The sequence below is a fragment of the Coptis chinensis genome, chromosome 3, assembly GCF_015680905.1.
Source record: "Coptis chinensis isolate HL-2020 chromosome 3, ASM1568090v1, whole genome shotgun sequence".
In the NCBI taxonomy this organism is placed as follows: domain Eukaryota; kingdom Viridiplantae; phylum Streptophyta; class Magnoliopsida; order Ranunculales; family Ranunculaceae; genus Coptis; species Coptis chinensis.
This window is the reverse complement of record NC_141458.1, coordinates 110,870,638-110,942,726: the sequence shown is the minus strand read 5'-3', so window position 1 is coordinate 110,942,726 and position 72,089 is coordinate 110,870,638. Positions and strand designations below refer to the sequence as shown.

General features: G+C 34.8%; 3 protein-coding genes and 2 long non-coding RNA genes across 5 annotated transcripts; 2 read left to right on the top strand and 3 right to left on the bottom strand.

Moving 5' to 3' along the window:
* Nucleotides 1-5,310: 5,310 nt before the first annotated feature.
* Nucleotides 5,311-6,063, bottom strand: LOC147512948 (protein FAR1-RELATED SEQUENCE 5-like). The gene has a single exon (XM_086598829.1). The coding sequence runs from the start codon at nt 6,061-6,063 to the stop codon at nt 5,311-5,313; it is 753 nt and encodes a 250-aa protein (XP_086454955.1).
* Nucleotides 6,064-14,664: 8,601 nt separating this feature from the next.
* LOC147512947 (uncharacterized) lies at nt 14,665-16,006 on the top strand. Its single transcript, XR_015217307.1, has 3 exons — nt 14,665-14,754; nt 14,864-15,174; nt 15,911-16,006. It is a non-coding gene; the product is annotated as an uncharacterized LOC147512947 (long non-coding RNA).
* Nucleotides 16,007-22,610: 6,604 nt separating this feature from the next.
* LOC147512946 (NAD(P)-linked oxidoreductase superfamily protein) lies at nt 22,611-25,893 on the top strand. The gene is made up of 5 exons (XM_086595935.1): nt 22,611-22,750; nt 23,166-23,341; nt 23,897-24,140; nt 25,267-25,446; nt 25,544-25,893. The coding sequence occupies exons 1-5, from the start codon at nt 22,628-22,630 to the stop codon at nt 25,769-25,771; spliced, it is 951 nt and encodes a 316-aa protein (XP_086452061.1). The 5' UTR covers nt 22,611-22,627; the 3' UTR covers nt 25,772-25,893.
* A 228-nt stretch (nt 25,894-26,121) lies between these two features.
* On the bottom strand, nt 26,122-30,048 carry LOC147512945 (uncharacterized). The gene is made up of 3 exons (XR_015215139.1): nt 29,721-30,048; nt 27,190-27,266; nt 26,122-26,390 (listed from the first exon to the last, which is right to left on the bottom strand). It is a non-coding gene; the product is annotated as an uncharacterized LOC147512945 (long non-coding RNA).
* Nucleotides 30,049-30,638: 590 nt separating this feature from the next.
* Nucleotides 30,639-61,498, bottom strand: LOC147512944 (uncharacterized). The gene is given in 54 exon segments (XM_086595934.1): nt 30,639-30,997; nt 31,105-31,206; nt 31,292-31,534; nt 33,767-33,901; nt 34,037-34,141; nt 34,240-34,431; nt 34,527-34,680; nt 35,934-35,995; nt 36,105-36,251; nt 36,328-36,372; nt 36,473-36,601; nt 36,707-36,853; nt 37,216-37,302; nt 37,494-37,631; nt 37,713-37,756; nt 37,759-37,815; nt 37,901-38,027; nt 39,167-39,283; nt 39,359-39,436; nt 39,650-39,694; nt 39,989-40,108; nt 40,190-40,302; nt 40,305-40,321; nt 40,425-40,669; nt 40,755-40,937; nt 44,197-44,349; nt 44,507-44,602; nt 44,704-44,809; nt 44,936-45,021; nt 45,108-45,248; nt 45,339-45,575; nt 45,678-45,806; nt 45,885-45,932; nt 46,086-46,232; nt 46,332-46,440; nt 46,530-46,675; nt 47,136-47,233; nt 47,397-47,490; nt 47,587-47,796; nt 52,219-52,458; nt 52,544-52,638; nt 53,672-53,740; nt 53,743-53,774; nt 55,992-56,245; nt 56,349-56,471; nt 56,613-56,750; nt 58,542-58,736; nt 58,848-59,039; nt 59,126-59,254; nt 59,334-59,447; nt 59,587-59,926; nt 60,010-60,238; nt 60,524-60,824; nt 61,324-61,498. Coding segments are annotated over 54 exon segments (7,332 nt in total). The 5' UTR covers nt 61,423-61,498; the 3' UTR covers nt 30,639-30,847.
* Nucleotides 61,499-72,089: the final 10,591 nt, after the last annotated feature.

The following is a 72,089-nucleotide window of genomic DNA, read 5'->3' as shown; positions in this document are numbered from 1 at the left end:
TTTTGATCTACAAGGCAAAAAATATCAGTATTCAACCATATATCGTACCTTTAACTTTCTGATCAGCTAGGGTGATTCCGTGACCTATTAGGAGTGATTTCGGATCGGGATTTTAGAAAAAAATTCAAAAAAATTCGGATTTGTACTTTTTTTCCTAATTCGAAAATTTTAGAAAATCGAAAAAAAATTAGAAAATTTGGAATCGGCAAAATTCGAAAGGAAATCGGAAATTTAAATCATATAATCGGATGCTCTTTTAGGCAAACCATCTTTATCTAGTTAATACATTAATTTAGCAATCATTTTAAACATATTAATGTAGTAATTTAGTAAACAACTTTGATCTTTCAACATGTTCATTCAACAAGTCTTTTCAATATGTTAATGCATTATTAATATATATATATATATATATATATATATATATATATATATATATATATATATATCAGGCCGGAAAGGTTGACAGCTGAAAATCTAACATCAACCTTACAATCGAAACTCACCGTTGGATCACCCAATCTAAATTAGAAATCAAAGGCCCAAATATTGCCTTAACTAAATAGAACAGGGGTATTTTGATAAATTACTTTCTTTCTCTCCCAATTTTCATTTCTATTTTGCGATCAAAACCTTTACTTTCTCGCTCTCTCTCTGTCCAAAAATCGAAAATTTCCATTTTAACTATCAAAAATCAAAATCAAACCGAACCCAAAACAAATGCCTCTCCTCCAACAAACTATTCTATTTCACGTACCCAAATTTGAAATCAAAAGATCCCAAAACCCCCTATTTTCAATTTTCAGCACCCAAATTTGAACATTTTCAATTTGTGGACACTGAATGAGACATTATGGAGGAGGAGGATGAAAATGGTAACAAAGACGAAGATGAGAAGACAATGAAGAGGAAGGTATGGACGAAGACTGATGATCATGGTGTGCTTGAATGGTATATCTCAAAGTTTACATTTTTGAGCCCTGGAACTCTACTCTGTAAACCTGACAGTTTCATCAAATTGTGTATTCTAACAATGCAACCGTTCTAGGACATAGCTTAGAAAAGAGAATATTCCCAAGAAGAGGTTATTCAAACTGTGGTATCCGAGGGTTTGATGACGAAGAAGGTTGTAGGTAATGCGGTAAGATTAGGAGTATGTAATCAAAAGTATCATCATCATGAGATTCTTGAACTGTTGAAGGCGTACCAACAAAAGATGTGTACTCAAGGTTTCAGTATTGGATCCAAAGATTGATGTAAGATTAAGAAATTGTTGTATGTTTACATTGCAGCTAATGAACATTGAAGCTTCTTAAGTTGTATATTAGTTGTTTGTGTAAACAAATGCATTTAACTTCTCTCAGATTAATGATGTTTCAGTTTTTCTGGATCTTTATTTGGTCTGCACATCCACTAACTTCTCAGAGTTCATAGAATTTGTGTTAGGAGATGATTTGGGGGAGCAGATATGGTCTTTTTGTTTTCATATATTATTAGCATATTAATCTATTGTTCACAGTATTAACTTCCATGGTTGGTATATACATTTTTGCAATTTTAACTTCCGCGGTCAACCCTTACCCAATGCTTGATGAATCTGATCGAGCTCCTAAGCTTCCTAAAGATAGGGACATAGGGTCTGATGTTGATTGTATGATTGAAAAATAAATGATAGTTCACTTTTAAATTGCATTTCCCTGAACGTGTGGTTCCTTCAAAGGTTCACTTTGTTTGTGCCTTGACACTATATAACAAAGAAAGTTTATAAACGACAATGTATAAGTTGTCCAACAAGAGTATGAACATTCATTGTTCATAGTCCAACAAGAGTATGAACATTTATTGTTCATAGACCAATGGCTTCAAGGTATGAACACTAAAGCCTGTTGATTTCTTGTGAAATACCAGGGATTAATGGCTTCAAGGTTTGTTGATTCAAACACAAGGAATACCAAACAATGGAAACAAGAGAAGTAACTCTTAATGTTATTAACTCAAACCAAAACTGAAAACTCTAATACAGACTACCAGCCTTTATATAGGCGAAATACCCTAATTACCACAAAACTCGAAATTTTCCAAAAATGGAAAGTTTTGGGATAACCACATATTAAGAAACTACTAATCAAAATAGAACTAACCCAACTGACCAAATCGAAAACGGACTCTCCTATCAAAAGATATAGCAAAAACAAAATTTTCCTAAAACGGCAAAAACGTGATTTTGAAGGCCTAAACGATGGATTTAGGACCCAAGAGGGTGGTGCCCATGTCAAAGCTACATGTGGGTTATGCTTATTTTGACGTTTCCAATCAAATATGGCCGCGTCCATGTCTTTCCGACTTTGTTACCCGCTTTTCTAGTTTATTGATGTATGTCAACTTCATTGACATACGCATCATATGCCAAGTTCATTGACTATGAACACTGAATGTTCATAGTCCAACAAGAGTATGAACATTCAGTGTTCATAGCCTACTAGGAGTATGAACACTGGATGTTCATAGTCCAACAAGAGTATGAACAACATTCAGTGTTCATAGCCCACTAGGAGTATGAACACTGAATGTTCATAGTCCAACAAGAGTATGAACATTCAGTGTTCATAGCCCACTACGAGTATGAACACTGAATGTTCATAGTCCAACAAGAGTATGAACATTCAGTGTTCATAGTGTATGAACATTGAATGTTCATAGTCCAACAAGAGTATGAACATTCAGTGTTCATAGCCCACTAGGAGTATGAACACTAAATGTTCATAGTCCAACAAGAGTATAAACATTCAGTGTTCATAGTGTATGATTACTGAATGTTCATAGTACAACAAGAGTATGAACATTCAGTGTTCATAGTCCACTAGGAGTATGAACACTGAATGTTCATAGTACAACAAGAGTATGAACATTCAGTGTTCATAGCCATTTTCAGGAGTATGAACACCTGAATGTTCATAGTCCAACAAAGTATGAACATTAGGTGTTCATAGTCCACTAGAGTATGAACACTGAATGTTTATGGGTCAATTTGAGATACCCCCCCTGTTATCTCTTCCACCTCATTACCTTCACATACTACTTCAAACACTTCACCATCCCCAATTGAAAATCTTTTAGGAGGCACAACAACAAATTCCACAAATAAATTCAAAAACCCAGTATCATGACTATCATCAACATCAGAATCCTTCACAAACATCATACAATCACTGTCATTCTTTATACTTAGTCTATCCCCATTTAAGCAATATATTAGGTCACCACCAATCTCAAGTTCATAACGAAATGGGTTTGGGACAAGCGTAAGAATCAATGCATTCAATCGAACCAAGCACAAATTTTTTGCATCAACATTAAAAATGAAATAATCAGACCCATTAATATAATCTTTAGCAGTAGTCACTATAGTCAATGAATTTTCCCCCATGGTGCACCCTCATTTGTATCTTGGGCAATGGAGTTTCAACAATTCAATTCAACTCAAAGATCTAGTTTACCATTTCTCATCTCAATCATAATTAAAACAAACATCTACATACAAGTTCAAAAGAAAACAAGATATGTATACTATGAACGAAAACTATTTCTATCTACTCTCTTAATAATCATTATCCTTAACTCTGCTTGCATCACTATCCTTAACTCTGACATAACTCAAAACTCTGACATCCTTAACTCTGATAGAACTCAAAACTCTGACAGACCTCAGCTTGTATCAGTATCCTTAATAATAGACCACGAAAACGCAATCAATAACCAAAAATACTTATATTTCACAGATTATATATTCTTTTTCTCCGGACAATTTCTCGAGTCATGGTTAGCAATCTTTCCACAATTTTTACACATTCTTCCTGGATTGTTTAGGGCTATCTCCCTAGGGGATTTAAATCTCTCCGCGTTCTTCTTTCTCCCTTTTGTTTGAGAAATATTAGGATTCAAAATCAATATCTAAAATAAAGATTTGAAAGTCAGAATGAAATAAATATTAATATCAAATTAAACATTAAACCTATATCAAATTAAACATTAAAATCAATTAACCTGTGAGGTATCAATCGAAGGCTCTTCATTATCTGCGACTCCTTCAAAAGTTTCATTCAACTTTGAAACTCCAATATCCATTTCACCCATCTTTTCTATAAAATATGAATAAGCCTGAACAGTATTCCCTGTATCGTAAGTCACTTGAGAAGCAACATTGATACAATGAGCCACTCTCAAAGGTTCATGGTTTTCATGCCCGACCACTAATCCAGTATCAAACTCCGCTCTATATGTGTTTGCCTTTTGCATCCACCGCTTCAAAAGAAAATGCCTTGGAATCTCTTCGATCTCGTAACGCTGAAAAAGCTTTAACATGTGACCACAAAGTAACCCCATAAACTGAAAATGCTTACATTCACAGTCTCCCTCTAAGGTTCTTCTATTGAAACTCACTTTCCAAACGGACTTCTTCTGCGGGTCTCTAAATTTCACCATGTAGCTTCCGGTTCCATTGTTGACAATCTCGTCCCCATCAAATTTGTACTCCATCTTTGCCTTCTCTAATTGCTCCTTAAATTTATTGAATGGATTAATTGTATAGACCTTCCCAGCATGCATAAGGAGAAAAGCATCTTTAGGCACAATTCATGAACTATGCTCGGTGCAGTAATCAGAATCTCTTTCATTCCTAACAATCAAAGCCAAAGACCTCTCATTACCATGTACAAACTCCATCAGCCTAGTTGTCGAATTTACGAATTGGTCATAATGAGAATTCATCGATTCATTTCTCCCAGTCGTATGCATACTAGCAAAAAATGTGTCACTAAGATAACAAGGCACCCATTTCTCTTGTATATTATACATTTCTGTCAACCAAGGATTTTTAGATAACTCATTATTCTCTATTATTGTCCACCATCTTCTTTAAAAATCACTAATTCTATACGAGAAAGAAATAGTGTTCTTCAAGTCAGTTACCAGTGTCTCAATTTTAGTAAATGACAGCTTCTCTTGAAATTTTTGCATAATATGCCAAAGACAGTAACGATGACAAGTATCAGGGAACACTTTGGCAATAGCTGCAGTCATCGCTCTATCCTGGTCAGTGATGATTGTCGTTGGCACACGACCACCCATGGCTGCAAGTCAGACCTTAAACAGCCATATGAATGTATCTTCTGTCTCATCAAGTAACAATGCGCAACCAAACTGAATCGACTGCATATGATGGTTGATTCCAGTAAAAGGGGCAAAAGGCATAGAGTATGCATTGGTACGGTATGTGGTATCAAAAGAGACAACATCCCTGAAATACTCATACTACACTCGAGACCTCCCATCAACCCAGAAAAAGTTTACTGCAGTCCCATTTTGATCTAGGTCAATGGTGTAGTAGAACTGGGGATTCTCGACACTCTTCTGCATAAAATAGTTAAGCACGGCAGTTGTATCACCTTCTTTAGGTATTTTTCTGGTCGAACCGTAATGATAGTTCCAGCAATCCCTCTTTGTAAACCTAAGTTCTTCCCCATTAAAAACAGCTGCAACTTTGCCGATTGGTAAATCATTTTCACCAAAAAATTCAGTCAACCTCTTCGCCGCTTCAGGCATATTTTTGTTTGATCTCATGTAATTTCTCTTTACTGAACTAACCAAACCATGGCTATGGTCATTTTCAGCGCAACTTACATAGTATATATCTTCGTGTTTTCTTTTCGTAACACCCATTCTAGCGGGGCAACTACACCTGATAGTGCTAGTATTTCTAGAAACACCCACTTCTCCCACTTCTCTCCTGTTATGGAGCCCTTCACGAGAGCAAACCATTAAACAGTCCGTAGCCAAATCCACACCGCTTTTTTTCCGATCCGTCGATCGAACACGAGTCTCAAATCCCTCTTGTTTACCATATTGTTTGTAGTAAGTATTTGCGTCATCAACACTACTAAAAACCATACCTACAAACGGAGCAACTAGTTTATGCATTTCTCTGTCCGGGGATTTAGTAGAAGAAGACCCAACAACTACGTCTTCTTCTATACTGATAGCTATATTTTCTGCCATTGACTCCATTATACACGTATTTCGGTTTGATTAAATTATTTAATCAAAAGATTCAAATGTAAAATCAATTATTCACAAAGCTCTGTTAAAATTGATTTTTAGAATTTCAATTTTGGGTTTGATTTTGGGTTTGATTTTTGGGTTTGATTTTAGTAGTGGAGGAGAGAGTTAGAGCGCGCGAGAAGGTAAGAGTTTGTTTTGGGTTCGGTTTGATTTTGATTTTTTATAGTTAAAATGGAAATTTTCGGTTTTTGGAGAGAGAGAAGGTAAGGGTTTTGATCGCAAAATAGAAATGAAAATTGGAAGAGAAAGAAAGTAATTTACCAAAATACCCCTGCTCTATTTAGTTAAGGCAATATTTGGGCCTTTGATTTCTAATTTAGATTGGGTGATCCAACGGTGAGTTTCGGTTGTAAGGTTGCTATTAGATTTTCGGTTGTCAACCTATCTGGCTCGTATATATATATACTCACGCACATTCTCTCTCCTCACCATATCACTCCATTTTGCACCTTAAGCAATATGATTGGCTCCTAAAAAATCGGATGGAATAATAATTAGTGACACCTCCCCAGATTTGTTTAAATCTCCCTAATCTATTCTTAATTTTCTATGGACTCCTCAAATTTTTTTTTTAAAAAAATAGCAAATTAAATAAACCTTATACAAATTCTACCGAAAACCTAATTTTTCTCCTGAAGCTACGATTTCTCTTATCTTCTTCCCTACCAAGCAAGAGTTCACAATAGCCCCACTACTTCATCGAGCCAAACTGCTAGCCATGACACAAAAATTGTACGCCTCAATTCAACAGCCCATTTTCTCTCCTCGCCTACGCCCATTTCTCAAATCTCACTCTCACCCTTCCATCGTCACAATGACCAGCAAAGACCCGAATCTCGATGCTATCTTTGACAAAAAATGAGACCTTTCATGATCCGCAGGTGATTAAGCTACAAGTAGATTTAAAGAATTGAAGGAGCATAAACTCACAGATTTCTATACTCCACAGAGTTCTTCAATGCACACTAAAGGAACTCATCATCTCTCGCCCACGTCTGTCCTCATGGCTTCCGCTTCAGGTAATGGCATAACACACTCAGATCTATGGCAAGATATACTATTTATGCAAAAATGATAAATAAGACAAGAGTAGCTTGCAAGAAATTCGTTTAAAACCCGACAAAGAAAAAATAGTAATTGACATACTGGATAAAATAAATTATAGCTTAGACCACAGAAAGTCTGAAACTCTCTTTTCCTTATTTCTTCACCTGACTTGTCAGTATGGACTGATTCCATAAATAAAGAAACATACACGAAATTGTTTGTTCAGGTACAGATGTTTATCCCAGTTTAATTGATTTGTAAATTTTTTTTAGCATATTTATTTCGCATCTATTCTTGATTTTTTGGGGTTTTGGAAAAACGTAATTGTGTTTTCTTTGTTGAAAGACATTTCCCAACTACCATAATTAGTGGAAGGTCTAGAGACAAGGTACAATACTTCTAATTTAATTTACAGCAATTTTGGCAATTCAGCAACTTGGCATAATAGCTTCATATTATACTAAATTGTTTTAGATGGATAGGAACACTGGTTATTGCTGATAACGACTATAGAACATATTGCACAAGGACTCGACATTTTCTCAATAGTAGGTTTGATGTGTTAATGTCAGCCACAAGAGGATGATGAGTTTAAAGGTGGTCTTTTATTCTTTTTTAAAGCTATTTTGTTAAGAAATACATGGGCAGAGTGATACAAACATATATTAAATATAGGGGTATATCCCCTTGAAATATAGGATGGTGTGTGAGTGTACCATTAGAAAGTCTATGCTGTTATGGAGCTTATTCTGTTCATAGCGATTCTTAGTATGTATAAGACTCAGACAAATAAAAGAGGGCAATATCTTTTATTTTCTTTTTTGATTTCCCCCCAATCTAATTCAGTCTAAAGAATATGTGGCTGAACATTGAATTGAAAGAAAAAGTTGGCAATGAAAACAGATTCATTGGGCGTTTTCCTTCACTCACCCACCTAACTCTTGGGTTTCGAAAGGGATTTCTCCCATACCCCTCAATCAATGGACACCATATGGATACTAAAATACATTGCACTCAGGCTTACATCTCTCTCTATTTCACTCTGTCTTTTGGTTTATTTTGGTTTATTGTATGCTATCTTTATTGCATGTAGTTATAATGTGACTTTGTTATGTTTTCTTTTGCTGTCTTAGTTCCTCTCTTTGAGGAACACTCATTCCACACTAATTAGGCCTCATGCAAGTTTCTTTCTTCGGATGTTTTCTTTGTCTATGGCGTTGCTGGAGGTTCATATATCTTAATATCTGTGAAGTTAGCTTTGATTTTTATATGATGGTGTCTTTTACCCTCTAAAAGTTTAACCAATGTGATTTTTACAAAATTGCATTAGTGAATGTTAATGAGAGTCTATCTATTGGGTCTGTGATTCCGTTATTCTTATCATCTTATTACTGCCATTTGTTACTTCGACTCAGTAGTATGCATTTTGTTACACTCATATTACTGCACAGTACTACATTATTTCGACTCTTGGTGGTTGTTGCATGCATTACACCTTTGTTGTAGTGGGAATGGATAAGTCTTTGATGTCAAAGGATAAATTATCAAAAGAATTCGTGCATAATCAAGATTTTGAGATGAAAAACCCAAACAATTTTGCGGACACAATAAGAAAGGTTCAGGATGCACATTCTGAGAATTCTGAAAAGCTTTATAAACTACCTAAAGATGCAGAGAAACCTCTTGCGAACTTACAAAGTCAACAGCCCTTGCAGAGTTGCTCAATTTGAAAGACAAACATAAGTGGTTAGATAAGAGTTTGGTCAGCTCCTAGATAATTGAGCAGTATTTTCGAATAAAAATAAACTGGAACCTGTTGGGAAGGTTGTAAAATGTCAAGTTATAAACATTCCTAGACTATAAAGACCTGGCATTGTCATCCATGAGAATGGTGAGCTGATGATACTAGCCTAACCTCTAACTAATTCTTAAAAAAAGTTTCGGAGGACATGAGAGGTGGCTGGGTGGCACTGGACAGTGGACATGTCTGGATATATAATTTTTAAGCCTATCCTCACAAGTGGTATTCATGTCATTTTACAAAAAGTATTCTATGGATAGAGAGAGAGAGAGAGAGAGAGAGAGAGAGAGAGAGAGAGAGAGAGAGAGATTTCCGTTGTTTCAGTTGGTGTTCTGAATAAGAAGAAGAAAGCAAAGGCAACAATCAAGTAAGATCGGAGCTCTCTTTACCTCCTTGACTTCTCCTTAATTTTTAGCATTTAACAGTTAAAGGATCTAAAACCTACTAAAAATTTGAGTACAATTACTGATGTAGTGTGTTTTCTTTTACTTTTTCATCAAAACTAGAGCCGTTTTTCAATTTTTCTTTGTTGTATGTCTGCGTTACAGCTTGAGAAACCGTGGCTAACTAGACTGAAAACGAGTGAGAGGCAAAGTAAATCAACTGGAAATTTTATGTAACCCCCCTGAGATTAGTTCGTGTAACCCCACCTTTGATGGCATGGTTACAAACTCCAACTTGGATTGAAAAATCTATTTCTGTATATGTGGTTTACTCTGCATGTGGAGGCAAAAAACTCCTCCTCGCCAAATGCTTAGAGATGACAGATCTAGAAGAATAATAAGTGCAAAATACTTCAAAGGTTTTCATTCTTTTCACTTATCCTGTTCTGTTAAGAGTCCAGAACCCTCATGACTTTTTGTATGCGAATCAAGGAGTGGTAATTGTTGAATATTCTTCTTAGTTCAACCTTTCTATTTTTGGTCATCCCATTACGTGTAGGTTGTTGCATTGATGTGTAGGGATATCTTTTCTAATAAATCTGAGTTCACGTCCTTTTGTTGTACATGTGAGAAATGTTTTAGTTGATGCGAGGCTGGGAATTGGCTTATGCATCATGATGTATTGACTTCTGATTATCATCTTGAAAACTTAGTTGAGTTTCTTAAGTACATTCAATTATTATTTTTGATGGACATGTACCCTTACTCACTTAGTTTTGTTTAAATTTTACTTATGCAAAGAATCAAGGATTGATATTCATAAGCCATCTACTTGGGTTGGAAAAAGTGTTATTAAAATCACTAAGAAAAAATACTTGATTACAGACTTGAAACAGGTTGGTCTGAAAAAAATGCTAATTACAATGTCTTACCTTATCGAATTTAAGTTTCATATGTTGTGTTTTTTCTTGCAAGTTTATTTATCTCAATATAATGATATATCGTAATAATATTGGCATGCATAGTACCCTAAAAAAGTTTTGCCCATTATTTGTTGTACCCTTGCCGATTGGCTTTTGGAACTTAGTGGCACTACTAAATGGTATTGTTACTAGTTTTGAGATGAAGCATGCCTATAAAACTCATAGCCCCTTTCTCTCAAAATCAATCACCCATTGGCATTTCCATTAATTAAAAAAAAAAAGAAACCTTACTCATTGGTAATAATGATTAATCTATATATTTCAAGGTTACGTTTTTATATTGGTTCTTTCTTTTTCTTCTTCTTTTCTTTGAGGTTTCTTATTTTTCTCCATCACATCCTTTTTTCCTAATTAGATGATGGTCTCAACTCGAAAATGTTTCACATATATTACGATGGTCGCAACTTAATTGCAAATGTAAGTTGTCATTTTAGTACCGATGTTCTGGACTATTTTTGTCTATGGGTAACGTATTGGATCGGAATTGTACTAATATTAATTTTAAAAAAGTTGGATGTGATGGTCGTCATGATCTCATGCAACTCATATATGAGCTTTCCAAATTGTGTATAAAGCTTTTCAATTATAGATATACCTTAAATCTATATATGACCTTTTCAATTTGGTTTATTTCTGATTTTGTTCTTTCTTTCTTTAAAAGCGTTGGAAAATCTAGACAGCAATTGTAATATCCCTGCTCAGTTACAAGATGACTTTATGCCTACCACCAAACAAGTGCACCATTCTAAATTACAATGTTATATAATTGCAATAAGGTTACCTAACGATCCCAAGTTAGGCTGCGCGATGACCTTCGAGGGTTTCACTAAGCTAGCTAACAACAGATCAAGTAGCGGTAACATAGCCAGCACTGTCGACATTCGTAACTCAAGTAACAATTTATCCTTATTATAAATGTTGGTATTTTTTTCTTTTAAATCAGTGGTTGCTTTCCTACTAATTTTAATTCTCATAATTGAATGAGTTTTTAATTATGTTTTATCAATTCTCATGTAGGAGGGAGGTGTTGGGATTTCCTTTTTTTCACACGAGAAATCAAGGGACAAAAAGTGGAAACAAAACCTACAAAAAATCCACGGTAACAAAACACTAACTAATAAGTAGTAACCCACTGTACTTCTTCCCAAAACCCATAATTTTTCTGCCTCTCCCATCCTGTGAATATTAATCTACTGATAATTAACTTGATAATGGTGGGCTTAAATATTCATGTATAACTTGCAGGGATTGAACACACTGCTTCCATGAATTGCGAGGTAAAAACAAGTTTTTTATTTTTTATTTTATTTTTCCAACTTTGCGTTTTTGGTTTTGGGTTTTATCTTCTTTGACAATTTTTTTTTTTAGTTGTCATGATTGCATTTGTTGACAGGTTTGAACTTGCATCACTAAATAATTGTGTCATTACTTAATTGCACATTAGTCATCGAAATTTGAACACTTTAACTTAAGCCTCTAAAAGCTTGCAATATACTACTAGATGGTGAAATGAACCCAAAGTTAGGGGACTTTGACCTTGCTAAATTATGTGATCATAGAGTTGATCGTCAAACTTCTCGCCATGCAGGTACTCTCAACTATATTGCACAAGAACTTGCTAGAACTAGCAAAGCAAGTACACATATTGATGTGTATCTATTTGGAGTATTTCTCACTACTGTTCCAAATCAAGGTACGCGTCTTCTTCTTTCTCTCTAAAATTTATGTTTTGTAATTAAACCAACATGTTTAATCAGGGTATTCACATTCTCTAGCTTCACTAAAGTGTTTTTTTAATTGGAATTGATTGGATTTTTATAGAATTGAACTTTTAGGATTTATTTGGGTTCTTAGAAAGAAATAGAAAATGGAACATTTAGATCTCACATATAAAGAATTGGGATTTCGGTGCTATGTTGATTTTGTTTGGGAGTGTCTAAGTTGTGGGTCACTTAAAGCTCAAGTAATTCCCTCTATTCATAACTACAACCATCAAGTCGTTGGAAATAGAGGAATTGGATTACCCTATCCCTGCCGAATGAATAGAGGAGTTATCAAGTTTTGAAATACATTAATGTATATAATGTACATTCAGTTTTTTTTTTCACTTATCAATGCATTAGGAAGTGGAGAAAAAAACTTGCAAAAGAAAAATGGGTTGCTCCAAGTCTCCAACTCAAAATGGAAAGCTAAAGCGCCCTAGACCCAAAAACCCCACAACTAAACACCAAAATAGTTGCTTGACCACATCCCTCCATGAAGATTAAGATGTTGGGAGACGGTAAGAAACAATCCAACCAAAGTTTTTCATTTAATTTTATTTGTGGTTCTCTCTCTTTACTATGTTCTCTCTTTGTTCATGTAGAAGGTAATTAAATTCTAACTATTAAGGTTTTGATGAATAATCTATAACAACTTAGACGTATTATTATTAATTAATCTCCTCCTCATTTTATTTAGAGCGAGGATTAATAGGACTAGCTATTGCAACTGTTGGTTTAACAATGGAAGCTGCTCAACATCTCGAGGTATTTTTGTATTATTATTAATTGCTGAACATCAATTTATACACTCGCTAATTTTTTTGTGATTGCAAAATTAATGGTAGTATTTTCATCTCTTTAATAATGACTACTTTTTAATATTCAGCATGTCTTATCTCATCTAGATGTATGTGTTATTCTTTAAATCACTTTAGACTAGGCAACTAGGCAAGGCTGCCTCATGCCCTAATAGTTTAAGGTAATCCAACTCAATAAGTCTTATTCACCTCAAGGATTTTATCAATACCTGCACAAATACGAAAAAAGTCTAAGCTTTTGAGGCACTATAGGTTGAGTTGTTCATTCAACTTTTCTTCTTTAGGGGAATAACTTGATAAGTATACACTTGATTGGCTGATATTAGATTCTGACCTTTGTGCTATATGATATGCTTCTCTAATGGATGTCTCTGTCAAAGTCTCAACATACGGGTTTGGCAAATTGGAGATAAGCTCTGATAGTCTTTAAGCCAACAACAAGTTGTGTTAGCTATGTTTCAACCTCTTGCTTGAAGACAATAACTATCTGAACGTGAAACCTTAGGAAGGAGTAGGGATCTGCAATAGCACTGCCAATTCTTTTTTCATCTTAAATAGACCACACACTTGGATACAAAATTCAATAGTTGGGTTGGAGGTGATAATATGTGTACTTATTGTACGCTCACTACAACAAATATGACATATGACATCACTAATTTTACATCACTTTCAGCGAAGTGACGTTATAAGAAAACTATGACATCACTTTTCTCAGCATGTGATGTAATAATTATCACAATTTTTTTTAACATCATTTTAATTAGTGATGTCGTGATAGTGATGTAGTAACACTTTTTTATGTCACTTGCCGTGTCAGTTATAAAGTAATATAATATCATAGGTATTCAACATCACTTTAAAAGTGAATTTTGCCAAGTTTTCGAAATCACTTATAATGTGACTTCCAGAAGTGTTATTATTAATATACCTCTTAATTAAGTTAATTAATTAGAAAAAGACCATTGAAAAAATTAAGTTAAATAGAAATGAAACAGGGCTGCGCGTTGGTTTGCTAGACTATTTTAAGTATTTTGTTGCATTTGTTTAAGTTTTTGGAGTTCAACATTCTACCTAATAATAATAATGCAACAAAATCAGTTTCAGAGTTAATGAATGTGAATGATCTAACAATAGCTCATTGAAGGGTCTCTGTCTTCTATAAAACTGTTATTTTAGAAAAATAATAATAATAATAAGTGAAGGAATGTACTACTACATAGTGAATGAACTTATTGTAATTTTTTTTATAAAGTATATGTTTAAGGTAATATATAGATAGATCGTGAATTATAAATAACAAATAGATGTAGAAACCCTTCAAAGAGCATTATGTTGATCTTTAAGTGAAGTGAATGATCTTAACATTTTCACATTAAGCTATACGAAGTCGATAAATTAAAGGGTCAAATTTTGTTACTATGTTTTTCATATTATTCTTATGTAGGTGACCTATAGAAGAATAGCTCTCTTAGATATATTTTTTTAAGACATACTAAGTTGTAAACCTGTCAAATTTAGGGAGGACATCCAATGACATACAATAGAGACTTGACAAACTTCTTATCATGCACTACTTATTGGCCGACCTACTATTTTTCAATATTGTTATTATTGCTTGAACAGTTAAACACACTAATAGCTTTGTGGCATAGTCATATCAAGAATGATGACCTTTCTTCTTTGTTCTTATAATTGGGCAACTCTTCACTTTGCCTATGTCCACTAAGGAAATTAAGCTAATCAGCTTAAGAAAAGGCTTCAAACTAAAAGTAGTGCAACTCGCTCTTTGTAGTATTCTTGAATTTATGCAGTTTCACTTAACGATATTTTGATACTGAGGTATTTATATTTTGTAGTGATGCGCTCATTGAGAATTTAAAAAGTTCTCACTTTTTTTGTGTAATTTGAGGTAGTTTTTTGATAGTATGTTAATTCATTTTAATGCTAGGGTACTACTAAAACTTACCGATAGCCTACAAGGAATGTAAACAATGAAGGATGATTTGAATGTCTTAGACTTGCACCGGAAGAACTTTCAAAGAGAAAAGGGAGTTTCTTATTGCAGGGTTTTAAGATGGTTTAACTAATATAACAATCTAACTATTCATTACCATACTCATCTCATTCAAACTTAACTTGACTTGACTTTTTCTTGACTAAGTGTAGGTTGGTATCTGTCTTGCAGATATTTCGCTCTTCGACATTGGCTACTGTGAATGAAGGCTAGACGTCAACATTGAAACTAAACTTTCAAAGGATGTATGACTCCTTTTACCATCTTAAATTTTGTTTCATGTGCTGGTATGCAAAATGATGTCAATTAAGCTAATTTTAATACTGTTCGAGTCTTTTATCACATGCATTCATTAATTAAGTTGTGTTGTGTCCTCGATGTAATATGGTCACTGAGAAAAAGGACCTCCTTTGTTACGCAGAATTTGTAAGTGAACCGAGTTTTGATGCCCAGTAATCCTTTAATTTAGATGACTCCCTTCACTGAAATGCCAAAAAAGATTAATAGTATACAATTAATAATGAATTAACAATAAGACCAAATCCCACTACTAATAAGTATTAACAATGGAAGTCCATGCATGCTTGAGCATGGAATTTTGTTACAAATATGATAAATAATTAGGCTACTATTAGATTTTAAATGTAAATACATTATGGCTAAGTCATGGTTTAATCACATGTTAGTTGGTTTCTTACTGGGCAAGAGTACGTCTAACCTTCATTGACGTTATCAATGAAATATTCGCTACTAGGAACACTAGGAGATAGTGGTTGGATTTCGGTTTGTAGGTTTTCTTACAATGTAAAATGCCATGGGTTAAATTAGTTCAATTAGGTTATTGAGCAATGGCATACCAGTTTTTATCCTAAGTAGAGAATGCCAAAATATTTTTTATACGCGTGTTGTAAACCTTTTGTACAATCACAATTGAATCTACTACTTTCTGAATAATTTGTTTTATCTTTTGAGGAATTTCAGTGAAGGAGAGCAGAGCAGGCAATAGGTATCCACATTAACCAATAATTAAGGTGATCGAGATTCGAGTACGAATTCTTTGACTTTGTTAGGTTTAGGCTTACTACAAGTCAACTGAAACTTATGGTGATCATAGTAGTGGGAATTCTATGGTAGATAAACAACTCTGTATAACAACGAAAGTTATTTCTTGATATGCATGTCTGAAAGTGATCTAGGTAAAGTTGCTAACAAAATAGATAATTAGTTAACAAATGATTATTATTCTTTGTAGTTGATTACTCTATTTAGTATCCAAAGTTAGACTGCACAAATAACAGATGACCTTTGAGGATTTTGGTAAGTTTTCTACATAACAGATCAAGTAGTGGCAACATAGCCAGCACATACCATCAACATCCACAACTCAGGTAACAATTTATCTTTATAAATGTTGGTATTTTTCTTTTCAATCAGTGGTTACCCTCATGCGGATTTTATGTCGTCTCATATTTGAATGGGTTTTAATTATGTTTTATCACTTCTCATGTAGTAGGGAGGTGTTGGGGTTTCTTTGCAATTTAGTGTCACTGCATACTTGCAGCAACAATGTGAGAAATGTTGGTTGTAGCCTTTCTTTGTCATTTGATTCTAAAAGGATGAAGAACCCATGTGGGAACAACTTAACATATCCCCCAACACCTAATGTTTTTGTGTATTTACTGGGACTTGACCTTTTCGCTTATAGTACAAAGAGACTTCTCAGTGCTAGCCATGGCTTCAAGCTCTTTTCCACTCAACAATGTGGAGCACTGGGAGAGAGAATTTAAAGACCATGGAGTAAGTTTTACTGAAATTGGTGGCAGCTGTGTGGGTTTACATTAATGAAAGATTGTGTACTCCAGGACATTATCTTGCTAATTGCATGTAGGTGGCATTAGAAAAATATGCTTCTTCAAGTCGTAATAAGAACATGGGTATGCCTCTATAGCCAATCTTAGTGCTACCTAAAACACAGGATTGGAAGAAATTCATATCTTTACAGTAGGTCTTAACCTATATTTTAGGTTAGAGCCCAACTCTAAAATGGCTTTTGATGCGAATGAAGTGGATCACATTTGGATAAGTTTAGGTATACATGATTCTATATGTTCGCCCAAATAAGTATGCCCAAGACCAACTATTGCTCATAAAATCAAGTCTACTCCTTTAGCCTACCAAGGCGTGCAAGCTGAATTTTACATATGGTGTACCATTCTAGGAAATACTTTCCTCACCAATCTCCTAAGCTAAGTCCTTGATTATATTTTTCTCTAAGCTTCAAAATAATAAAAGGATTGATTGTCTGATACTACTAATTATTGGGTTCTTGTTTTGCCATAGTTCTTCTTTTGTAGTCAGTACATTTATGCTCTATTGATAACAAAAAAATCAGGTCAGATAGTACTCAAATTAGTTGAATTTATCATTTCAAATTTTAATATATGCAAATGTTTTTGCACGCAGTCATGGCGAAGAAGAGGAAAATGCAACTGAGGTTGTGAGATATGGAATGGTGGATGAAACAAAGGCAATTTTCATCACACCTGGGACATAGAGTACGTCATTTTCAACTAGAAAAGTGGGAACCAATTGGTGAAGAGATGAGATAGAGCTAACAAAGATTTTCATGTGCTTAGATTTAATCAAGAAGGTAACATGAATAACTATAGGCATTGATCATTCACTTAGGTTTCTTATACCCTAATTTCAAGTCAACAATACGTCAACTCCTCAAATTCAAGCACCACCAATATGTTCTCTAAGAGGTGTTGTCTTCTACACGACCACATTTTATTCAATCTATGATTTCTTAGTTGTGCATCTTCTTCACGACTCCATAGAGCATTTTCTTTTTTCAAGGTACTGTTCTAGCATGTTGTTCTTGATTGCTTAATGGCTTCTTAGATTTTTGGGGTTCTCAATTGTTTTGTTTGATTGTGTTCTTTATGGTTAATCTTTGGTATTTGGATTAAAGTTTTAGTAGATTGTTTAATTTCTTTTATACTCATAGACAATGTTAGTATCCTTTAAATTGATTTATGAAAAGTAGAAAAAATATATAATATAAAATGAGGAGTTGTGGTGTCTAATGGTGCATTTAGATTGATTGTTTCTTTATGGTTTGAACTTCATTGAGACCAATTTGGTTTTTTATAAAAGATTTGATGATTGTATCGTAAATGTACGTGGTGTGACTAATTAGGCACTTTTGATGTGAGGGAAACTTATCAAATCTCAAATCTCTTTTTGGGAGTATACTCAACATGTAGAATAAACAACTTATATATTGATATTTAAGTGGCTCTTTTTTCACTTTGTTTATTGTCTTTGAGTTGTTTGAAGTAGTGATTTTATTATGTTTGTATGAAATGGTAACTTAGTGTGTCCTGGGCTTAAGGCTCCCAAGTCTGAAGTTCTAAATGTTTTTGTCTTTGTGTGTCCAAGCAAGGGACCTAACTTAGTTAAACCCTGAATATATGCCAATGACATACCAATAATATAGTTTTATTTACTCATGCATGTAATCCACTATTCTCTTTGTTGTTGTTTCTTTACATGCCAAGTGAGGATGAGATATTTTATTCTTTAATCGGGATTTTTTCATTTATACAAATATTTATGTTATTAAGGGATTTTGATTTTTCATGGTTGTATGTGTGACAATATTTTTTATGCAAGGTGATGCAAGGACCTTATATGCCTAAGTCTTTGAGCCTTAACCATCAAGAAACAGTGTCAATAATAACGTAATGTATCATCACTACGTAATAGATCATCCAAAAAATCCGACTAAGCATAATTGTCTTGGTCAGTGAACTACCCACCCCAGTAACTGCTTACAAATCGGGCTACATTATTGCTATTAATTTGTAAAAACACGTGTTGTGCCTTGAGCATTTATCTTTTTTCTATTAAAATATTAATTATGTTATCTTCCTGACAATTTTTATGAAAGAAAGCAAGACTAACCGAAAATCATTACAATATCTTGGAAAATTGTATTGCCAAAACTCTTGCTTGCAATCCTTTATAAACTCCTTCTCATGTTGTTGTTAGGCGCTTCAATATCCTTTTGAAACATGTTTTCTTTTTGTGGAATTGTTATTGGGCATAAGTTTTAACTATTTATTGGATCCATTAAACTTAATCTTTATAAAGGTGTATTATGCTAATAGTACATATATACACTCTGTTTTGTTGGAATTTTGTTCAAGTCCATTAACATATGAAGTAGGTATTGAATTATGTGTATAATTTCTTTTTATCATGTAGTTTGCTTACCTTTGACGTCTTCTACAAGTTGATTACATCATAAGCGCATTGAAGACCAAGTTTGTTTTCTAATTTAGCTATGGAGTGAGTTGAGCGACCTTCTCATCTCGTCATCCCTGAACACTACTTTATTCTACTATGATGACAAGTGATTTCTTACTCCTGGGAAATGTGTGCATGGGCTGGCATAACCGTGTTTGGCTATTACCCTAATCTCAATTCTTAACTAATACGTACAAGGACTGGGTTATCCATGTATTTGACTGAATGTTATCTACCTAATATTTAAAGGATTTTTATTTTACAATCGGGTGTCAAGTAATTGGACATTTTTAGTATTAGTATTAGTATTTTAGTCCATGAATAGTTTATTTTAGTAATTTCTTAATAAACAACCCACGTTTTTTACAAATTCTTATGTATGTGTAGGTATATATCTGTCATTGCGACAATTTGTGAAATATTGTTTTGAATGGGTAACATTAAAGAAATCTATTTGCAATGTTTGATGCTACTAATATTGGATTATTGTGTTTGTTCAATTATTAGTTAACTGAGAAAGTGTGGACTTGGGGTTTAATACTTTGTCGCATGATTTTACTTGCAAAGTTCTTCTCATATTGAAATATAGATTTTAATACACTTTTGATTTGTTTTATTTTATTTTATTTTATTTTTAAATACATATTGAATAAGGAATGTGAAACCTCGTTTGATGGAATTTAAAGACAACGTGAAGCTCCAACATGAAGCTCCATCTTTACATGATTGACTTGCTAAAGAGACTCTAAATAATTGGGTCTTCATGCCAAAAACAGAACATACCAAAACACAGGCGGTTCCAAGGGAGTATTAACTAAATGTATCCAAAACCGAAAAAACTTACTCATATATACAAACAAATTATAAATGTGTTGTATGTGTTAATCTGTTTATATGAGTCTTTGCACAGGAAATTTCACAGATCTATATGTCTATACCTTTCTCTCATGCACACATTCAAATTGGAAAAGTCATTGAACTCAAAATTTAATTGTTGAAATGATTTTATAGTGGAACCTGATCACTTTACATTTTTTAAAAAAAAATATTTACTAATTTTTTTTCCCCTACATAAATTAATATAAATTAAGTAAAACGGCACCCGTTCAATGCTTAGTAAAGTGTATATTAAGTTACATAACTGATCTACACTACTCATTGATGCAAAAAAACAACCTTTTAGTCTAACAAATTATTTGCGATGGGAACTTTGATCAATTAATTTACTGGCATGTATGAGTTTCAATATAGTTGGAAAATAAAAATTTTGATACATAATAATAAAAAAAAAAAAATTATATAAAAACGGTCCCCATTCGTTGAACGGGTCCAAAAATCTAGTTAAGTAAATAGAGATGAGAGAGCGACACACACACATACAAAAATGATGGTCTATATTTTTTAATGGTGTGTGAGAGAGACAAAATTCTAGTTGGTTTGATTTGTAATCTATTTGTAGTTTTGATTTAGTAACTATATATGAAATTAATGGCTAATATATGTTAAAAATTCGGAAAATAATTGGAAATCGGATCAGATCATATCAGATTTTGAAAACACATTCATTTTCTATCCAATTATTTGTCGAAAAATTTAGATATTAAAATTTCAAAAATCGGAACACAAATATTATGGCCAAATTCGGAAAAATATCATATCAAATTTCGAAAAAATCGAATTATCAGAAAAAAATTGCACCCCTATGTATTGCCCATTATTATTCGCCAATATATCGAACACATCAGAATAATATATTCAGGTCAAGACTCAATACAAATTGGGATATTCAGTTATTCACTGCCATGTCTGTTTTTTTTTTTAATAGTGTTCACTGCCATGTCAGATAGGCCTTGTAGTAAGGATTTTTAGCTGTGTTTATCAAAGAACGTCACGAATTTTGTTTTCCCTCGCTATAACTTTCAAATCATCTAAAAATTACTAACTGTTGCCCTTTTAAAGTTTAAATCTGAGATATTTTCTCAAGTGAATAGAAAATTTGTGAGGGAAAATGAAGATTCTACTAGTAAGCGTAAAAAGTCAATTGGACTTGGTTCAAAAAGTGAGGAATCACTAATCAAATCCCATTAGACATGGAAGATCCCATATGGCATATGTTATGGTTTGTTAAAAACTATTCTTATTAATTAACTCTTTCTTTAATACCAAGGATAATTGACACTGGTGTTCCCTGCTGGGATCCAATCCCATATTACCAATTGTTTCTAAAGATCCAGAGATTGGCGAGCCTGGGATTATTGTTTAGAGAATCAAATCGTCTCGATTTTTGGAAAAATATGTAAACAAATAGCTGACTTTTCAAGTTTCAACACCGTCCGCATTTCATCAAGAGCATTCTTTGGTAACACACCAATTATCATCTCCATTTTCCAGCAGTACTTGGTATGTTCTGAAAAATAACTATGATTTAGTACAGTTAACACTTCCAGAGTATCTTAACCACACCGGCACACCCTACTAATTTGGGGTGGTAGCCGTCCATTTTTTTTTATAATGCAGTAGCACGAAAGCTCATGATCGAAAAGAGTTCAATTCCAATGCGCAGTTCAACTTATTGCACCCTTTGCATACAAGTCCTGGTGGAAATGTGAAATCCTTTGTGAATTTGATATTCTTATTAATTCCAACCCATCTAATTTATCACTTCACTATAGGATGGTGTCCCGTGCGCCCGTGTCCTTTTCAAAAGAACAAATGTTTAGGTAGAAAGATCACAATTCAATGGACAAGTCTACTCATCATACATTCATGAAACAAGGACTCTTTCTACCTAAAATTTATCATAGCTCACAAGTCACAACTATACATAACTACGATGTACCGCATGACCAAGTAATAGCAGATAATTCTACTCAACCCCACCCCCTTTCAGGGTCACAAGCAGATAGTGATATGTAAACAAACCACCAGTAGTCCGCCACCAACTACCAGAGGAGAGATTCAATGTTGCAACTCCACAAACCAAATTTATATTACATACATCATATAATTGATAAAATAGACAGAATGCATTATACTGTCTTTAACTACCATTTGGTGTAAAAAAGATGATCACAGATTCCACAAAATCAAGGCTATTGTTCACTACTGCCAGAAGGCTATTGCTAGGAAATCAAGTATCTAACGAATTCCAACTATATATATGTATTTCCAGGTGTAGGAGATCTTGTCTATTTAAAATTTTCTTAAGTTAACACATGTCGAATCTCACGTAATCATATGCCAAGCCATATAGACAAAGACAATGCTGATGATCAAGTGTTAAGTTAATAAAGTCAATGAGATCAAATGTATTTAATATTTGCCTATATATAACTGTTGTAAAGAGAGCGAGAGAAAGAAACCAACACAGAGTAACATCACATCATGACGAGGAACGATTTAGTGAAGTTGTACGGTAGCACAAAGATGCCTGTGCTTGGACTTGGCACTGCTATTATCCCATACCATGGAGAAACTGTTGAAGAAGCCATACAACTAGCCCTCAAGGTACATCAATGATATATGTCTTTATATATGCTTCTTTCTCACTTACTAAATCCATTAGCTTCACTATGACATATCATGGAAATTTTTTACCCATCACGTTCTACATGTTAATGGGCCTTACAGAATGATATGATTAGTCACTGTACTCCTGCTCTTGTTCCTACTCCAGTTTCAGCAAGTGCTTGATCGGATGTTAGGTGTTCCAGGCAGTCTTGTGCTCTTATTCATCCCACTCTCATAATCTCATTCCCACTGCACTCCTACTGTTAGCTCTAATTACAAATGTTACAAACATGAACATCGTGTACTCGTCCCACACAATCACAGCCTTGTGGCATTAGAGAACGGGAGTCATAAAAAGGTGCAGAATGTTATACCATGAATTTTAATATGGGTCTTTTTATATCAATTGCAGTTGGGTTACAGGCATTTCGACACCGCAAGGGTATATTATTCGGAGCCTGCAGTGGGGAAAGCATTAGTGGAGGCGACTGATGATGGGAAAGTAAACAGAGAGGATATCTTTGTTACTTCCAAGCTGTGGGGTAGCGATCACCATGACCCTGTTTCTGCCCTCAAGCAAACTCTTAGGTATTCCACAGTAACACACACCGGCCTTGTTTTTTATTACGGTCAAGCATATACATGCTTTTGATTATATATATATATATATATATAAAAAAAAAAAAAAAAAAAAACATATACATGCTTCTATATTTAATTCAGGACTAATAAGTACTTTGGGTGAATTGTTCAAATGTTTATTCATTACAAGGGAATAGTAATATATTTATATTTTACAGAACGAAAAAAAAATGTAAGTGAGACACTAACAAGTGACAAGTTGACTAGCTTAGCTCAACAAATTTTTTAAGTTGACTTGTATAACTTCAATTTCCTTGATATATGTTATTCAAGTCAACTCCAAATAATTCGAAATAAAAGTGATTAAAGTAGTTCAAGTCAATCTACGTGGCCGCATGTTGAGCTATGCTTTGAAGTTTGAACAAGCGCGATACATATTTCGGAAAAAAAAAGGGAGCTATTTGAAGAAGAAAACAAGCATTAAGATACATTATAGGCCAATTAAATTGGGCACATGGTATTGAACTGTATATGTATCTTTGTGTTTGCACTTTGCAATAGGAACATGGGGATGGATTATCTGGACATGTATCTTGTGCACTGGCCAGCTAAACTAAAGAATTGGACTTGGTATGCAATACCTGAGGAGGAGGATTTTGAAGAATTAGACATGGAAACAACATGGCTTGGGATGCAAAAATGCTTGGAAATGGGATTGTGCAATAGCATTGGTGTGAGCAATTTCTCTTGTAAAAAGATAGAACAGTTGTTGGAGTATGCATCAGTTCCACCATCGGTAAATCAGGTAATAGCAACCACTCCAATCAGGGGCGGATCTATGAGTTGGCTAACCTGGGCTGTAGTCCCCCCTAATTTTGCTCAAAACCCAAAAGTACAGTGGTAACTATTCACTAAAAAAAAATAAAAAAAATAGTGAGAATTAGTGTTAGTAGCCCCCCCTATTGTTGAATCTTGCATCCGCCCCTGACTCCAATCATAATTCTTTCTTCCATCTTATAAAATGAAAATGAAAATTGGTAATAATTATGGGTCATTTTTTAGAAAGTTGAACTATATATGTGAAAGTTCAAAAAAATGCAACACGAAATTTCGGCCAACATTATACATTCTGTTGTTTTATCCATATCGTCATTAATTTAAAGAACATTTAGAGGGAAAAACAATAGCTGTGTGTGTGTGTGTAATAGGCATGATTTGATGATCCTCATTCCTTGTTCTCAGCGTGCAAATGCTCATACTTCACTAGTTCACTCCTAATTCCTAAATCCTAATTCAAATGTCTACTGAAGGAATCGTGAGCTGACTGGGGAAGGTCGAAATGTAAAATATTTGGTAGTTGACTTTTGAAAGTCAAAATAAAATGAGAATATTGTGAGTTGATTTCTTCCATTTAACAAATGGATAGACTATAGGAAATGGAACATAACCTCTTTGGGTGCCAGGGGATATCCCAAATGATGGATTGAGAATTTCACAAATCAATTATTATTGTTGGAGAGCAATTAACTCGGTCAAGCGTTTTGAATTGTGGTAGCTTTTGCCTGAGTTCTGATTCACTCAACGAGTTTTTAATTCATGGCTTTAGTTTAACTGATTTTTTTTTTAGCAAGCCTGTTTAAATGAGAGTAGTAACTCTGGCAACTCGGATGCTGGTGGGGTGCGAAGTTGAGAACCTCAGACCTCTTGTATCATCAGTTCATCACCCAAAGGTTTTACAAACTAAGCTAGTTGGCAACTGCCCTCTAACTGATTTTTGCGGAGTGGCCTAGTTCATTCCGCCGTTCCGGTCAAAAAAACCGATTTGGAAAACCATAAATGTTTCAGTGATAAATTTAAAAACTACAAAAAAGAAAAAGAAAAATATACTCAGACTATATCTACATTATGGTGTTCTTGACTTCTTGGTGCAGGTAGAGATGCACCCAATGTGGAGGCAGAACAGGCTTAGAAAGTTTTGTGGTGAGAACAAGATCCATGTCAGTGCATATTCACCTCTTGGAGGAGCAGGCAGTCCATGGGGTACACGGGATATAGTGGATAATCCTATAATTCAATCGATTGCTCTTAAACACCAAGTTACCCCTGCTCAGGTAACATGCCTTTTTTAATGTACTCTCCATTTTGTTATCCTAATTTTTTTCACCTAGCTCTTGCATCTCTTGTAACACTTTGGTTTAATGCTGAAAGGTTGCACTAAGTTGGGGATTATCAAAAGGAGCAAGTATGATCACAAAAAGCTTTAATCAAGAAAGAATGAAGGAGAACTTAGGAGCTCTTGAACTGATATTAGATGATGAAGATATATGTAAGATTGAAAGATTGATTGAGAGAAAGATCATGAGAGGAGAATTTCTTGTTAACGGAACAACTAGTCCATATAAGACCATTCAAGAACTATGGGATGATGAGATTTGATCACTTGCACACAATAAAGCATATAGCCATTATGACTTTCTGTAATTGTTCATTGTTGTTCTCCAATGGTCTGATTTTACGCGATTTACAATCCAACACAATACAACATCTATTTCCTAACATTAAGTGCATATACGAGTTTCAAGTTTCAACAGCATCAGTGTTTATACTATTATGTAATTTTTTGGCCAACTAATATGAAAATTTGGTAGAGTCGAATTTATGTTCCCACAATGGAGTGATGGACTGAGTTCCATATCATATCGGGATTCAACAATCCATCCGGCTTCCCTGTTTTCTGGTATAAGAAAATTGTTCAGCCAATATAGTAAATTTCTGTTACTGGGTGATAATGAAAAGTGGGTGTATACTATAGAATGCATCACCATCAAATTGAAACCTCCAAGTCTTCTCTAATCTCCGACAATTTATACACGCAAAACCCAAAAAGCACTGCCAAGTACCAACGTGATACATCCAAAAGTAATGACAAATATTGTAAGCAAAACAATTAAAATACCCCCAAAACCAACTGCGCTGTATTATCTTGTTGATATATCGTCCAACCGCTTATCCAGGGCCACCGCCTCATCTAAAACCTCTTTAGGGGTAGGGATATCTGCATAAAAAGAAAAAAAAAAAAAAACATTCGATTAACTATAAAACAATATTCAGTTTACTGTAAGCATTCAGTTCACTAAAACAAAGATTCAGATAATTATAAAGGCAATTGCAAACTATTTCCCTACCTTATTTAGTAGTAGAATCTCATGTTTATCACACCAGAACCAAGACAACACCACCAAATCCACAAAGTTAAGGACTAAAACCACAGTAGACAACGATAACCTAGATCACTAAAAACTAGATCAACCAAATTCATTCCAACTCAATGAACATATATCTCATGAAACCTTTTTTTTTTTTTTTTTGCTACTGAAAACCCACTTTAAGAAAGCTGGCCACAATCACTAAAACCAACAGGCTTAGCATATCTAACGGATGGAGAACCAACCTTTTTAATTGCCATAACAACATCCATATTATAAACAACTTCCCCAAACACAACATGTTTCCTAACCAGCCAAAGTCTCTTACTAATACAGATAAAAAAAACTGAGATACATTAGTTGCAGCAACAGAGTTGGCCATAGAAAAAATTCTAGGGGCAGTATGTTAATTAATGTAATTCATCAGCAAACTTTGCACCATTCACCACAAAGAAACTAATTTGTAGGTAGTCAAGGAAGTAACAGATTTTTTAAAAAAAATCTTCATTGAATTAAGCTAGAAGTACAAACAACATTTGAAGATTATCTAGGGCAAGTAAATGAAAACAACAAACCCAAGCAGAATCACAAAATGAACAGAGATCTAGGAAGCACACCTTCGACTATATATTAACAAGAGAGAGTTACCTCCTAATTGTGAATCACTTTTGAGAGGATAGATCATCATAACGAAACCTCTTTGATTCAAACTCCACTTTTGATCTCTGCAAGAGCAAAGACACAAGTATAACTTTAACCAAATTATATGAAGAAAGAAAAAACGAATCATGCTTTCCATGAACCAAAAGAAAACAAGACATATATTTCAAAGAGAATAATTCAATGCAACTATATGTTGCAAATAGCCATATACCAAATATTTAATTTAACTGTGTGAACATCAATAATACTATTTTTCAGAACGATTATTGCTATCAATTAAAATTTGAAATATTGATTTGTATATGTCAGACTATAGAATCACTTGAGCACAAATAAGCCACTAGAAGAGACAAACTACCATACCACACTGAAGTAGTGCAACAACAAAACTGTGCAATAAAGAGAAGCTATAGGAAGATAAAAATACATTATCCTCTATGGCACAAAGTAAAAATCAAAAGCCACACTGGATAGGTGAGTCATTCAAGTATATTCTCAAATACCAATGATGGACACAGACACACACACAATCTCTCTCTCACACACACACAAGCACAAGCACAATTACAAACATCTGAATGTAAACAGGATGGGAAAAATGTAATGGCCCCCTGACAACGGACAGATTATTCAAGGTTCACTCAAATAAATTGGTGGATAGGTGCCACTTTAAAGCCAGTTGCCAACTCAAAAAAAAAACATTGAAGTATCACAGAAGGACTGGATGTTGCAGAGAACTTTGCAATTACAAAAATGACAGATAGACGGAGCTTCACATGATGGGCAGAACATCAACTCTGAAGACAATGGACATTGTGATCTGAATTAACGTGGGAATTCAGATCACACTTCAAGAAGAGAATTAATGCTATAATGCTAACCTTTACTTTTTTTACCAACAACAATTGATGTCATGCACTTTATTTCAAACTTAACCAACAAATACATGGCTTCCACAGCCATAGAAACACATTCACTTCACATATAAATCACACAAAGAGTGATGGGAATTATAGAGTGTCGAAGTTGCACTTAGTAATGGATAGGATAGACTATGGATAGAGTCAGATTCAAGGGATGCAGTTATTGGCTTTTGGCACCTCAGAACTACCATGGGAAGTGCGGCCAAGGTGGGAAAGATGTAAGTCTAGACTAAGCTATGTGGTGGTATCAAGTGCTTGGCGTGAAGTCAACTTTGCTGCTGATCAAGCTGCAAGACATAGTCTTAGCCTAACAACAGAGAATCAAGTGGTATATATATGCAAATCCAATTGGATCTCCAAATGGGAATCTCCCGATGTCACTTACTATATATTTGAAACAGGTTGATTAGGAAACAGCTCCTAATTAAGCCAACTTCTTGTAACACCTTTCTATATGAATACAAATTTGCCAACTTAGAAAAAAAAAAAAATAAACAAAGAACAAAAACAGAAATACAAAAATAATTAACACAGTGAATGAGTAACTTGAAAAATAAATAACATATTGTAACATGAGTGGAAAAAAAAAACAAGTAGCAAACAAGAAGACACTTAACTTTAGTTAGAATGAAAGTATAAACTGAAAAGCAGACAATTGTTCTATTTACAAGTAACTAATTGAAGATGCTGTTCCAAGTAAGTATCATCATACTTTACAAAAGAAATAAAAAATAAAAAATAAAAAATACAGTAGTATATAGTACGACTGCTAGGCCTCCATTTCATACTTATAGTTAATTTAGCAGACCATAATTGTTACAGAATTTTTACAGATATATATATTCTCACATGAAGGTCAGGTATTCCACATCCATGGGTAGTTTATAATAAAATGGGCACAATATGAAATATTTATATATCATTAGTACATTAAATTGTATTTCACAATTATATTACCTTTAAAACGATTACTAGCATATAGATAACGTATAATAATTTTTGTCAAAAGGTAAATTACTGGTTCACAAAAGGGGGAAAAAAATAGTAAGAGATTATGCTCAATTGGTAAGTATGAAAGGCAGTCTCTCCTCACATACAATCACACAAGTTCAAATGCAGCAACACTAAATATCATAATTCCAAAATTACAATTGCCCAAATATATAGCTACTAAAAATGTAAACAATGATAAATATTGTTGATCTATATATAAAAAAGAATAAGGACTGCGGATGACCAAACTAGCAGTACAACCATCCTAGGAAGGTAACCGGTGCCAGCATTGGTGTCGCTTCTGTTTCTTCAGAGTTACCAAAGAACTTTCTCTCTCTTATCTTGTGTGAGACAATGAGAAGCCCTGAGATTTACCAATGGATGTAATTATGTGTGAATGTTTGGGACCAACCGTTATTGTACTGTCAAAGTGATCCGCATTGGGTTCTACTGCAGCTAGCTTTTGTTGCTACACTAATATAATGCACACTGAAAACAATTACTGCACCGGAATGGCACTCAAATTGTGTTCCTCTCGACTGGGTCGAGATTCTAGAAATGAAACCATGCAAATGTATATGATGAATCCTGGGTGCATACCTTTGTCTTGTAACACAACTTGGCTTATAGAGCGTTGATAAAATCGCGTTGCATTGTTTAGGTTATTTGTTGTGCTCTGTGAAACTGTATTTCCATTTTTCAGCCACTATAATGCTGCATATGAAAGTTGAGCAGATAACAATCACTCAATCCAAAAACAGTCAACTATTATATATAGCAATTAAAATTGAGGGAAACTTGAGAAGATGTTCATAAGTGTATATTAAGCCAATTGTGCCATCGACTCCTCGCAACTTCACCACCATTCAACAACCTATTATCAGAGGAAATCAAAGATAAGACTATGTACCAGGAAAGAAAAATAAGTATATATATATAAAGTTATGCTAGTATTTTAAATGGCGTAGCTCTAAAAATCATTGACTTCCACCTCATTTAGAAAGTTATGAAATATCATTTTTTCCCATTGTTCGCAGAATTAAGAACATCCACAAAAAACTTCCTCGAGTTCATTTTTTGAGACTAGAGTTCATATAACCACAAAAATGAACAATTTGTTAAATACCCATATCAATAATCGCAAATTGTGCAATTTGTTAAATACTAATAATCGCAGTGACTACCAAGAACAAAATAAATAATATGCATTCCCTGTACTCTCAATAAAATGGTAAATGCCGTCAAATTTGCTAGCGACTTGGGATTCAATCTAATAACATCGGCCCATCACTTTACATTAGGCAACTCATTTACCCTTAAGTGAAGCCATTTCTTTTTGTCTAGGGCACAGTATCACCATTCACCAAGTAACAACAGATCAGCGACCATCCCTACCTGAATACTGAACATCACCAAGATGGTCCTGCAACCCCTTAATTTAGAATCTAGAGAAATGATGATTTGGTTGAGACTAGATACAGCCTTTCATTTAGGATGAAGTTGTGTGACAACAATAGATCAACGAAAATAGCTTTATACTTTTACCAAATGCAAGAACGTTGCAGATTTCTCTTCACTTAATGTAAATTTCAAGACTGCGTAAAGTTTCAAAGAAACAATGTAATTTTATACACAAATTTACAATTTGCTCAGGTTGATCCAATTAATTGAAAATTTTACAGGAAAATTCACTTGAAGTAATTAACAATAGGCATTCAACGGAATAGTCAACGAGCGTTGTCAGGCATTCCACCAGAAACCAAACTCTCGTCCATGGATTTTGGTCCCCCACATGATCTCGAGACAGATTCAAAAAGCTTCTCTATCTCGGGAGCAATATGGGTGAAAGGTCGGGCCCAGAAATTATATCTTGGGTTCTGCAAAACCAGTTGAACAAATCAGGGCAGGAACTACAGCTAACTGAAGCAAATGGTGAAAAAAATCAACTGGCTATAAATATCTCAGAAGTTGAATCACTATTCACCTTGATTAGCTCAATGAAGGTGATCAGTAGTCCCCATGGATGAGGACGATTAACAATCAGGCGTTCCAATAGAACTCTCGTTATCTGCTCTTGAATGCTTTCCTGTGTAATTGTAGATCATATTTTAGCAGAAGAATAAGAATAATGAATATAGAACTCCTTCCTAATCAGGGTAAGTCAAATTCACCTGCTCTGCTTCGGCAAACAAATAAAGGAGGACAAACGAGAAATAATGAGTATGGTTGTTGGGGTAGCGTAATTGGTTTGCGACAGCATTCAAAAAGAGATAACGCCCCTCCGTGTCAAGGTCATTTATTAATCTCTGAAAGATATCCATAGCAGCACCAACTAAGAAAATGTCCATGGGAGCAGTGTGAGTCATCTGAGATGCAAGTGGAGATGAACTCTTGGTCTGTAATTGCTGGATAGCCTGCAAGGGCACCATCGGAAAAAGGTTACAACAAACATCACTTATGTTTGACATACATCATCTCCCAGACTGCCACAGGTTTAAAAATTTATAACCGACACAGATCATTGTTTCTCTCCCAGTTCAAGCAAAGAATGCTAACTAACATCAGTGTAATAATGTTTGTGTGCACCTTGACTGAGATTGAAAGAAAAAACAATAATCTTCATAGAGCAGTGCAATAGTTTCTCCACAGCACAAGGAATTCAACAAGTATATTCAGCACTGTGCTAAACAAGTATTTTCAGCATTGCGCAGAAGACAGGAAGGGCGGAGCGCAAGGAAACAAGGTAGGAAAAAATTCCACTACTATATATAAAAAAGAAAATGCTTCCTAGCAAATAGTATCCACTGTACTAAGATATTACCTTTTCTTTTTCCATTCAATATAAAACGTATATTCGTAAGTAGCTAGACATTAGCAAGTTGATAATGGTATCTAAATACAGCAGCATAATGTAACCCAATTACAAAACTAGAGCATCCCAATCACCCAAACCTTGACTTTTAAGATTCTCTAAAAAGATTGACACTCCTCAACCAATCACACAAAACCCCTTGATTTCCACCAAACACAAATCATCCCCCAAAGTCTCCCATGATTCTGAAAGGTCCTTCACCAACCTAGGAGATAACCAATACCCAAACCACCCTCAACTGACAGATCAAAAGAACTCTAAACCTCACAATAAAAGTGATATGGATCTGGAGTATGACTTACTGACTCACAATCTGACAAACATAGTGGGCAAAAATGGATGATAAATTCATCATCCTAATACAACTATCTAGTGAGAATTTTTTTTGTGCAGGACACCATGGAAGGAAAAAAACTTCACCAGGGGTATTAAAACTTCACATATAGTTGCTAGGGAAGATGGTGGGTAACCAGTGATGGCGTGATTAAATTGAGAGTTAAGGAACAAAGTGCATAATAAAAAAGGCTTAGATGAGAATGTCCCATCTTTGCCACCAACCCAAAGCTGTTAATTTTCTCTTCCTTAATACAGTAACGGAAAAAATGCCGCAATATTGTGAACGCCCAAATTCCAGCCAAGTTCTCATTATCAACTCGCATGAGGCACAAACAGGTCTCTATTTAACAAATGGAAATCTCAAGTAATAACAGAGGTCTCTCCAAGTCTCCAAGCATTCCACACTACGCACCAATAAGGCCCCAAGTATTGGGCCACTATCCCACCCAAAATTAGTTTTTCCAGAATTAGTTTCTCAAACACTCTGATTCTGTTCATTCCAAGTTCCCTAAGATATTGCCTTAGGAAAATGCTCTGCACTCCATATAGCTTTTGGAGCAAGATCCTCAATTACAATGTCACCCCATAAGATTCCAAGATCTACTGAAGGATGAAGAACATCAATCCATTCACTCAGTTTCGCTACCGGAAAAAGAACAAGAAGATGAGCCACTTCGACTTCCACCTCAAGTGGGTAAACACTATTTAACTCCAAACCTCTCTCATTAAGCTTGTCCTCATTTATATGCCTGCATATATTCCAACCAAGAGAAGAAAGCCTCAGTGTGGTATTGATGATACTCATATCTTTTCATAAACAATATTAGCAACGATTTCATGCTCCATCTCCTCTAGCGCACCCTTTGTCTAGCAAACTAGTCCATATAAAAATTCCACTGTGAGTGTCTTGCTTTTATCCACTTCCACCTCTGCTTCTCCCTCTTGGTAAATCACAGCCAAGATCTCGGCTTAAATATTCAACTCCCTGGCATTGATGTCCACATCCCAAACCACTCTATCCATACTTGTACAAGTAATCCGAGAGGTTAGCGTTCTTGTTAAAAAATAAATAGTAAACTACTTGGAATTGGACACTACAGACCCTCTCTCCCAGCCACACATCATACCAAAATGAAATACCATTGCCTCCCTCTGGATGGTAAGCTACACCTTAACCAACTGATCCCATCCACATTTAGTTTCCCTCCCCAAAAAGATGGCCCACTTGGGTTTTTCGCTCGCAACACACTCTCCCTCATCGGACTTTTCCACAATCAACTTTCTCAGTTGCTCTTCCTCAATAGACATTATCTTTAAACAAGGCAACTTGAGAGTCTTAAAATAATAATAGCAGGAAATCGCATCCTCTCCACTGGGACAGAAGCCTAAATAATTTTATTTGTTACTCTTGAAGATGGAAAGGAGCACAACAAAATACCTGCATGCCCACATAAAGCACCAGAGAGTTTATCAAGGGTACATTATAGCGAGTCCCAGCCTGGGTTGCTTCAACATGGGGAAGTAGCAACCTCTGTTTCATCTCTGCCAAGAATGGTGATCCCTGTGGCCTTGTCTGCAGAAAACATAAAAAGAAATATTAAGTAAAAAATATAAAAAATCAATGATAACAAAAGGGAGAGAAATCCTCCAAGCCATGCAATTAATAGTACCAAGAAATTAGGATAAGCATGTTGGAGAAAAAAATTACCTTGAGATACTCATCGATATCAGTCTTCATCTGTTTGGATTTTAACGATGCGTCGACCTCGGAGAAAATAGATGGTGATTGGCTGATTTCTGCCAGCAGATCAATCTGTAAATTGGAAAAACAAAAGATATATTTAGCTTGTTAAATAACTAAAACACGACAGATAAGAAAAATACTTATAAATCAAGTGATACTGCCCACACCTTCAAGTTGGGTGTAGATGGATCAGGTAGCCTCATGTTGCGAGGAAATGCACTAAGAATAACATTCCGCATCTGAATGCAACTGGGTGGAATGACATCACAAAAGCTGAAATGATAGTTACATAGAAATTCTGGGAAGTCATGTAGCAGCACGAGGAGCACTCTTAGGATGCCTTTGTACAAAAACTGAACCTGCATATATGCAGATGGAAATATTTTTAAAACAGGCATCAATCTTAAGCTCAGATTTAAGCAACCCAAAAGTCCAGGTGTGGGAAAAGCCTTACAGGATCAGCAAGTTCAGCATTCCTCAAGTATGGCTCCATGAATTTGAACAATGCAACCAGAAGACGTTGAAACGAAGGCCAGCCCTTCTGATTATTTCCATTGAGCAACTTTGGCATGAAACACCTGTGGCTAACCAGCTCAAGCCATGCAAAGCTGAAAACGGTAAAGTCAAGAGACGGCCCCAGCAGAGAAATAAAAGAACCAAACAACAAGGGAATATAACACAACCAGTCGCATACGTTGATTAACAATGTGTCAAACTCAACCTATGCAGTCACAGGTATGTACAAGATAGGGTTTATATCCTAGACGTGTTCAGTAACAACTCAGCCTATGCAGTCACAGGCGGGGGTAATAGCAAAGGTTGAGCCTATATCCTAGACACATAGCATGGAGCCTAAAGGATCCTAGCACATGCCGCTTCTGTTGCTAAAACTAGAATCTCCCACCACCTTATTTGTACAAGTCGAAACCATGGAATTTACTCAGCTATACATGGCCTAATCAATGAACAAACACCAATATCAATCTAATTATGCATTTCCATTCATCCATGAATCCATTAGTTATCACTCATCTAAACGAAAAGTTCACAATGTATAGAGGTAAGTCCTTGAATCCTCGTGCAGCTAAATTGGACTAAATTTAGTGCAGAGAAGTAATATATGTCAATCTAAGTCAGATTAGCACAATGCATTCTCAACACCAAGAAGGGGCACAAGTGACAGGAATTAAAATTTTGGATTGACCTGATGTGAATTACACAGAGGAATAACAAAACAATCAATTAATAACTAGGTTTTCAACCCAAATAAACACTCAATTTCATAATCTCCCAATAACAATAATAATTCTTCTCAATAACATTATTTTCCAAGAAACAACTACTCAATGAAAAAAAAACATAACCACTGAATAAGGAGGCTACTATCGTATATATAATAACCTTGACTCCTTAAACCTAAAATGCTCTTAGTTGGGCTTTATTCTTTGGACCTACATGGCTAATTAAAATAAAAGTAAATAACGAAAAGGCCCACTAGAGACACCTATTACATCATGACCTCTTTTCATCTCGTATCCAATGGTAATGATCTTCACGTCGAAAAAAAACTTCATCCTGTAGCAGTGTAGCCATTGGATCTTGCAACAGGGAGATGGGGAATCCCTAACTGCAGCTAGTAGTCGGAATTCATCCATAACTAACGCTATAAGTTTTGTGTATGATGAATGTAACACCAACAAAAAGTAAAATTCAATGCCGCATAAGAGGCTAACAGATGCATTAGATGTTGGACACTAGATTACTTAAATTTCAACACTCACAAGCCCACATTTAATATATGATATATTGGATCGCCATTACATCAAAGTTATAACAGAATAACGTTCAATCACATGCTTACCTAAAACCAGGAACTTTAAGAGGCTGCAGAGAAAGAAACGCATTCGCAAATGCTGTCAAGACCTGTGATACCCAACTTCCATTATTTTAAAGATTCCAAACAATAAAAATTCACAACTCTATTCAGCCACAAAAGAGCTTAATAATGTGAGGGAAAGCCAACAGCCCATACCTGAAGACTGGCACTTTCAAGACCAGTATCAGAAGGACCAAGATCCAAAAGCCAATTAATGAATAACCTAAAATATGGCCTTGGATTAAACGCAACTTTCTTATCTTCTGCATCTTTTTGGATAACCCTCACAGTTACTGACAGAATCTGGAACAATATAAAGTAATAAGATACTGCAACCTAAAACGTGAAGTAAAGAGGCTCCTGCAAGTGCAAGACAAACCTTGGAAAGAAATTGGACTTTCAATGCTTGGTCCAGCACACCATGCTATCAACCAAAATACAAGAAACGCAAGTACAGCTTTTGTTATAGATACTCAAATAGAAAGACATATTAGGTACCCAAATGCTGAGGAAAACAGCAATACCTTCAGTAACGAGGATACTAGTTTTGCATACATATCTACAGCTATAAATGACAGATGCAACTGTTGATTAGGTGATTGCATAGCTAATGGGGCCGGCACCTCAGATATGCAATGTGATACGGAGATTTCCTGAGACAGAGGGAGGGAGAGACAAACCCAAGGAGAATTAGTTATACCAAGTCCCTAATATACACTGTTGCTTATCTTCAGCTCTAAATAAGAAATAAAAGTTACCGTGAGGATGCGGAAAAAGTGTTCAGAGAAATCAATATCTTTAAGTAATCCAAGAAACTGCAACTGCGAGAGAAACTGGGTAGAAGATGCTTCATAGTTGGCAGGAAGCTCACAAATCCGGCACCACTCAGCAAACAGTAAAGAAACCTACAGCATAGATAAACTATAAGACCGAGGAGATAAGAGGTGGTATTCCCAGGAGACAACTAATTTCAAACAACCAAACAGCCCAGAGGATAAAGAATGATCTCCTCGACGGCCATATTCTCAAAATAAGTTTAAAAAGCAAACCCCTTGTGCGTCCCTATACTATTACTTTGTATCTTACAAAAGTATTAGCACCGAATATGACAAATCATATTGTGTGCTAAGACCACAAAGGCACAAACATAACACAACAGAACCCACCACAACTCGAGAAGCACCAAGTACCACCAAAATTGCTGTCGAATAAAACGAGTTTATCCCAGAGCACTATATCAGAACATAAAACAATAACATATGTTTACCTGTTCGCGGAAACCAGTAGCATCCACTGATGAGGACTCAGAACTGTTATAGTCATCTCTGCTCATCATTATTCTGCCAGAGGGAGCCTGGTACAATAGAACTTTTTGTTAAAAGTTTAAGCTGAAAAAAATATCAATAAACCCCCTTATCTTATGGATGGAGAGTAAGAAAAAAGGAGAGGAGAGTTTTTTTCTCATCATTTGTTTGTGTGTATGTGTGCTGTGGAGGATGAGTATTGTAGGCTTGTAGCCCTCTAGCAACCAAGCATAACATTAACCTTTTTGTCTCTTGACAGCCTCGCCTTCTCATCCTTGCCCATGGTGAAACCTGATAGAGTAGCTGCAATAGAAGTAGGATTTCTGGCAATCTCAACCAACTGTTGTAAAGATTCAGGTGAACCAGGCCTCGTCGCAAGCTGCAATCAGCCATAAACCCAATGAGCACATCAACTAGAAATTAATAAAAAACAACTCAAAACAAAATAAGTAAATCCAACCTTCCCCAAAGCATCAACAAGATTGTGGAGCTCTGACACACTCGCCCCGGTTCCTGAACAACCAAGGTTTGGAGAAGAGAAATAGAGAACTCCGTAGCCGCTTCTGCACAATTGAAAGTTATCATGTTACATCCCCAAACCAACTGTATAAAGTAACTAATGTAGGGTGGATAGGGTTCTAATCATACTGTTTCGTCCAGCATCAATAAGCTTTGCCATGTGTACATTGTACTCAGCAAGATTAAGTAACTCATAGCGAATAAGGCCCAAAGTAATATCTTTGTTGAACTTCCTCTCCTCGTCCGAATACATCACCTGGTAAGAAAATGGGGCATGGACAGCATGAATATATTTGAAAATAGAACAGTCACACGCCTTGTGCAAAAACTGATAATGAAGTAGAGCATTTTTACTGGTAATAAGTAAAAGAGGACCTATGGAAATATTTTCTAGCAGGAAATTGCAGACAAAGAAAAACATTCCTCGGCCATGTCTGTTTTAGCTCTATTGTTTTCCAGTATTCCAGTTCCATTTTTCTCTTTTCTGATTTGGTGGGGTTGACTGGGCTCGGGTTAGCTTTGTCGCTTTGTCTTGTGTAACAGCCATTGGCTGCTACCTTGGTGTTGATTTAATTTCGTAATTATACTAATGGGGAAGGATAGAGCCACATTTTTAGAGACACATTATATAGCCTCATTTTCAACAAACAAATGAATTAAGGCCCGGTTTTTTGTGGAGATGATCTCCTCACTATGAAGATCATTCTCACAAAAAATCATAATATTTGGATATGTCTAACCATGTAAAAATTAGTGTTCATTTTTGAACTTTTCATCTAACGATCCAAACTTTTTGTGAGCATGTTCTAAGGTTAGACTTCTTTGAATGAGCTGAATTTTTGTGAGCATGTTCTCCATAATGGGGAGATCATATTTACAAAAATTCAGCCCTTAATACAACTTTTAAGTCCACGATTTTGCTTGGATTACAATGTGGCTATAATGTGTCTCTAAGAATGTGGTTCTATCCCTCCCCTATAAACTAATAGACTAACATTTATCAATATAAAAAAACTAAACACAAAAATATGACGTTTGTCCATCAGGTAAGGCAATGTTCTTGTTTTTTTATTTCCTTGTTCATTTCAGAGCTCTCATTGCCACATAAGCACTATTTCTCTAGTAGAATTTTCTTTGATCAGTATTTGACTGGCCAAAATATTGATGAAATCTACCACTATCAACACACAAACATAGAAATAATTCATGTAGTACAAATAAGAATAGGAATACATAGGTATATGACATGCACTAATAAGAACAATCACCTGATGTAGATTGCTATTAAAACTACACTCACACATGTTACTGAAAAACCTGATGCCAGCCGGAATATATATATAACAAAAAACCTTCCAATTTGAACCACATTAATGACTGGAACAAAAGACATACCCAACTAGTAAGCTCCTTCACAACAAGCTTACAAACATCACGAGTAGCAACAAGAATGGCCAGATGGGCATTAACATGTACAGTGTTCGATGCATTCTCATATAAGCTCTTAAAAACCTGCTCCAATATTTAAAATCCATATTTAGTACATGACATGAAAATAAAAGTAATTCAGAGAAGTAGAAACCGCACCTTCTGAGCTACAGCCAAGGCAGCCTCATCGCGACTTATGCATCGGAGTATAATGTCAGGAACCTCGCCAATAACACCCTACACATGTATACACCTCAATTACAATCAATAATATCATTTAGGCCAAAACAACAAAGCATGAGAAGAATGAGGACAGGATTTTAAATCAATCTTATAGCATCCATACTATTCATTCTAATTTAAAGGCTGAGGCAAATAATATTTTTGCCTTAACAAACAACTAAACAAACAAACAAACAAACAAACAAACAGGAGAATGTGGAAGCAAACCTGAATTTCTGCATCTCTTCCATCATTGGCAATCAAGGTTTCCAGCTGAAATGAAAAACACAACTGAGCGATCAAACTAAAGGAAGCTAAAACAGTGGTACACAAAACATTGCATTCAAGAAAGAAAGCACCTTGGACATTTAAAAGCACAGTAACCAGAGTATAAATAAGACAGATCGGGAAAAAAAAATCTTAACTAGTGGAACATAAATTGGTGTACTTAAGACGGTTAACCTAATCAATATGCCACGGCTCGAAAAACCGGAAAAGGCATTAGAAGGATTGAGTGAAAGCATATCCAACTGGATTCAATGAGCACAAAAACTTAATCCACCATACCTTCTGTGACACAACCTGGTACTTTTCTAATGCGTCACCCGTGCTCAATAAAGGTTCTAACATACTACCACCAAGGCGTTCAGTTGCAGAAGGTGACAGCTGTGTGGTAGCTCCCATATCCTTCCACCAAATTAAACGTGCATGTTAGTGAAAGAAAGAGATGTGAAGGTTATCATACGATGTTCTGGAAAACACTTTTACCTTTGCAGCAATGGTGGGTTCAACTGAATGCAACTCAGGGACTGTAATGGTTGCTGAAAATGAAGTAACAGCAGTTATTTCAGATCCATGACGCACAGCAGCATCAGATGCCCGACATGACCAGAAGACCCACTGCACCCATTTGAAGAAGGATTAGCAACTGGACACATATATAACAATAAAAACAACTAAAGAGGTTGGCGTTGGGTTGTCGGTACAAATTTTAAAGGCACACCTAAGAAGTTGTGCAGAACTGTTGTCCATCTCCTCCGAAATTAGATCTAGGGGTTGTGCGATTGCACTGAATCCTGAACCGCCTTGGGCAGAAGAATAGATGCCTGAGTTGAGCTGTCCAGATGTAGGGCCATAGGCACGAGACAAACCAGAACTGACAGAAAGTCCAGAAGAAGTAGGTGGGCCAGAAGGTACAGTGTTTGAACTCTGGCTTGATTGATTTTGCCACGGAAACTTAACAAAATCCTGAGATTTAACAAGAAAACAATATAAAACAGATGCCAAATGAAAAAATCGCAAACAAAACATGCAGAAAAAGCAAAATGTATACCTCATAAACTCTCTGTTGTGAATGGGACAGGCGACCAGGCTTAGGGCGGAGAGACTCTGGTACTACACCCATCGAGCCTTGTGTATATGTACTCGCATCAAAATATGAAGCCCCAACACCTTCCCTATGCTTCCTCCTAACAGCAAGCTGGCCACCTATTTCCACATCAATTGTTTGTAGTGCCTGCAACAATATGCATTTACACAGTATTAACACCCAACAAACTAGACTCCTTAACTGGAACAGAAAATATCACATCCGACTGCTCACAGACCCCAAACATTTAGCATAAATTGTGAAGCATCTAGCATAGACTCGGAGGAGAGAAGGGAACAACTACAGAATCTTCAACCGCCATGGATAGCACATTCCCCTACTAAGACAGCTGAAAAATGTTTTAAGGTGGGACAACTTTCTTTTATACATCTTACAAGTTACAAATCATACATAAAGGATGGACTGCAGGGACAGAATTTTGACATATAACGAACCCATAACCTTTGGCGCACTAAGGTATTTTACACTAGGGGCTAATTTTTAGCGGATATGATATCCTCACTATAAAGCTAAGCAGTTAAAATCAGTTTTTGGAACTAATCAGTCGAGGAGCGATATGCAATTAATAGATGATTAATTGGTAATATTGGATGTATATATTTGACACTTTCAAAATATATAATAGTATAATCATACCAAATATTTCTAAATAGTTATCCGAGTGCAACAAAAAATATCAGATTCTCATAATCACATCTAACCAACTCAATTTTGAAATACTACAGAGATGTCAAACACAACAATTATGTTAAATATTTAAAGGAATAAAGGGAGAGGGAATAGATAATACATATTAGAGAGATAAAACAATAATTAATATATTTAACTTTCATTAAAAAGAGAGAAAAATAAGTAAACTCTTAGCCTTTGTGTGTTGATTCGGTTCTATAATTATTAATATAGTTTAAGAATCCAATTTGTTAAAAAATTTACGTATTTTTTTAGGTGGGAAACCGATATTTTTAGTATTTTTTTTTTCTCGGTTTAGTGAGAAATCGGTCATCGGTCAATTTAGTGATTAAATCAAGTCAGTGAAAAAAGTTCAAAAATTGGTAAAAAACTAATCGGTTTACAAAGCGATATGCGATTAATGGATCATCTCAGCCAATATTGATAGCATAGCTATAAAGATCATTTTGACAATAAATCAGATCATTCCAACATTTCAAATCATACTAAATGTAATCTCCAATTGACAATGAAAAGGAAAAAATGTCCCTAATTCTTCAATGTGTTAACAATAACATCGTTTGATGCGACCAGTAATTTCGATTTTGACTTATTTTTCATGGTGGTAATGTTTTCAATCTGTTCACATACCTTTGGTTACTTGTACAATCTTTTCAATGTTCTTTAACATTCTGCTGTTATGTTTAACCAATGTTCTAAAAAATGCTAGGCGGTAGTCATTGGGAGAGCACACCGCCTCGGTTTTTTCAAATATATTTAAATTATTGTTTAATTTTTTACCTGTGAACAAAGTAAATAGATATATTTTACAAACAAATCAAAACAAAAGTTATACATTTATTCAAATCTTAAGGTATCCAACCCATACAACATTTAATCTACTCCAAGAACAAAACGAAAAATGTTTAGTTTCTTGTTGGTGTGGATTAGTAGATATATGGTAGGGTTATGTGGGTAAATAGTTGGGTTTAGGGTCCTAGGAGAGTAACACTGAATAATTTCCATGATGTTGATGTAATTAGAACAATGACAATTTCAATATATTTTTTCAACTAGATAAATAGCAATGAAGTTATTTTAAAAGAAATAAAAATAATGGTCATCAGTTTTTTGTGTCAAATTTATACATCTCCTAAACCCCTCCTTATATGAATAAATGTACATGTCAGCAAAGAAAACCAGAAAAACAAATGTTTCTTTTCAGTCTTACACTATGTAACATATGGTACATAATCTCTCAAAAGTATGTAGGGCCAGATATGTATCTGTGTTGAACAAATGGGCACATTATGCATATGCATTACAAAATCTTTAAACTAGATAAAAGGACTAAGAACACAAACTTTTAACATGGTCACAAGCCCATGATATGCCACTTGCATAGTTACTTATACCACGGTTTCTTTGAAACCCTAAATGTCAGAAAAAGAAAACAAACAATTAACATACTCAGTCAAACCCATGATATGCTCACTTGCATAGAATCTCAACTTGTAAGGCCAGATATTTAAGGTCTTGAACCAAAGGTATAGTCATGTACATATGCTTACAAATAGCATTTCCAAACGATGATAAAATTTTCTATAATCAGCCAATAGTTTAACATATAATAAGCAAATAGTAAGTAAGTGTTTTCAAATTATTAAAGCATCAAAACTAGTTTTTTTTTTTTTTTTGAAACAGATAATAGGGAAAGGCATACAAACAATTGGACCTGCATTAACCCCTGATAAAAACCTTTCCTCCGACATCAGAATCCTACAAGCTCAAGGAGGTGCTTTTTAAGGTCTAGAACCATACATATGATCATTACTAGAAGAAAACAGACTAGCTAAGTAATGATAATTCATATTTACCTATAATATATACATGACAAAATTTAACATAAAATAAGAGAGCAACTAGCTTAGTTATAACATCAAAACTAGTTTTATTATAGGTGGAATACAGGTTTTAGTGTGTCTATGATCTCAAATTTATACAAATATTTGTGCAGAATCTCGGATTATACACGAATACTTCCCGCATCTAACTTATCAATTTCTTTATGCCTATTTTTTAGCGAATGCTTGTGCATGACCTTGAATTATACAAGAATACATTCCGCATTGAATTATTGCCGTACCATGAATTACTATGTACTTAACTGTGTCCTCCTGTCCTACTTCACGTAGGTCGCCAGGTTGGACACTTATATGCGTACCAGTTCCAACGTTACTTGGTCTGGATTATATAACAGGAAAAAAAAAAAAAGATTTAAGAATATGTGAAATCAAAAGTTCTAATACTCAAAAATGCACCAAGGCTACCGAAGACAGTGGGCTATCTTAGTCAACATGGTTTACTATTGACCATGGTAATGTAATTAGTGCTATGATCTTCACTTTCCATGTTGGCTAAAACGTAAGGTTATTGTAGTCTGAATATCTTGGAGGACTTGGCGATCTGCTTCAAGCCTACTTTATCTTTGTGAAGCTTCTCCAAATATTCCTACTTGGGTGCATCACAAATTCCAAAAAAAAAATAAAACAAACAAAAATAAAAAAAACGATGACTAACATACAATCCGAACTTTCAACGATGCATATAATAAACTTTACAGACTACAACTAAAAATCAACAGGTACATTTGTTAATCAGTTACAAAACCAACAAAAATTCATAGAAGAGCATATAAATTGAAGTGCAGGTGTACCTTCTCTGTCGCAGCTTGCTCAACTAGAGCACAACCCAAATCAAGGTTGTCATTTGTAACAAGTTGCACAGGGCTCTCAAGAAGATCGCTAGAAATACTTAAGGACTGTAATGAGTTCCTTAAGTGATTTGAAATGGAAACTCGCAAAGGTTCCTAGAAATGATCACAAAAAATTATTACCAAAAAGGTATTGAATAAATTAACACATATTCCAAATCAATCTGCATACTAAATCTAAGTTTATCCTCCAAAAAGCAATTAATGGTACAAACAAGATCCAAGAAAAGACAAAAGGATACAAAAAGGATACCTTGCATGTAACATGAGCTAAACATCCAGCTAGGCTTGAGACCATCAAATGTGCAGCATTGTAAATACGACTCTCATCAGATTCCATTGCATAATCCTAACAAATCATTTCATTTTAAGAAACGAAGCAACGGAAGAACACCTTAACAGACATGGACTTGATATAAAAACAAAAGTGAGACGGGAAAGATGTGCAACCTTTAAAACAAGCTCTTTTGATGTTTGAGTTGCTATTGTAACACTGCGCTGAACAACGGGAGTCATTATCTCTTTAATAGCCCTCTCCATTGCACCCGGGACAATACTGTTGCAAAACATTGTGCCACAAACTTAACATTTCCCAACTATAATACTAACTAATGATAATGACAAAGACTGGCAGTACTTTCCTAAAACCCCAGTTAATAGTAGTCAATGAAAAGTTCCAAACCTCTGAAAGTGCATATGAAGGCCTAACGCACTAAGCTTCGGATTGAGAATGATATTAGCTCGGAGGTATGGAATCAGTGTTGGCAGCTGAGGGGACAAAAAAGAACCTCAGCAAAAAGAAACCCAATAGAAATTATCATACAACCGTGCATAAGGTGAAGATTAGAGAAGACCTGACTCACAGAAAATGACGACTGAGATGGGGTTTGTTGTGAGAGTCCCTGACCAGAAGGAAGCCTCTCAGAAATGCTCAAGGGAGCCATTTTTTCCTCATCAACCAAAACACCAGGAGCTAGATGAAGTGGAGCAGTATACTACATCCCCCAAACAGGTTTGCAATACCACACAGATCAGAGAATTATACAACAAGCTCAAATAGCGAACACTAATTTGAACATACAAACCTGAGATAATAACTGTGAATGACCAACAGAATGTGACTGAGTTGCAACCTCAGGCAGCATCTCAACTTGACTTAAAGAAATGGTCCCAGAGTTGACTTCAGAAACGTTTTGTGGCTGGGGAGCCCCAATATCTTTGTTGGAAAAATCAGGATTTCCTTCAACTTCCCTAACACGATCTTTAAGAAGTGAAGTTTGTTTTACATCTTTCATATCCACACCGAGGTTCTTAAATAGGACCTAAAAATACAAAGAGAAAATGGAAAATAGATAATTGCATGTGAGAACGAACTTTAGTCATAAACTTTGAAACCAAAATTCAAAAGAAAAATATATAGATACCTCAATATCAAACTTGAGGTTCATTTTCAGATTTGGTAGTGCATAAATTTCAGAAAGTAAACCAAGAATGCCCATGGTCCAAGGATTGGGAGGCTGATATGCAGCACTGCTTTGGCATGGTTCCAGTACCTGCATCACAAGTACTTGGACATAAAATAAAGCACTAAAATAACTAAAAGCAGATGAATCTGGTTCAAAAGATCATACCTTCGAGGTAAAAGGAATTACAGCAATCATCAACCCTTTCTCATATGCCTAAGACAATCCAGTGAAGATGCATTAGAATCTGAAATAGTTATTACCCTACAAATAACACTAATAAAAAAAGATACCCTCCGACTGTCAGTTGTCTCTGTGATCTGTTTCTGGGACTCTGTAACTAAAAAAAAATTAAAAACGGCCACATACCTCAATTATTAACACCTTTGGGTCAATTTCACGAGCTCGCAGTACTTGATTTCTTCCAATTGTAAATTTTCCAAGCCAGCTTCCAAGATTTTTCAGCAAAGAACGTTCCTCCGAGCTCGACTTTATAAGCTCGGACCTTAAAAGCACCTGTTACAAGGGGAGGAAAAACATTAAAAATAAAATAACTTTTTCACTACTAACTATGATATTAATTAAATGCAGCAAAGGGGAAGCTAGAAGAGGTACCTTGCAGTTCTCATATGTAGCTTTTAAAATCTCCTTATTCAATGATTTTGAATTGACTTTATCCAAGAACTTTAAGTACAGATCGTGAAAATTAGGCTCAATGCTTGCTCTGACAAAGATGAAAGCCGGTGTAAATCAACTGCCGGAGCACGAGAGAGAGAGAGAACGAAAAACAAAAAACAATGAAAGAACTCTAACCTTTTCATCACCATATACTGTGCAAACCATGGATGGTATTCTTCTTTCAGAATCTCAGTGAACTCCTTTGCCTTAACTTCAATATTTGCTATTGATATATTATTGATCATAAATAATATCTTGTCCTGAACCTCCGATGCAGGAGTCTGTATACAGGAAGAGGAAGCAAATTTTAATAGTGAAACATAACAAGTAAAAGACACAAAGGTAAGCAGGAACTGAACTAAAATCTGAACTCTAAAAGGTTGTCATGTAGTTTACACATGGACATGACTCACAAACACTGAGATAGGTGTTTTCCAAGTCACTGGCTACTTTGCTACATCTTTACAAGTACCCTTTTCCAATTTACCAATGTCATAGTCCTAAAGCGAATCTACAGTGTGAACCGCGAAAGGCCACACTTTTGTATCTGCTGATTAGAAACATCTAAATACTACAAACAGTTCCGCACAATAATATCCATCAGCAACTCAAAGTTGCATTAGATAGATAATCCAATATGATTCTATGACACCTGACAAAAATAAACAAACGATACGAAAATACTACCTCATCATCCATTCGATTTCCAAAAATATGTAAGCTAGGGATAGACTAACATACCTCTATTGGACTATCTCTTCTCTCAGCAGCTGCAACAAGCGTTTCAATGTTCAATGCAGAACCAAACCCTGTATTATAAGAATGTTGTCTGAGCATGCCTACATAAAATCAAAATTTAGCGAATCAGAGTCACGAGAGGCGCTAATGGATAAGTACTTTTGGGAATTCCAGACATATACTTTAAAAGGTAAAATCTAAAAACTAAGACGCAAATGTCTGAATTTTGATAAGCACAGATTAAAATGTCAAAATTAAAAATACCAGTAGATGTTACTGCTCTGGAAGGGCGCAGCAAACCAGGTGACGATGATGCATTTGTTGGCCCACTGGTTGTCTTCTGAGATGGAACCACTTGCTAAAACAAACATAACGAAACAAATTCACAGTGAAAAAGACTAAAAAAATTTCAATTAAAAATAAAAAAACTACAGAAGATTAAAAGTGTATGTACCTTCTCACTATTGATTACATCATGTGTGGAAACAAGTGCAGGCTGCCCAGCAGGTGACAAAAGTGGCTTCATGTGGCTAACAGATGTAGAAGCAGCTTTGTGCCTCTCTTCAAGAAAACCTTGATGTCTTTGTTGCATCTGAAGTGGAGAAGAGAATTGTTGCCCAGGCACGTTGGTGCTGGATCCTACTAATCTCAATGAGTCAGCTGACTGCAAAAACATTATTCCTCGGTAAGAACAAGTGCACTTCTCAACAGTTAGCCTTAACTAAGCTTTGCAATGCAAAAATAACAGACATCGAAGATAAGTTGTGAACAAAGTTGCACCCAGTGAATTTGAATGAGGCAACACATTATTTGGTAAACCTTCTCCACTCCAGAACACTAATGTAATAGTGTTCCAATTGACAATGATTTGACAGTAAAGTGAGAAGCAGAGAGGATATTTCTGTACCACAAAGATATTAGACGTAGAACAATAGACCGTTATAATTACATCAAAACTGAGGTATTTAACCAGTGGCTACTTCACCCAAGACCAATAGACAACCCACCCCAAAAAAAAAAACACCCATAACATACGACACAAAGAGTAAGAAAAAGCAAAATAAAACAAAACAAAAAACCGAGAAAGCAATGAGGATTTAAATCCAATGGAACAAAGACAATATAGGACTGAAAACGTTGTGGGCGTCCAGTCTGCCAGAGATCCTGAATGCTCATGTAAACTCACCAACTTCAACTTCATTTGACATTATAGTGCTCACTAGAATAAGTTACTGGAACTTGATAGAATAATATCAATAAAGGCTTTTTAATAGAAAGATAAAAGAAATAAATAACCCAAGAGGCATGCCTCTTCTAGTAAAATAAAACAAAAGAAGAAAAAAGGTAGAAAGAAGTAAAGATACATGCCCCTTTATCTTTTGGGAAAATGAAAATGGATGGACTCATAATTGTACAGCTTGCACAAGATTTTCATTATAAGTTTGTCTAAAGGCACTTTAAGAAAACACAAAAAAAAAGTGATGACTTAGTGAACGCCGGATGAGATGGAGTTCATCCCACGCCTAGAAGATAGTCGGTCGGTAAGTTCTATAACAATAGGGAGTAGAAAGTTTGATATTGTAGAATGGATAAGTGTAAAGCTATTAAAAGCAAGGATGTTAGATGCACTCCCATGCACTCTTTTCCCTCTTCATCATATTAAGCTTTCTCCTGTAACGGCTAAATCTTCTACAGATTTCTTGAATCCACCATCATTTTCTCGTGAAGCTACAATAATCGAAAATAACATAGCATATTGCCTTAAATGTTGAGCACACCCACTCCAAATGTGACATTAAACCGTAAATGGTGCACTTCTTAACTGAGGTGATTATCCTTCACTCTCCGATGCCAAAACCTCCGTGTTCCCCAGTCCCCACGAATCTTTTCCCCCTCGTCATAAAATTCACTTCTTCAAGTAACGGGTAAAACTTTGGACAAACTGCCCTAAACCGCAGGTCAGAACACCCTCTATTTGTGCCAAAGATAGTTTGAGGCAATCCGAAAACAACAATGATACATGGCAACAAATGCTGAATACACTCACTCTTTTGTGTGGCCCTAAATCCCTAAAGATGTCCACTTTTCAGTATGTTGATGGCCTTCCTCTCCTAATGCACAAACCACCCCCACCCAACAGAACTTGCCTTTATTATGTATGCATAAAGCACTTTTTTTTTTTTTTTTTTTTTGAACTCAATATATATATAAACTATATAAAAGATAATTACAATATAGGATGAGATATCCTACTAAGAAAATTATGACAACTTTGCAGACAACAGTGATTCATAGTTTAGAAGATAATATATATGTAAACAGAAACTTGAAAATAATCTAGTCTCTTGAAAAACAAACTTCGCCAAGTAAATAAAAATAAATAGAAATTGTAAAAGTGGCAAAAGGCCATCAGTTATCCTTCACAAACTGAGCTCACTAACCAAGGTTAGTATGGAACACGAGAACAAATCAATATGAAACATCAACTGAACTCATAGCTTCCTCAAAGGCTGGGAAACATTGAACTTTTTTTTAGCTTAGTAAAGTGAAATATCATCAATAATGGGAAAGTGGGCTGATTAGGCACTCATTACAAATGAAAAATATTAAACAAATATATATATATAGGGACTGGCTACCTTGACAGCTTATCCTGATAGCCCATTACAACCGTTTGATCCTATCTAATCCAATGACCAGATCATGCTCCCAAACAACAAAGGAATAGAACAGGGGCATACTAGTTATTTAGCTTTCTAATGACAAAAAAAAAACCCGACTCTTACTCATTTCTCTCTCTCTAATCCATACGACTTCTCTCCTTTCCCCTCTCTTCAACAACAAAAAATAAATAAATAAATAATCTTGAAGAAGACATGAACTGAACTCCCTCCTGAAAAATGGAACTTGGATAGAAGACATAGCCTCGATGCTCACCCTCAAATCTCAATCCCCCATTATTCCATTAAATCCCCATTTTTCGCTGCTCTCTCAACAAAACTGAATTTTTTCATCTCAAATTAGAAGGATGAGTGTCATGGAATTGTGGACTTGCATGCAATTTTCATGGAATTTCCGATGTCAAGATTGATGGATTTTCTATTTTTTGTGATGTATCTTGTATGAAACCCGATTTCAAAAGGGGGAAATCATACCCTTGTATATACAGAGTTTTGAATTCATAGCCTTGTTCATTTCATATTTTAATGCCTTGTTCAATTTTAGTCTTTTTTGACAATATTCCAATTACAGTATGCTCTTTGCACTTTGTACAAACCTTGTAAATTTTCGATGTCAATTTCAGGACCCTCAGAGAAAACATAAAGAGATAAACCTAACAGTACACAAACCAAAACTCAAACATTCCAAATAGTTTCTTTTTTTTAATCATTCTACCTTAAAAAAATCAACTTTCAGTGAGAGGGGAAATGGAAGTTCATTTTTTCAGTAATGTGCGTCAAACAGTGGGGAGAGAAGTCGGGATTAAAAGAGTTCAATCTACGTTTACAAATCCCTCATCAGTTTCCTTTTTGTTGTTGAACATCAGTGGGGTGGGAAGTCAGTTCATCTTCAACTCTTGGTGAGAAGAGAGAGAAAAGAAAAAGGGAAGGAAGGAGTCGTGGGTTTTCTTTTAGGGTTAATAAAGAAAGTCAAATGACTAGTATGCCCCCATTCTATTCCTTTGTTGTTTGGGAGCATGATATGGTCATTGGATAGATGGGATCAAACGGTTGCAATGGGCTGCCAAGATAAGCTGTCAATTTAGGCTGTCAAGGTAGCCAGCCCTATAACATTTTATATACAACAGTTTATACAATGGCCTATATATATCTCACTCTACAAAACTACTTACGACTTGATTTTTTGTGGATGTCATCTTTCCACTATGAATAACAACCCTACAAAAAATGAGCTCATTTGGAAATTTCTAAAGCTGCTAAAAGAATATTGCAAAATTTTAAATCATGACCATTAAAAAAAATAACATTTTCAAATCAACTTTTGAAAGGGGTAGAGATTTTGAAATGAACTCAAATTTTGTGGATATGATATTTATAGTGATAAGATCATACCAACAAAGTATTAGCTCTTAGTTCAACATAAAAAGGGTGTTGTATAAACTGTTGTATAAAAAGTGTTATATATAAATACAACAATTTATACAATGGCCTCATCTCACTCTACAAATTTACTTATGACTTGATTTTTTGTGAATGTCATCTTCTTACAATGGAGAACATCCTTGCAAAAAATGGGGTTATTTGGAAATTTCTAAAGATATCAAAAGTGGGTTGCAAAATTTTAAATTCTGACCGTTCAAATAAATCACAGTTTCAAATCAAGTTTTGAAAGGGTTAGCAATTTTAGAATGATATGAAATTTTATGGATATATTAGTGATTTGATTAATACAACTTATAAAAGGGTGTTGTATAAAAAGAGTTGTATATGGATCCCTCCCTATATATATATTATCTTCTTCTTTAGATAGTTCAAGTCCATGAAAAATATGGACTGAAAAAATTGGAAAGGCTGGTTTTGTGGATAGGATCTCCCATTATGGAGACCTTCACAACAAAATTATCTTATGTTAATGTGTCTAATCTTTCAGAAAGACGTGTTTAAGTTCAAAAGTGCCACATTGTCAACTTATAAAATGAACTCAGGCAAATCTTCTGTGCATATGATTTAACCTTATGGAGATCATCCTTGCAAAAAAGTGAAAACCCATCTTCTTTAAATGCGTCTAACCTTGCAAAAACTAGTGTTAAACTTTTGGGATTTATCTAACGGTCCAAGATCCTCTGACTATGTAATAACTTATAATTTATCTATGGTTGACAACAAAGAAAGATGTATAGATATTAAAAAGAACTGCCAAGCCACTCTAAACAACAAGTGGTCAGCCTTTTAGTTTCAAAACATGGTTGTCAACAAAGAAAAATGTATAACAAATAAAAACAAAGGGTGGCTCGGTGGCTTCTCCTTTCAAGAGGTAGTTCTGTGGCATTACTCTATTGGTATCCCATAGATTGTAAATATTATTACCTTTACAAAATTAAATAAAATGGAATAAACAATATTACCTCTATATTTTCCAAATTAGCCTGTGTGGATGCTTGGTGGTGTTGATCAACAGCAGCGCTGGTACCATTTGGCTCCAAGCGACCAGATGAGGTCCTTGCAAGAGCATGTTCAATGAATCCAACAAGCTCTGAATGGGTTCCTCGCAGATGAGATATTTGCAAGATATGATTGCAGTACTGCGGCCACTCTGCCAGACGATCCCTAAACTGGTCCAAAGCCTTAACCCCAAAGGCAAACATCTAATAGAAAATAATAAGCTATAAGCAACTCAGGATAAAGAAGAGCCTCAGATGGCAGAGCAATGACAGAAAAGCAGATACGCACTTTCGAATCTGAAGATTTACGCAATGCATCCAAAACATAACGCAGAGCTATACCAAGAGTGAGATGAGTCACGAGCTGTTTTTTTATCAACAATCCTGTTGAAACACCATAAACCCGCAAACATGAGCAAATAAAATATGGACTTAGAGTGCAACTAGGTGAAAACCAATAACAAGAACCTCAACTCAAATGTTAGAAACAACATCATTAAATTTAAAAATTAAGAGGGGAGTAAAAATTTACATGAAAAAGTACAATGTTTCAACCTGAGATTTTAACTTGCATTGCCAGCATGCCATACCACAATATGAAGATCTATGACATTCGCATTTAGCAAGAAACTAACAAACAATCATCACCATTACAGATTCTTTTATCTGGCCTTTGTGTACAAAGCTCAAAAAAGCATACCTTCGCTGATGCACATACATAATCGAGTCATGGAAGTTTTGATAAGAAAATTAACTTATTAGAGATGGACAAGAAACCTATAAACCAACCACTATGATAAAACTGACTTCTGCCCAAGGATCCTCTGCTAACAAATTTGTGCACATTTTTCTATTTAGGATAACATTGAACTTTTCTCGTCAAAAAAAATAATTATACTTTCACAAAATTGCAAAGCGGGATTCTGTTTAGACGCCGTTGACGGCACCTGAAGTGACAAATTTGTTTCCCTACTCGGATAATCAATATTCCTATTTGGAATATCATTTTCCACCTAGTTGTCCACAAACATATATTAGGTATGTGCATGACATTTCCACCACCATCTTCATTCCACCTCCACCTCTTTGACCACCACACCTCCTCCAACACCATTTTACATAACCCTGGCCTGGATCACCTCCATCACCATCATTGAGGTGGTTTTGTTGAATATTTGGTTGAATTTAGGAGTGGGTTGACAAAAAATAATACACATTCAATCTATTCAAGAATTACCGCTGCTTTCTATAATCAATATAAGAATAAGTTTCTATTTTAGTTAGTAATTCATGATAATTTTGTTAAATTTTTGGGTGACAAGCCGACCACGTTTGCAAAGTTTAAGAAATAGATGAAAAAGATCATCCATAAAATACAGAAATAAAATGGGTCTTAACGAACTATATGAACCCTTACCAAAAAGAGTAGCAGCAATCTTTAGCTGCCTATCTGGGTATTTTGGGAAGAACTGGTACTCCTCAAAAGATTTGCTATCATGCAACTAAATATCAATTTTTCCCTGCCAATCCATACAAGAATCTCGTTATACATTCTTCCCTAATAAAAGATAACAGTCTAGAAATTGTAAGATGCAAAAAAAAATCTTATTCTGTATCATCACAGTTCACATAGGAATTTCTGTCAAGAAAACAAGTTAATCATCGCCTTTATAACATAGATAAGGTGCTAAGATCACACCTTTCAGAAAGTCATCATGCCTCACTCACTTAAAAACAACGGATTTTGGGAATATAAACAGCACATACAAAAACTAAGCTTTAGAAATCATCAGCAGAAAAGACACAAACCCTTTAATTAAAAACAAAAGCCATTCTTGTTCAATATTTGATAGGCACTTTTGGTGAGGGAAACCATAAGAGAAGATACATATACACAAATGCGGGTGTTAATCACACCTGAACATACAGATTGAGTACACAATAAAGTGTGGGTGTTCTTTCCTCTAGGTCCAAAGCAAATCATTCACAAGCCAAATTGTATGCACAACTTACTACATGGCAAAATTACAGATAAACTTCAAAATAACTAAAACATAAAGATGCGAAGATTGACATCTAAAATCTTTTTAAGCAGATAATATTTATATATTGCAAAGAAAAGAGTGGTTAAATAAGGAATTATCTCTTATGTTATTATCATTATAGATATAAATAAAATATCTGTGATGTGAATATACGTTCATGCATGTTTAAAACGTGCACATGTGTGTGCGCAGCTACAAGTACAGATATACAGCTGGTTACTTAATCTTTGTGCTTTTAGTTTTTAAAAGACACCCTCCAGTAGTCCAGCACCACCAACGACAAAGACCGAGTGATGAAAAATCAGTTGTCTATCAGTGACAATGACACAGATGAAAAAATCAGTTTTCTACAGGTGCTTTAGAACAATAAGGAAACAACAGAATGAGCAAATCTACAACATTTGTGCTAGACAACCCTCTACTTAAACAAGAAAGAAAGGCACATGTGGCACAATTGGGGAAAGCTACCTTTCTGATTTCCCAGGGGTGATCAAACCAGAGAACAATAATGAGGTATAGCAAAAAGTGAAAACCATGGAAGCAATAAAAATATTTTAAAATATTAAACGAAACAGGGGCTTCTTATAGTTGGAAATTAACATTTATAAACAAAAGAAATTGGTCTAGTCTAATGGAACAATTCTCTCCGACCACCTCCCCAGCCTAAACATGCAGTTAAATACTGAACCTAGCACCAGTGAGCTAACCGGTTATCCATCACACTGAGGTTCCATGACAGACAACCCCACTGTTGGACCCAATCATATATTCCCTCCCAAATCAATTGAATGAATTCACGATTCCAAAATCTTATGCCATCCTCCCTCATGGTCCATCCACCGAAAGGATAAAAACAAAAGGTGAGGGGGAATTACTTGGGCAGTGTACTCGTCTTTAAGTCCAAAGCTAGCAGGAGTATAAATTAGCTTTCTCTTCAAACTAGAGTAGTAAGGGGAATAAACTTTCCCAATTGACCAAGATTAGCTTTACAAGATTGTCCAAAGTTCTCTATCCAAAAACTCTTTGTCCATATTCGACAGTAACAAGCACATTAATAGTATCCCTGGTACAAGGCAGAAACAACTCTAATGTGTCTTCACGTTTCTTCCAGTGTTAAATGCATAAGAGCCTTAAAACCGCAGGCCTCCTAGCAGGATTCAGGCGCGCCACAGAGTCTGATTGAGGCAGCATGCCCCAATGGCAAAAACAACTAAACTTATCAGTTTAAATTGGAATAATTTTCTATACAAATAAGGTTGTGTCGTCCATTGTACAAAGACTGAGGGTGGTTGCAAGGATAAAAGATCAAACAAATTGAAAAAAAGGGGGGTTTTAAGGGTATTGGGTTATTCTGCCATTGAGGATATAGCCTCGAGGCATTTTCCTTGCAATCACACTTAGGCACGCCTCAAGGCATGCGCCTAAATGCGCTTTTTTCAAACACTGGCTTAAGCTTTCATTTATCAGAGCCTCAAGCTTCTAAGCTGCTTTACTCTATGAGGTTACTCTATGAGGCATAACAAATTCATCACTATAGCTTACGGGGAAACTGAAGAGAGAACATAAACATATAGTAAGGGCATAAGAACATAAAATCAAGAACAAATAAAACAGGAAAATCCAGATATAACAAGCTTTGCAGTGAAATGTATATTTGAATATTTGAATCCAACAAATCAAACAAGATGGCACCTATTCTCAGTAGATTCCTTGAAATGCCCAAGCGAATCAACCATTGTCTCAATTGTCAACTGGCCTGAAAACATTTGATGGAAGTAAGAGTTTGCCTCTGCCTCTATATCATCCGGATATCCATCAGATGTTGATGAATCAGGAGCTCCACCATTCTGCAATCTGGGATCAACGTGCATGGATGCTACATGCAACCGTTTCATTTCCTCAAAAAGCTGGCGAGAAATATTCTGCCCAGCTTGAGATTGAAGGACCTGCAAAATACATGGCGTGGAAAACTGGCAGAGTTGTCATCTAATATAATACACGGAAACCATACAGCTAACTAACAGGAGAACATTGAAATGGCAGTATGACCTTGAAAAATATCGAACTGATTTCCGAAGAAACATTACGAACGGCACCAGAATTTTGAAAAGGACTTGCAGGAACATCTTGTGATACTCCAGAAGGGGTATCTTTCAAAAATTTCAAGCACTCCTGAAAACGACCAAGAAGGTAAAAGAGATTAACCATTTCCACTAAAGAAGAAGTAAGACTTCACACCACATCCCAGGAAAAAACACAGCAATATTGAGAGCAAGTCCATAAAAGGAAAGAAAACATATTAAAACATGTTACCTCGAAAAAGGTGTCCTTGTATGTGCTTAAATTATCACTTAACCATTTCTCAAGATTCCATTGTTCTTTTCCCGAAGCAAGGGCAGCCAGTTTAATACTAAATGAAAATGGAGTAGTGTCCAACACTGGTGGAAAAATCTGCAAGACAGGACGAAAAAAATGTAAAAATAAAAATAAATAAATAGAAAGCACTCAAAGCAGGCAGCTAAAAATTGAAGTTTCCGTGTACCATACTAGAGAGTGGATACTACTTCCCAAGGACTACAATAGAGACAACGCTCAATTTTTGTCAGATGAATGAATAAATTGAGAAACAAAACAGGTATGGTATGTATCAAAAGAAATAGTAAGAGAAAACCTCATTGCAAGATAAATTCACTAGATTCTAAACATAGCACACAAGTATGGAAAAGTGAAACAATTACACCTATGATATATCTAATGGAAAAAAAACAGAGCCAAAGTGGGAGCTGTTATAAGAAAAATGACAAAAAGCAACATTGCTATGTAACAAAGAGTGCAGAAGTATCAAATTTGGTATGTTTTGTATTTAAAATTGCAGATAAACTAGGTGAACTCCCATTCCGCATCCACAAACCAAAGATAACAATATAGTCAAAATAAACCATTAATAATTATGCCTTGCACATCTGCCTCCCTTGATTTAAGCTTCATTAGTACTGCACATAAACCATCAATATACATAGACCATCCAATAATGGTTACTATTCTCTTGCAACGTCCAAACCGTGGTGCATATTAAAACTCATCCCAGAGGATTCGAGAACAAGTTTTTTGGGGCAAACTATGGTGAGGTCCTAGCTACTGATCTGAAAATAGCTCTTCCAGACATATATCTGCAAAACTTGGTAGAAGTCTGTGAATCCCTTGTATCTCTATGGCACTTGCATTGGCTTCAAAGTCATAGGTTTAGATTGGATATCGAATAAAAATTTAGGTTCTCATCCGATTTTGGATTATCGATAATATCCGATCATTTTGAATAATTCATTTTACCACTATAAAAACTATTATAAATATATATATTTGGATGATTATTTTGGATGAATAATATTTTATACAATAATAAATAAATTATTTATTTATATATAATAACTATTGATTTTTTATAATGACATAAAAATTAAAAATTCCTTGAAGGTTTCAGGTGGGCAGGATAAAGATATTGGCAAAAATTCCTTTGAATGGTTAAAGTGGTTGAATGGTGGTTAGTGGATGATAATTGCATCAATGGTTGGGTGAACTAAAGGGGAGTTCCGTGAGATTTGTAGCATTAAGAAGCCTTCTCACAAACTCAATATCTCAAATTCCATAATGAAGACAAAACTTCTTTCTGCCAATCTCCATCAAACTGCAAAAGAATGTGGCAGTATGAGCCCACATACCTACAAATGTTCAGATTGTTCAGATACTTTGTGATTCACATGATTCAGATGGATTTTGATGCTTTTCTCAGGAATTGCAAGCTAACATAAGTCAGGTTTGTGGTGTTCTTTTAATACCAATAATCAAGGTCAGATCTCTTGTTAAGTAGTGAACAAACAAAGATTTAACTGTACTACTGGAGGTTGGCTAGTGGCTACACATAACCCTACAGTTCCCCATATGCATATTCAGCTCCATATTAGTTTAACCCCAGACGGGCAATGGAAACATTATGACTAGCTATATCCATCCAACTATAGACACAAACATCTAGCACTCGCATCAAGCTTGTTTAAGTTTTAAAATACATAGTTGATGTTTAGGACTAAAATAAGACTCGTTAAATCATAAAGAGATCATAGTTCTTCATCATAAAGCCATATTTCCAACAGAAAACCAATCCCACTACCATTCCAAAAATAAATAAATAAATCAAAATGAGAGAGAGAGAGAGAGATTAAACACTAGAATTAGGACTCTTACCTTTGAATCAAGGCAAAGGCTCAAAATTCTATTTAAATTTTCTGGATCACTGCTATGGATGTCCATGAAACCCCGCAAGAGAAGATTACGATTAGCATGCCAAAGTTGTAGAATCACACCACTTCTTGAACCATCCCGAATAACCATGGGTAAAATGGTAGACACCACTTCATACTGGAGGAGGTTAAATGCAGTCTGATTTGACATAGATGAGTCCAGTACTCCAGTCATACACTATATATACACATTATAAAATAAAGTAATTGGCAGACAAAATGTACTAGTCAAAAGGATAAAAGGGATTACAGTGATATGGGCAATTCCAACCAGCAATACTTCAGGACAATGCTTAAGTGGATACTCTAGCATCAACCTAACAGAACTAGCATGACCCATTTCAGCTAATTGACATAAAATGTCTAACAGATCAAGACAGAACCAAGCCTGATTTTCTGGCCCATGTGCTAGCTTCTGATCATGAATATTATCATCATAAACCTGCACAATACATTTGCCTTACTGGTAAGTCAAACAAGAACAACCTGTAAAAATGAGTAAAAAGTAAAAGAAGGTATATAGCTTACCAGCTTCCTTGACGTATGCGCAAAAGTAAATATCTCTGCTGGTGCTGAAACAGCATATCTTAGAAATGACAGCTGGCCCTCAGTGTTCTTCCAAACAGACCCACAAATAGAATGGAGTGGAAACAGTTCCTGCAAGAGTAAGTTGTCTGTAATGCTGACTAAACACAAACCATAACTCAAAATCCATGTGTTTGCAACCATTACGTACCCCGCATGCACTTGCATAAAAAGACATGAAAACTGAAAATGCCTCTCTACTGGGAATGTAAAATCCCTCGTGGTCCATGTTTTCCATTACATGTACCCAGTTAGTATCAGGAGCCTGAGTTTCACAGTTATAAAAGTTAGTATACAGATATATCAGCAAGAAATTGATAGAAGTAGTCAAGAAACATGAACCCAAACACACACAACAATAAATAAATAAACAGTGAGAAATCGAGAATATGGAGAAAACTCACAAGGTGTTTTATAGAATCTAAGAGGACATCAACATTCCAAGAGCTCAACCAAGTTGGATCAACCGATAAATCACTGCCGATAGCATCACAGAATGTTGAATATGTGTTCTGAACATCATCCAGGCCAGTATGGGTGCGAGCTATAGTACTAAGTAATCTAGCAAGAGTGACTTCAGTCAGAGGCAGGAAAAGAGATAGCATCTCTCTACAATGTGAAGCATCAACTGTGCAGTTGTATCCCAGCTCCTTCATAGTATCTGCCATGCTCATATCCTTCTCCAACTCCGCCAGAATAGTGTCGAAATCATTTTCGCTGCATTCATAGAATAGGTCCAAATTCCTGCAGAAAACAAAATTAGAAATGGTGGGGGTTTATATCCTTACTGAGGTAAACGAGTAAAAAATCAAGATAAAGATCAAAACCTCAAAGAGTTTGTGTCATGCATATCATCTGAAAGCAGTGGAGCTAACATAAAGGGAGTCTTCTGTTTTAGCTGTGATAAAGACAGCAGTTGCATAAAGGAATCAAGAAGCTTGGCAACGCCTTCTGTCTGAGATAGATACATGATAATTTTCTGGATATGCTCATTAGAATCAAAATGAGAAGGACTAGAGCACAATTCCTCAATCTGAACAATGCACAATCTTTTTCCTGACAAACAGCAGAAAAAGGTTTCAGAATCAATTTGTCATAACTTCTGAGTGTGCCTTTAAAAATAATAAAAATAAAAATAACAATAACAATTAAAGGAGTGAAACAACAACAACGAAAAGCCACTAGAAACTTATATAACTCATTTAGAGGAATAAAATTTAGAAGTTTGTATAGTTGGTCAAAATAACCTTCTTCTAATCTCCTAGTCTGGCCCAGATTTATTAGATGTAGTTTTCTGTAAGTGTAAAGTTGATAAAATACCAAAAATTGAGCACAAATTACCAGCTGTTTTCATGCCGGGATCTTCCGAATCAGACAACGCAATGAAAACAGCAATTTTTTCCAACACGTCCAAGCACAAGTCTTTAGATAAAGCTCCTATAAATTCTTGAGTCGTGTTTCTATCTCTTAGAGATTCACAAAGCACTGTGCTAAAGTTTGGTCTGTTCAACAAATATCTGAAAATAGTACAAAGGCAATCTAGTTTCAGCTCCTTGTTCTGAACATCTCCACCGTGAAAATACAAGTGATCCAAGAAGGTCTGGAGCAGCAATATGCTTCCTTTGCTTCCATAATCGGCAATCTGAGAATAAGGAAATAGCTAAATCAGAGCCTGGAATTTAAAAGAATGTGTATACAGTTACCATGATATAAACTCTTGATATCTCATTTGTCTAAATAACAATTCGTGCAATTAAAGTTCCAAAATATCAGGACCATACCAATGCCCTCCTCCTTTTTCCCTACTGACACATGCAATTATCTATAGCCATAATCCACGATTGAAACCAAGTTACACCAAACCTAACAGATTAGTCTACCTATAAACTATGATTTCTTTTATTTCATAACCTACATTAAATGAAAAAATAAAGCAATAATCTAAAACACTCCCCTCAGCTACTTTATCTCAAAAACAGCAACATTCACTTGTAAAGATGACACCAATCGCATCAACTAACTAGCTACTAAAAAATGTAATCTTTCTACAGACTTAAATACAGTTTAGATTTCTAAAACTAAACTACTTAATAAGAAAAAAAAATTAATATTGTTTTCACTATAAATGATGAGAGTTATACCTGAAAAAAGTCGTGAATAAGTGAATCGTAATTAGAATCATTCAAATCGTGAATCAAATAACGAATATGTTTCCCAACGACGGAAAAAAAAGGAATCATGATTGGTTTTTGTTTTAGGGTTTTTACTGAGGAAAAATATGAAGTTGTGTGTTTTTGATTTCGTAATCGAAAAAGAAAGATTTGACTGGGTTTTTTATATGTAGAGTTTTATTTCACTTTTACGGTTTTACCCCTCTGGTCAAAATAGTTCTGGTCGGTCTTGAGTCGCGTCCATAACCATGAGTTGGGTTCTCTCAAGTCTCAAATGGCCTTAAAAATATTTTATTTTTCTTCAATTTAATAAATGCCCATCTATATTTATTTTCATATTGGCAATCCTCTCGACGGGGTTCAAGATTCTTGGTGTTTGTTTGCAGGCATGTAAAAGTTGATAGATCGGTGCCTAATCTTTTTTGACATAGATGTAGTTGATCCAATGAATGATTTAATATGGATTATATGATGCTTGTTTGCTAGCATGTAAAAGTAGGTAGCTTGGTGTTTGAACTTTTTCAGCATAGATGTAATTGATCTAACGAAGGGGACTACTATATAGATATCTTGATACTCGTTTGCTAGCATATAAAAGTAGGGTGTGCAGTGGTTGTCACATTTGACGAAAACCAATAAGCGCCATGTTACTTCTTTTACGTCTGCCTCGATCATGCTTTACCACAATTTGGTCGCGCTACTCCCGACAACTCGCCGCGCAAGGCGTACGTGTGCTGAAACGCGTGCCTTCGACTCGAAACAACACGTCGCGACCAACCGGCAAGCAGGCCGGCCGCGCGCCGACTAAGATTTAAACAACTCGTCCGCCGCCCAAGAAGAAGGCGTATGTCGCCCAAATAAAACAACTCATCGCGGTAAGGTCGGCCCAATTGCCTATTATCCATAAGCCCAATAGCATCAATTGGGTCAGCCAATTGTACAGTACCATATCAAATTTGGAGGCCCAACAGTTTATAAGCCCGACCACAATTGTTAACTTTTGACTGATTTTTGGATGCCTACCCCCATTATTACCATATTTTTTTTAATTGAGCCCATGCTCATATTTCCAAGCCCATAAAGATTCAACCCATAAAAATTTTGTCCAATATTGAATTTTTTGTATGGGGGTGGGTGAGGTGAGAAAAACTGTTTAACTCACTCCATAAAAACTTTTTAATTCACCCTCCATGAGTTTTGAGTAGCTATGGTTAAAGGGTGTGTCGATCACGTCTCACCTTATGGCGTGGAGTCTGTACTCCACTCCTTTATGTTTTGTTAGGTAGAAAGATGTCCCTTTAGTAGTTCTATATATCAAGCAAGTAATTGTTAATAAAAAGTTACCACTACATCTCCTATTAATTTAAATGTCCTTAATATAATATATAATTCTCCCCCAATGTGCATCTTCATTTAAGCACATCATCCTTTGCAGGCCCGGCCCTGAGTAAGTGTAATGTGGGCGACCACACAGCCCCCAACATACAAGGCCCCAAAAAATAGTATTAGTATAAAATACCTATTTGGCAAATCACAAGCCCAAACCAACCAAAAGCCCAAAAATTTGATAATTTCACAAATCACACTAAGCAACGGGAATATCCACTCATATTCTCTTTCCTCCTTAATTATTTTTGTAAAAATAGGAAATAAGATATATAATAAATGAGCATTATCAAAAAAAAGAAAAACATATATCTTCTCAACGACTATATATCTCTCTCAACGACTAGATACCTCGTTAATTATTTGCCTCAATTACTCAAATACAAAAGAAATAGTAACAAAAAAAAAACCCCCTCATTCACCATTTCACCTTCTGATCATCTAGTATCATCTCATTCTCAAAGTTTCTTTTTTTATAATTGTGGATTTGTATTAGTTTTCACTTTGATTATTCACTTAACTTTTGATTATTCTTCAAGTAAGTTAGAGATTAAAATCAATTTTCTCTTTTTTAAATATTATTTTAATAACTCAATTCAATTCCAAAGTAATCTAGTCTAATTTAGTGTTGTATATATATTTTAATTGCAGGCATTACAAATTGTCATGTGAATTGTGAAGTGTGCAGTGACTTCATCAAGGCAGACACATACCACTATCTTTCATCTTCATTTAAGCATTAAGCATATCAGGTTCTATTGTTCTAACTTGATTTCTTGTTAATTTAATATTTTTTTTTAAATGCTTCCTAGAAAGTGTCAATCTAGACATGAAAAGGATAAAATTAAGAGAGGTGTTACCAAAAGATAAAAATATGGGTCCTATTAAATACACGCTCGGTTCGAAGAGGGCACTCTCCGACTCGGGAACCGGTTTTAGTTAAGAGTAACCCAGCCGGTTCACTAAAAAATTAGAGAGGCACGCTCCCGAAACCGGGTGACTATGTGTACAGGTTTTTAGTACTATTTTCATAGGTTACTAACAGTAACAGTGTAAAATACCTTCGAGACTTTATATTCTCTCCTCCTCCCAGCCACCCCCACTGCCTCCTCTCCTTTCTTTATAATGATTATACAAAATTCAGTTCCGACTGCATCGATGAGTTCGACAGCGGATAATAGTCATAATAAGAAGGAAGATAAAGAAAGGTTGATTCGAAATACAATACGGTGTTGGTCATCGGAACTACACAGGAGATTTTTACAAGCTTTGCAACAACTTGGTGGATCTCATGGTATGTAAAAACAAACGTGTAATTATTATTATTTTAAGAAAATATTAACATTGATTTTTTTTTAATAGCTGCTACACCAAAGCAAATCAGAGAATTAATGAAGGTGGATGGTCTTACTAATGATGAAGTTTAAAACCATTTACAGGTATGAAGTTGCACTTGTATGTTGTATCTAACCATCAGTTTTAATTTTTTGAATAATTGCCTATTATACAGTGCCTAATTTTGTATTGTTGTACAGTCTCGTTCGGCTTACATTAAATCCAAATTAAATAATAAAATGCTAAAATTACTAGATTTAATTATGGCTAGAAATAATATTCCTCTATATTCTAAGTTCCAAAAATACATACAATGTCTTTGGATTTAAGATGGGTAGCTCGGTGCTATTTTTTCGGACAGGACATAATCTGTACAATTTTTTTTTCATGGATGAAATCGCGTAATCAATGACGATTATCGTGAATGAAGAGTCTGTTGTTTTTTAGTGTTTTGATGAGGATTGTGAGTTTGAAGAGACCGAGTTGGAAATTGAATGAGAAAGTGCTGGACTTGCATGAGGATCAATACTTGAATTTAACACAATAGGAACTCTGGCAATAGGGTTTCTGACAAGTGGAGGAGTAGAAGTTGATTTGAACAGTGGTGTAATGAGAGGTAATGAATCAGAATTTGACGCTATTGCTATACCTGCTACTGTTGTAATTTGGTTATTGTTTTAGTACTACTTGCTTTTGATGGTAAGCCTAGAATAGCACTTGTTCTTGAAAGGAGGAAAATTACTAAATATTATTTGTGGTGGTAGTGCTTATCCTAGACATTGGGATTGTGCTAAGTTTAGATCTGTTGCTGATAAATGTGGTGCTCTTTTGCTTTGTGATATCGCTCATATTAGTGGCCTTGTTGTTGCTCAGGTATCAATTGTTTTTTTTTATCTCTTTTTCAGTTTACGCTTTTCGATTCGATTTGGTTGGATAGAATAGTTCATATGATATATTAAGTTGTTTGGTGCGAAATGACGAATTGAGGGTGAAGAGGTATGGGAGTTTGTGATCGGTAATGGAAGAGTATGCAAGTCTATTTGTAACTATTGGTTCATTTATCTGTGATCAGATTTAGTTATATGATTTATTTTTAAATACTATATTAGAGAATGTTTATTCTAGTCAATTTAAAGCCATGCCTCATTTCTATATCCCATTAGTCAAAGAATTTTTTGCATCTTCACTTGTGTTTTAGACTGACAATGACGCAACAAACTACCCGGTGTTGTTTTTTTGTATGGCAACTTACTTGTACCTATATTTGTTTTTTTTCAGGTAATCACCAGAGAATCTCTTATAGCAGCTCAGGTGAAGCTTTTACCACTGTATCCATTTATGTTATATTTTTAATAATTTTAAAGTGGCTAGAACTCAAATATGAAAATATATGTGTGCAAGAGAAGATTTTCAAAAGTTGTTAATAGATCTTGTGGAGAAGGAAAAAAATAGACTTTTTGGTGAAGCAGGTGTGACTAGGGGTGGGAATTTGACCCTAACGACCCTAACCTGGCCCTGACCGACCCGACCTTTAGCTCTATAAAGCCCTCACAGAGTTTAGGGCAGAGCCGACCCGGCCCTAATGCATTCTAAGATAGGGTAAGGGCTAAGATTCTGAAACATAGGCCCGACCCTAACCAAACCCTCACTAAGCCCTCGTTATAATTTCACTATAAAATACACATACTATAACTATCCAACTCCTTATTACATATTTTCAATTAAAATAACACTATCTTTTGTAATTTATCACTTACTGTATGGCTACTTCTAATAACTTGTCTTATATTATAAAAACTTATAAACCTAATTGTTTTCATCTCACAACTCATGTACACCTCACAACTCCCCATCTAACCTAGTCGTCAAGAACAATAATGAGCATTGGGCACTAGCTTAATAAAAAATAGGTTGACGTCAATAAAAACTCGTTCCAAACTCTTATTTGTCTTTGTGTTCTTAAATGTTAAATGTAATTTTGGTGAGATTTGAGTACAAGAAATAGCGGATTTAATTATATCAGTGAAAGCTCCTTCCAAAATGTGTCTTGTGCATTTTAACTGTAATTTTGAAATATAAGTATGAGTCTCTATGTACTTCAGTTTATTAGATTGTGGATATACATTTTAAATTGTTGGACTTATCAAGAATTATTACTAGATTTGTTGTTATTCAAATTTCAAAGTGGTGGGATTTTGAGTTTGCAAATCTTTGAATTTTTTTTGTAATATAAATGAGTTTTAAAATTGATGCAGTAAAAAGGAGAAAATATATAGGCCCGGCTCAGCCCGGCCCGACCCTAAAACTTTTAAAAAGGGCTTAGGATAAAGTCAGGGTTTGAGATTTAGACTTATGACCCGGCCCTATGGGGACTTTACGGTCGGGCTGGCCCTACCTAATAACTGAAAGACTTTAAATATTTAGAGACGGGCAAGCCCGACCCGGCCCATTTACCACCCCTAGGTGTGATTGTGCTCGAGTCTAGAAGTCATTTTACATCCCAAAAAAGTTGTTCCATTAAAACATTTGTTGCTAGTTTTGTTTTAAATCTGCTTTGGCAGAACTGCAGAAGTTTGTTTTAATTATGAACTCTTTGTTTGCTTAATGTGTAGTGTAGACACAGTACGTTTTATGATCAAACCATTCTTTTGACTTTTATTTAGTCTATGTGAGATGAGTATTTCGTCTAAAGCTAGCGGCGTAGGTGGTTTGTGCTCTTAGAACAATAGTAACATCATTGAACTTAGATGATCCCACAAATCAAAATAGTTCGTTGATGTTGATTAAAACTCATCTTTGCTCCTGAAATTACCAATCAATATCTATCAGTAATTCAGTATTGGTCAATAAGCCTTCCATAAAATTTGACATGAAAAATGTTGGTATCTAGTTGCTGAAAATTGTAATAGTAAAGCGGTAACCAGTTACCGAAATTAAAACTCAATTTTGGTATCCAGTTACTAATTTGATAAATGGTATCTAGTTGCTAAAAATTGCTCCACATTTTGGTGTTCAATTTTGCTGAAAATTATATTTGTAAAGCGGTAACCAGATACTAAAACTCAATTATGGTATCCCTAATTTAAGAAAATTGCTCAAAATTTTGGTGATCAATTGCTGAAAATTGTAATAGTAAAGCGGTAACCAGTTACCGAAATTAAAACTCAATTTCGGTATCTATCTGCTAATTTGATAAATGGTATCTAGTTGCTGAAAATTACTCAAAATTTTAGTGTTCAGTTGCTGAACATTGTATTTAGAAAACGGTAACCAATTACTAAAACTCAATTTCGATATCCCTAATTTGAGAAAATTGCTTTAAATTCTGGTGTTTAAAATAGTAAAGTGGTAACCAGTTGCCAAAATTAAAACTCAATTTCGGTATCCAGTTGCTAATTTGATAAATTGTATCTAGTTGCTCAAAATTGCTCAAAATTTTGGTGTTCAATTGCTGAAAATTGTAGTTAGAAAGTGGTAACCAGTTACTAAAACCCAATTTCCATATCCTAATTTGATAAATGGTATCTAGTTGCTCAAAATTGCTCAGAATTTTGGTGTTCAGTTGCTGAAAATTGTATTTATAAAGCAATAACTAGTTACCAAAATTAAAACTCAATTTCAGTATCTAGTTACGAATTTGATAAATGGTACGGTATTTAGTTGCTGAAAATTGCTCAAACTTTTGGTGTTCAGTTGCTGAAAATTATATTTGTAAAGTAGTAACTAGTACCGCAATTAACATAAGATTGAGAAGATTACAACATTCTATGATTCATCTTTTTTCCCCTTCCATTTCACAATAGCTTTTGTCCCAAACCCATGACATATGCTGTCAACTTCCACTTCCAATTCCAATGTAAGTTTTCAATGTGCTTAAATTCAACAAAAAGAAAATAGTTACACATATACCCAACATAAATAAAATAATTGAAGTGGAGAAGATAAGTCGAACAAATTATCTTGCAAGTGTGTGGATTGGGTAAGTTTTCATGCTCACCATCTCCCATAGTTTTGAGTTTTTGTAAGTTTCTATATTAGGAATGGAGAATAAGTGTTTAAAGAGAAGTAGATTTGAGGGTGGGGAAAGAAAGAGAATAGAAAAATGGCTAAAATTTGGGTTTGAATTTCAGTTTGAATTTGAGTGGGAAGCCAAAAAGTTGAAAATGAGTTTTGAGTTTGATTTTGAGAGGGAAATTCAAATTAACCTAAAAAGAGAATAAATTGATTTCGAAATTTCATAAAAACAATTGGACAAAATATTAAAATAGTATTGAATTATTGAATAATTGGTCGAAATATCAAAATTGTTTTGAAATATTGAAATAATTGGTCGAAATGAAAACTCAATTTCGAATGTCGAGATATCGAAATAATTGAAATATCGAGATGTCTAACCCTAAACCCTAAACCCTAAATTCTAAATTGGGAATATCGATGAATCTCAATTTTTGATACCATTACAAATTAAAACAATAATAATGAAATAGGTGTTAGATTAGATAATGAATATTAACTTCCAAATGTACTAGATGTTAGATACTATATTCAAAATATAGTTAGAACTGTATTTTTTTTTATTTTTTATTTTTTTCAAAATATAGTTCTATTATTGTTAGAACTGTATTGGCTAAACCATATACATATGTACAATTGCTACATATCAATTCTGAAATCATAAATAATAACCAAAATGTTTTATTATGAAATGGAAAATGGGTTTAAATTATATCATTTAATCAAACTTTAATTTGTTGGTAAAAATTTAGATGTTAGATTGATTCAAATAAAGTCTAGTTAGAACTAGGGGTGGCAGTTTTGTACCCGACACCAAATTAGCGGGTTTGGGTTATAAAAAAAGGTTTTTGGGTCATTTAAGGGTTGACCCACCAAACCCGTCAAACAAATGGGTTGGGTTAGAGTCACATATGTTTACCCGAGTAATCCGTTGGTATACCCGATTAGTTCTCGGGTCTAATGGGTCGGGTCATCAACCCGTGATATGTATAATCTGTTTTAAGATAAGTGAATTATTTTTTAAAATATCACTGTCCCAACAACTTAAAATAAATGACTAAAAAGAAAATGATTAGCTGTCATATTGATTCATTTGATAAATACATGTTTCGTTATTCAATTTTCATTGATATGTAATTGAATTATGAATAGTTTTTTAAAATTAATATATATATATATTTTTGATAAATAAAATCGTGAAATACTAAATATATTGTTTATAGGTTGTTTGTGAATCCGATCCAAAACTGATTTGAAATTGACCTGTTGGCTTAGCGGGTCACCTGTTGGGTAATCCGTTATATAAGTGGGTTGGGTTTGGGTTTGACAAACTCGACACGATTAATAATTGGGTCGGATTTGGGTTTGCTCTCCTTACATGTGACCCAGATATGACACAACACGAACCCAACCCAACACGTACGACCCATTGCCACCCCTAGTTAGAACTATACTGTTTCAAACCTTAAATCCTAAACATAAGTAAAGTTACTACTAATTCTGAAATAAAAAATTACAACCCAAACTTTTTATTATAGATTAGATAACGGGTTAATTTAAATAATTATATCGTCTAATCCAATTTTAATATGTAGGTAAAAATTTAGATATTAGATTTAAAGTGTAGTTAGAACTGTACTAATTCAAACCCTTTCCGAAATAAAAAATTATAACCTAAATGTTTTATTATAGATTGGAAAATGGGTTTAAATTATATTATATAATTCAATTTTAATTTGTTGGTAAAAATTTAGATGTTAGATTCAAAGTCTAGTTAAAACTGCATTTATTCAAACCCTATAGACATGTACAATTGCTACCAATTCGAAAATAAAAAATTATAACCTAAATATTTTCTACTTGTTGGAACTGAGTTATCACCTAAAACAACTACAAATAAGTTCAAATATGCTAATTATTAATCAAATTATTATAAAATAGATGATGAAATATTTAAATATTGAAATTTGATAACACAGCAACAAGATACCGAATGGTTTAAAAAATTTTGGTGTCTATTTGTTGTATTTTTACTTAGTAAATGGTAACCCGACACTGTAATTTATGGTTATGTTTCATCAACCCTTGATCGTGGTTTATGGTATTTTACGACAATGTGTTACCGTTCATCAAAATAGCACATACATCAAGATTATACAAAATTTATTTTGAAATCTAAGATTCAAACTATCGTAATTCATTTAGTTTCAATTCCATTAGGCAATTTCAATTACATTAATCTCTAATTTATTTATTTTCATGTTCAATTGATTCTTCTAACATCATATAATCTTCAATTTATTCGACATTGAGATGTGGGTATTTGTATTGCGATAAATCGTTCATTTGAGAGTTGGATAATGATACATATTCCATTTGAGAGTTCAAATATAGAGGTATTGAGAGTTAAGAAGTAGAAAAAATTGAGTTGAGTTGAGTTGAGTCAAGGAAAATTGAATTGGATGTAGATAATTAGAGAAGAAGAGTGTATTTTGATAATGTATAGAGTTGCATAGTGCAAATTAGTTAGTTAAGGGCAATGAGAGGTTACCACTATTTTTTATGGGGAATACCCTCTTAGAAAACATGGGTTTTAAGTTGGGACACAAATATAATAACAAATTCCGGGTTGGAGAGTGCCCTCTTAGAAATGGAGAGTGTATTTAAGATTACCCTAAAAATAAAGCCATTGATATACTTGATTTCTTGAAACGACATGATTGTTTTCCTAATGCATGCATAGCTTATAGAATTTTATTGACTGTTCCCGTTACTGTCATGTCTGTAGAAATAAGTTTTTCAAAATTAAAATGATTCAAATCATATCTTAGATCGACTATGTCACAAGAAATACTAAATGGGCTAGCGTTAATATCTATTGAAAATGAATTTTTAAAGGAAATTAACTTTGAAAGCTTCATTGATGATTTTGCAGCCAAAAATGCAAGAAGGAAAATATTTCGATGATCATTTGTGTTGATGGAAGAGTACTGGAAAAGGGCCATATTTATTTGTTTTTGCAGGGGCCATTGAAAACTCATGGGCCGGACTCGATCCTTCGTTATTTGAGGAGTTTTATAAGCGAAACTTGACGCAATGAAAGATACTAGTGTAGAATGTAAGAGTGTGTTAATTGTCGATTTCTTATGAAATCATATGTTTTTGTAACAAATTGAAAACACTTTATTACCCCCTGCGTTTATTTAAACTAGCATTAGTGCACGTGCTCTGCACGTGGATGTTAAAAAAGACTTTCTAAAGGGAATGTGATCATATATAGTTCAGTATTTAAAACTTAAGAAGTCATTTTTTTTATGATTACAAATGCTTTTGATTCCTGATAGGACTAATACTTACTTACACGTGTCCCATTAATGCATTTAATATGGAAATTGTAAAAAAGGGTTTTACGAAAGCTAGGTAGAGTTAGTTAGATAAAAGCTCTCTGTATATGCACGTAACTTATACTAAACCACAGGCTATAAATGGAAAGTAAAAAAATAAATTACAATGTTGTCCCCTTGTTCGCCAACGTTTTTTGTTTTGTCTCAACATGTAGTAAGAGTTTTTTATAAATTTTTATTTATTAGAAAACTGATCAGACAATTGGATTATCATATTTTGCAGTGTAATAAATAATTACATTCTAACACTACTTCAAAGCTGATTTTTTTTTTTTAACAAACATCTACTCGGTAAAAAAAAAAAAAATTATGGAAGATCACTAAGATATTGGTGTAGCTCAATAAAACTAACTACACCATTTTTTTTCATATGATTTTATGGTATTTCTAGATAACCCAAACAAACTATTTAGCTATATGTGTTCAAATAGTATGTAATAATATATAGATATGGGTACTATCACTATCTTAAATAGTACCTTTGTATAACTCCGAACAACAATCCATTTACCCAATGCCGTCAGACGAGTCTCAAGTTTTCTTCCTACCACAATCCGTTTTCTAAAAGGAATGTGATTATATATAACGTTCGTTATT

What these genes read in the sequence shown, in the direction of transcription:
- LOC147512948 (XM_086598829.1), bottom strand. Translation starts at nt 6,063, where the DNA reads ATGGAGTCAATGGCAGAAAATATAGCTATCAGTATAGAAGAAGACGTA.
- LOC147512946 (XM_086595935.1), top strand. Translation starts at nt 22,628, where the DNA reads ATGACGAGGAACGATTTAGTGAAGTTGTACGGTAGCACAAAGATGCCT. An exon ending in CCATACAACTAGCCCTCAAG is followed by an intron (nt 22,751 to 23,165) that starts GTACATCAATGA and finishes TATCAATTGCAG; the next exon opens with TTGGGTTACAGGCATTTCGA. An exon ending in ACCAAGTTACCCCTGCTCAG is followed by an intron (nt 25,447 to 25,543) that starts GTAACATGCCTT and finishes TAATGCTGAAAG; the next exon opens with GTTGCACTAAGTTGGGGATT.